Raw genomic sequence first — 72,089 nt, forward strand, 5'->3', positions numbered from 1 at the left:
CACTCCCATCCCCCTCTCTCTCCCTTTCCCACTCCCTCTCCCACTTCCTACTCTCTTTCTTTCCCATCCCCTACTCTCTCTATCTCTCTCTCCCCTCTCCCATTCCCTAATCTCTCTCCTCTCCTATCCCCTACTCTATCTCTCACTCACTCTCCCTCTCACTCTCCCTCTCCCACTGCCTACTCTCACTCTCACTTTCACTCTCTCTCTCACTATCTCTCTCTCCGTCTCTACTCTCTACTCTCTCTCTTTGCCACTCCCTACTCTCTCTCACATTTTCACTCTCTCCCATCCTCTACTCTCTCTCTCTCTCTCTCTCTCTCTCTCTCTCTCTCTCTTACACACATTTTCATCCCCCCTCTCTCCCTCTCCCAACACCTACTCTCTCTCTCCCATCCCCTACTCTCTCTCAAGCTACTCTCTCTCCCCCCTCTCCCATTCCCTACTCTCTCTCTCTTTCACACACATGCACTCCCATCATCCTCTCTCTCATTCTCCCTCTCCCACTCTATCTCCCACCACCTACTCTCTCTCCCCCACCCCATATACTACTCTCAATCTCTCTCTCCCATCATGTACTCTCTCTCTACCACCCCTACTCTCTCTCACACTTCCTCTCTCTCCCATCCCCTACTCTCTCTCTGACACACATTCCCATTCCCCCCTCTCTCTCCCTCTCCCACTCCCTCTCCCATTGCCTACTCTCTCTCCCATCCCCTACTCTCTCTCCCCTCTCCCATCTCCTACTCTCTCTCTGTCACACACACCACACACTCCCATCCCCCCTCTCTCTCCCTCTCCCACTCCCTCTTCCACCACCTACTCTCTGTCTCTCTCTCCCCCTCCCCCTCTCCCTCTCTACCCGCTCTCCCCCATCACCTACTCTCTCTCCCCCCTCTCCCATCTCCTACTTTCTCTCTCTACCACCCCTACTCTCTCTCTCACATTCTCTCCCATGCCCTACTCTCTCTCACACACACTCCCATCCTCCTCCCTCTCTCTTCCCCTCTCTCACTCCCTCTCCCACTGCCTACTCTCAATATCTCTCTATCATCTCATACTCTTGTTGCCACCCCTACTCACTCTCTCACACTTCCTCTCTCTCTTATCCCCTACTATCAATATCTCTCTCCCATCCTATACTCTCTACCACTCCTACTAACTCTCTCACACTTCCTCTCTCTCCCATCCCCTTCTCTCAATCTCTCTCTCCCATCTTGTACTCTCTCTTTTCCACCCCTACTCTCTCTGCCACCCCTATTCTCTCTCACTTCCTCTCTCTGCCACCCCTATTCTCTCTCACTTCCTCTCTCTCCCATCCCCTACTCTCTCTCTCTCCCTTCTCTCATCCCCTACTTTCTCTTTATCTCTCTCTCTCTCTCACACACATAGCCATCCTCCCTCTCTCTTTCTCTTTCTTTGCGTCTCTTCTTCCCTCTTTATGCACTATTTAGGTCTCAATAGTGTGCGCACACTATAGCACACCATGCTATTGAGACCCAAATTCAAAAATCTTTAAATAGCATGTGCACACTATAGTGCACATAAGCTATTCAAAGCCTTGGAGATTCAACCCAAAGGTTTGGAATCTATAAACTAGTCTAAGACATGTTTTGTTGCAAACATACGAAAAATGATTGTTTTTTCTTGTGTGCTCTCCTTCAAGATTCCTCATGGTTGAGCATCAATAAGATTAGGTTACATGACATTGTAGGTCTCTGTGTTAGCTATATAACCATATAATTTATTTTTAATTTGAACTATTTCAAGCCTTTCATGTATAATTTCTTTTGAATGTATGTCCATTTTTTGTCAAAAACCAACATGTACTAATTGGGCTGTATATTTTAGCTCGTTCATCAAATTTTGCAACAACTTAGTTTTTTAGAAACTAGACTCCATTCTACACACTTTGAAAAAAAGAAATTTTGATTTTAGATTAGTTTTTAATCATTTCTATGGGGAGCACATAGATATTTCACATTTTTAGGATTTGTCTAGTTTAAAAAATCATTTTAAAAAATACACATTATAAAATTACTTGAAAAATCTAAGATAAACTACATAGTGTTAAGTAACTTTTGACTAGAGCGATTAAAGAATTTCAAAAAAAAAGTTAAAATGTTAGGGGGGCCACACTTTGTACTGTGTTATGTTTTTTTAGAATAAACAGTACTACTTTTTGTGGCCCCCTTTTTTGAGGACCTAAAACTAAACCATTTTGAAAAAAAATAGTAGTTTAGAAACTAGATTCAAAGGAGTACTACTTTTGTTTTTGTCATATCTTAAAATTTTGAGCATAACTATCTTCAAATTCTTGTTGAAATTTAGAAATTATTGATTTCAAAAAAAAAGGTGTCCACTTATATCCCCCTTTTGGCACCACAACTTGGTGCACTTACCCAATAGAGAAGAATAAAACTTAGTCACTTGTACCTAGACTAGAGGACAAGAATGTCATTGGTACCATGTGGATGCTCAAAAAAATTAGATGAAAATTGTGAAGTCACAAGAAATAAGGTAAGACTAGTTTGCAAAGGGTATGCTCAAGAAGAAGGAATGGACTATAGAGAAACATTTGACCCTATTGCAAGATTAGAAGGAGTAAGAACTCTGCTTGCTTACTTAGCATACAAAGGTTTTAAACTTTACCAAATGGATGTGAAGTTTGCATTTTTGAATGGTATATTAGAGGAAGAAGTTTACATTGAGTAGCCCAAATGATTTGTTGATGCTACCAACAAGAACATGGTATGTAGATTGCACAAATCTCTATATGGATTAAAGAAAGCACCTAAAGGATGGTATGAAAGACTACATACTTATCTTGTGAAGATTGGATTTGAGAGAATTGATGACAACAACAATCTATACTTAAAGACTGAAGGTGGTAAAGATATTTTCCTAGCTGAAACTTTTGTTGTTGATATCATATTTGGAGGACAAAAAGTACTTTGCAAGACATTTGCTAATGAAATGAAGCAAGAATTTGAGATGTCTATGTTTGGATAAATTAAATTCTTTGTTGGCTTGCAAGTGTATCAAATGCAATATGGTATTTACATCACATAGTCTAAGTATGTGAAGGAAACATTAAAAACCTTTGGATTAGAATATTCAAATCCTATTAGTGCACCTATGGTGATAGGACATAAGCTATCCAAGAATGATGATTCAATTGAGGTGAACCAAATTTTGATAGGTCTATGATTGGAAAATTGTAATATGTAGTTCATAGTAGACTGAACATTGCATTGGCTATTGGGATTGTTGCAAGATTTTTTGCAAATCCTAAGGAGAATCATCTAATGGTTGTAAAGAGAATAATGAGATATCTAAAAGGAATGAAGGATTCTAGTCTATATTACAAGAAAAATGGGAAATTTGAAATTGATATCCTATATAGATGTTGATTAGGCTAGAAATGTTGATGATAGAAAAAGCACAAGTGGTGGAGCATTTTTCTTAGGAAATAGACTAGTTACTTAGACTAGTAAGAAGCAAAATTGAATATCCCATTCCACTATTGAAGTTGGATATGTTGTTGCTGCAATAAATTGTACAAACATTGTATGGATCAAACATCTACTCAAAGGAATGAAGGAAGAGATCATAGAACCTATTATACTTACTATGATAACATGAGTGCAATAAATATATCCAAGAACCTTGTGATGCATACAAAGAGAAAACATATGGCAATCAAGTATCATTACTTGTGAGAGTTGGTTCAATACAAAGAAGTGAAAATGGAATATGTGAATACAAAAGAACAAATTGTTGATATATTTACAAAATCTTTACCTAAGGATTCTCATGAGTATCTAAGAGGTAAACTAGGGGTGATACCCATATCTAAAGTTTTACCCTGCATCAAATAAAATCAAAGACATGTGTTACACATTGATATAGTGGACTTTACTTTAGGAGATTCCTAAAGTAATCAAGAGCTAGAACATATAATCAGTCACAAGTTAGGTGACAAAGGGAGAACCTAAAGTTGTTATACATCTACATGTATGAGATGATAAGTCTTTGACATTGTTGTCAAAGAGGGAGAATGAAGTATTACCAACAAATGAAGATGTAAGTAACAAAGTAAGAAAGAGAGAATGAAGAGAGCTAAATGAAGTACTACCAACTCAGAGGGAGAATTAACAAAAGGAAAAATACTAAGAGGGAGTAATGAAAAGAAAAGAAGAAGAGACAGATACCTGAATATTAGATTGAGGGAGTGATCAAAGACAGTCAGAGGGAGAAGCACTGCAAGATGATAGTTGAAGATAGTCAAAAGGAATAATTGATTTTTGCTGATCAAAATAGAGTTTTGTAATGTTATAGAAGATTGAAGTTGTTAATAAAGGAATAGAATTCAATACAAGGAATTAACTTCTTTTTGGTATTGTTGTTGGTAATAGTTTTCTATCAATGCCAAAGAGGGAGATAGTTGATCAAAGATTGAAACAAGTATGAGAATTTTTTTCAACCATTGTTTTGTCACTATTGTCAAACTCACTAGTTGCTGGAGAGACAATTTCTTAGATGATCACAATACTATCATTTATTTGATTGATGAAGAGGATTTTATCAAATGAGATAACAAGAGAACCTAGAGGAAAAGTTGAGTTATGATATGTAAAATAAATATAAATATTAGTTGAGACAATGATGATATAGTGGATTGACTATCTATTTAAGGTTGAAAAGGATGGATACACTGATTAAGTTTAGAAGAATAAGTAAAATTAATTGAATCTACATAGTAGGTGCTAAGCAATGTTAGTGTAAGCTAAGTAGAAAATTAGTTGGAGCCAAGAAAAGTTGAATTTCAATGTATGGCAAGTGAATTGTAAACAGTGTCGAGCAAAGTGGAACTTAGTGGAAGGTGAGTGAAGTTTAATTGATGTCGAGCATTAGTAAACTTTAATATGTGTCGAGTGATATTCTAGTGGATGTTGAGTAAGACAGTGTGTGTTGAGCATCAAGATGTTAGTTGATGCCGAGTGAGAACATTATATGTTTGATTGAGAATTCAATGAATTTGAGCTGACAAGGTTGATTTCTTAAATTGAGTGAACCATGTGGAAGATAAGCTTGATTAGCTGGGGACACAAAATTCAAGATAAACCATTTTGAGATGAATTCAAAGAGGATTCTTAAGGAAGTTTATAGAAGGAGCAAAATAGAAAGATGGTTAGATTTAGTGAATCCTACCTAACCGTGGAATGGATGATCGAGATAAAGTAGAAAAAGATCTATATTCTCTTTATAAGGGAATGCAAGGCTAGATGAAACAGTTGGCATGTGCAAGAACCCAAGGTAGACAAGAGGTCTAGGGTGTCATTTCATATGTTGGCCTAAGGAAAGAGTTTTCATTTGGCATGCAAAGAAAGAAGGCTTAAGGGGATGAATGCTTGAAGGGTGAAGAAGCTATCAAAGCTGAAGTGAATGAAGCCAAGTAGAATGGAGGATTGAATAGAGTTCTATAATTTGCAAAGTGGGTTTTATTTTATTATCAGATCAAGTCTTATTGTTACTCTCTAATAATTGTATCAGTTTAGGTAAAATCCTTTGGATTAAGGTTGACCTAACAATCATTTATAAATCCTTTAATTGGGTGGCATTCTAATGGAATAGCCTAAAGTCCTCTAACAAGGATCACTCCTAACAAGGTGATTGAAATCATTTATCCAAGTCACATTTAACAGTCTGTATTGTAACCTTTAACATGATTGGTCTTTCATAGGGCATCACTTTAGAAGAGTGAGAATTAATAGCAAGTTACTGATGATTTTTCCCAAATTGGCTTTCCACATAAAATCCTTGTGTCACATGTGTGATTGATTTTTTTATGTTTCGTGTTTACATTTATGCAAAGTGATTTTGACCTAGGACAATAACCTGCAAGTTTTTATTTTGAATGATATAAGGGATGTATGTAAGGTTTGTAAGAAGAAGATATATGCATGAGTTTTTTTAAGAACTGATAAGTTTCATTGGGAGTTTTTGGACCTTGGATAACTAATTCACCCCCTCTTAGTTATTCCAAAATATTACAAGACAAAAGTGTGGGAATGGAAGTGTGGAGGTGTTCATCAAAAAAATGATGGAGGTATCCCCAACTTCACAAAGGAGGAGGTGGAAAAGGGTTCCAAGATTAAGTTGTGATCCAGTGGTGGTCCTATTTTTATTGGAGTTTTCTAATGGTTGCAGATCACTTTTTCAGTCTATCTCTACTGGTCCATTCCTTACTTGTTAGATTGTAAGTATGTATGTAGTTTGGAAAGGATGGTTAGGTGTCATTTTTTTTTGGATCTGGGAGCTTTTGGGTTTAATCCTTTGTTTTGTTTGGTGGAATAATGAGCGGTTGGGTGTCATGGGTTTAAAGGAGCAGGTGGTCTCAGTTGTGTATTGTGTCAATTTTTCCAAGATGGCATGTTGATGGAATTTTCAATGTAAAACGATGTATTTCTATATGATTGAAAAAATTATCAAGTTACCAATATAAAAAAAATATATATATATATAGGTTTGCATATGTATTTGTAATATTCTTACATATAATTATGCATTTTCATATACTTATCAATTACAAACCATGATACCATATCCATTTATTTTATGCATATGTAAATGCATATTCATATGTATTTCTATAATCTATATATACATACATACCTATATATCAACATTTGATAAGATTGTTATGAAATAATTTAAAGGAATGTTGGCACAAAATCACCATCAAAACTACTAGGATAATATAGTCAAACAAGATGCAATTTAGAGACAATGCCATCTATCCCAAATTTATAACTCAATACTCTTATAACATCACACATGAGGTAAACATACAAGAGATTTACAATTGTAGACAAAAAAAATAGAAATCTTTCTCATATTTTTGCAAAGATTAAGAAAACTCTTTAAAAAGTATCCATGCGCTATTTGTGAACAAGACAATATGTAAATATTTGATCATAATTGAGTAGTTAAATGATTGATAGATTAAAATTTCACTATCCTCTTAACTTAAATAAACTCATAGAAAATGGAATTAAATTTGAAGAATCATTGGTCAATAAGGGAGGGTTAAAACTTTATGGGATTGGTCCTTTTCCTTCAAACCACAACAATACAAATAAAACACTTATGACAAATCTAGATGTTGGATCAAGAAAATAAATGTTGTTATGATGGAGTTGTGGATGGAAAAGGTGGAAAACCATCTCAACCTCTCTTAAAATTAACAAGAAGACCAAGAAACCCTGGATCAAAAAATAAAGCTATTGAGCAACCAATGCCAAGATAATCATTTATACCTAGAAGGAGACAATTCACTCTATTAGGTGAAGCCCTTGAATCAACTTTAAGGAGCCCTATTTTCAAGAAATGTATTAGACTTCCTAAAGCATGGGAGAATATGAACCAAAAGTAAAACCAACATGGTGGAATGGTTTAGATTATTGTGAGTATCATGAAAAAAGGGTCATAAAATAAATGATTGTCAAAGGCTTAAATATGTACTACAAGATTTAATTGAGAAAGGAAATAAAGGGTCTTAAAGGTGAGATTATTATGAGTATCTACAAATATGGAGTCATTGGATGACTCCCATATTCCTAACCCTAACTAGAAATGCATATCTTAATATTATGGTTCATTTCTACATTGCATAAAATAGAGTATGTGAAGAAACACAAATTTTGAGAGTTAACTTTAGGGGCACCATTAGATCCTTATGTAGTGGAGTAGTTTTCATTCCAACATTTCCTCAACTCATGACATGGCAATATTCTCCCTCTATTCCTAGAATTCCTTTGTATTCAATTATTGGGTAAGTGCACAAAGATGTAAAACCAATAGGGGGATCTAAAATGCCACTTTTTTTTTCTTGAAATCAGCAATTTTTGAACTTCAACATGAAATTGAAGATAATTAGACTCAAAATTTTAAGATACGACAAAAATAAAAGTTATAATCCTCTAAATCTAGTTTTTAGAGTACTATTTTTTTTGTTAAACGGTGGACTTTAAGACCTTAAAAAAGGGGAGCACACAAAATGGTACTATTATTTTTAGTAAAAACATAGCATAGTGTCACGTGTGCAACCACTAAATGCTTTTTTTTCCAAATTATTTAATTTCCCTAGTAAAAAATTAACTAACACCACATAGTTTATCTTGGATTTTTAGGTACTTTTTAATTTATATTTATATTTTTCCAAATTTTGTAAGTGGGCACATCCCAAAAAAATGAAATATATGTGTTCTCACCCTAGAAATATTAGGTGTGACCTTCTCTTACATGATTCCTTGCTCTACTTGGGGTTTATATGGTCTTGTTCTTAGAGTCATACTAGTGAAGCTCTTAGAGTCATACTGGTGAAGCCTTGAGACAAGATTTTTACAATCACTTCCAAATTTACACCTACTTTACTAGTAAATCACCCCCTATGAAAATGTTTTTCCAAAACACAAAGTGTCTCATATCACCAAACCAATTCACAGCCTAGAACAAGCATAAATATGTAACAATAAGTAATGACTAGTTTACAAAGCATATTGATTTGAGAGTTCTATGTTGTCTTTCCTAGAATTAACCACAAAATTATTGTTTAAATAAAATATTTCTAATGTGTTAGGAATCCACCTGATGACATTCCATGTATGCTATTGTATAAATATAATTTTGAAGAACAAAATTCTCTCAAAGTGGCCACTTAATTATCGATTGCACAAATAATGAATCTTTTTTAATATCAATTGCTAAATAATTATTATGTATTGATTAAATATTTTAAAGTAACCAAACCTCTTATTTATGTATATTTATTAGTAATATTCTTACATATATGTATTCAATAATGGTTCTATGTTCATTTATTTTATGCATATGTAAATACATGTTAATGTGTATTTCTATACTATAAATATACATATTTATTTATATGTCAATATTTGATATGATTTATATGAAATATTGTAAAGGAACATTGGCACAAAATCATCATCAAAATTACTAGGATAATCTAGTCAAACTTGGTGCACGTCTGAGATATTGTCATCAAACAACTCTAAAACTATCCCAAATTGGATAAAAGACACTAGCAAACACACCTCCTTCTCATGATCCTAACAAGGACCTAGGTCATCAAAGGTCATGATAATCAGTTCTAGTCAATACTTACCAATGTTGTGCAATTTAGTCTTGCATTGACAATAACCATATTACATTCCTCTTTCCCAGTGATATCATTACATCTTCCTTGGAGTCCAAGTTGATCCTACATACACTTGTCCAAAAAAAAAGTAGTCAGTCTAAAACCATGGTATTATAATATTGATAGTTATGCATAAATTCTAGATAAACAATTACACCTATCATAGATACGATTGAAATTGATCATGTTATTCCATATATGCTTACTAAATCTAATACATCATGAAACATGAATAGAAGAAGTTACTATCTAGGGTATCATCTAATTTAAAACCACTATTTCTAATATCTAAAACCATCTAGGGCATAAATTTTTTTTTAAAAAATGATTAGCATATATCAAAAATCATCAAAGCCATTAATCCAAGAAATCTATTGTTTAATAGAAACCATAGAATGCGTAGGGGATCAACATAACCAAACTATCAAAATATTGGTGACATAATTTGTGTTGCTTAAATGAAACAAGAGTTTATTTAAAATATACAAACCTTTGACAACATCCTCATTGTTAATGCCAAAAATCTGGAGCTTTGGTATTGGGTATAAGCATACCTCAAAGCATACAAACCTTTGAAAATATAAAACCTTAGAAAACATCCTCACTGTTAGTGCCAAAATTCAAAGCTTTGGTATTGGGTATGAGCATCCCTCAAAGCATAAATGATATGGTAATTTTCTTGGATATTGTAGTTGCCATTAGCCTAGTATACATGCATGAAAATTGTGGAATCATGCACATGACATGATGTATGTATGTGTATGTAAGTATATATCATATGTACATGTATGCGCATGTATGTATATGTATATGTATATGCATGTATGTGTGTATGTATGTACATGTATATATGTATGTATGCATTATACCATGTTTCAAATACTACCTCTAAGAAACATGGTATTATGGCATGCCAAAACTATTTTTAAAAAAATGCTTTAAACCAAAATATTATCATCATAATTTCGATGTTCCTTTTACCATTTTGACATTAATGTCATCACCTATATGGCAACCTTTTTTCAAATTAAACTTTTGTTCATCACAATTTCAACACAAACCCTAGACCGCATCGACGAAGATTGGATCACATATATAGCATCCTCGTCATAAATTGAACTTTTCTAGCATAAAAATTTTCCAATTCCAATGACAACTCTTGACAAAGTTCACCATTTTTTGTGATGATGTGTTTGTCATAATTCTTGTGACCAACTTTTTTATTATGATGACATCTTTTGATTACTCTTATCTTTGTTTCCAATGGGGTGTGTGTTGAAATTATGATGACAAAATTGGTCATTATTCCATCTAATGAAATAAAGCGATGATGACAATGGTCGTACATTCAACCATTTCTAGTCATAAAATTGACAAAATCGCATAAAAAAGGAGCTAATTTTTATTACTGAATTGTCTCTTATCAAAAGTAAATCATATGGGAATTTGTTGAAAAATGTAGGGATTCAAGAGTAGAAAAAGAGGAAATGAAAATGTAGGGCTAGATTATGTAATCTACAACAATTTATCTCTATGAATGACTATATAAAAATAAAATCCACACATTCCCTAGTTTTAAAGGAAAACTATCATAAATGTATCATACTAATAATTATACATGTTGTAGAACGTGAAATTTGATTTTAAGAATGTGTTGATTCTTTTAGTTCTTATCACACTCCAACTTTACTTCAACTTTCGTTGAGAAATGTTGATATGCTTAATTTTTGTCATCAACCAAATTCATAATTATTGAACTTTCTTGGAAAGAAAATTATTTCAAATTCTATAGTATTCATTGATTTTGTTTGGTTCCACTCATCCATAATTTATTCAATCCTTGAAAAAATTAAACAACTAATTATGTAAGTTGTTAGCTATACATTTTTTAATTAATGAAGATGTAGAAAAAGAAATATCCTTGTTGTTTATATTATGATTAAAAAAATTAAAATTATTAAATAATTTAATCATCAGTTTCATTCCTTACAATAATATATCTATAAATATTTATCCATATTTAATAAGCTAATTTAACTTTTTTTATTAATATTGTGTATTTTAAAATGTAATATTTTATCATCCTATTTTTAATGTTGAAGATATTTTTTTAACAAGGGGCACAAGCACCAAAGTTCTAAGAGTCTATAAATGTTAATATAGATTTTACATTCTGTTGGTGTTTTAACACTACTAAGCAACAAAATGCTTAATACCAAAATGATATCACTCACACAATCCAAGGATTAGCCAATTCATATTAACAATTATATGTGCAAACCATTTGGACCCAACTTCAACAAAACCAAGGGTGGTTTTCTACTCTTTAGGCTCTGCAAAACTAGGGTGGGTATACCTAGGGATGATTCAAGACTGAAAAACACTGTATGAGAATTATTTTAGTTTCATTCTGATTCTCATCTTGAATCCTCAAATACGTGCATAATTCTTGACAATTTGATAAACACATCCCATATAATAGATTTGGCCTAAATTCTTCTATAGATTTGCATGTGTTCTCAGCTATAGTGGCTAACTAAAGCTAAAACATTCTATGCAAACAAGTATGGACCAACTTTGAAGATCTTTAGGAAATAAAAGTAAAATTGATTATAATTCTGCATTTGAAAACCATTTATGACATATTTCTCTTCCAGCTGAATCAATTTGACTAGTGCCTAATCCATTGGGGTTTAGAGTCTACTACAAATCCATAGATCTAATTTGTTGCCTTACAACAAATATTATTAGCAATTCTTATCAGAATTCATCATTCAAAAAATTCTCCCTACTACTATAGCAACCTTATCAAATTCATCAAAGCTTTTACTTAATCCATTGAATTAATAGCAGTGGTGAACAAATATACAACCTAACTGGATTGCATTCAATTGCACAAGCCTTTACTCATAAAATATCAAGATAATCAAGTAATCAAAAGGAGACAAAATTCAAAAAGAACTGATATGGGGACAACTCATAATTTGTATTCATTTTCTTTGAAAATTGTATACATTTGTAGTAAACTCAGAATGACCTTAAGAAAAACATAGAGATCATTCTATATTAATGTATTCTCAAGAACTAATAGAGATAATACATCATAAAACTTGCTCCAAACATTGGACTGAAAACAAACTAAGTATATCAGTTAAGCATTAGAAAATTGGACCTCTTCTCTAGCCCTAGGATCCCACTTATATAGTGTGAGATGAAACAAGCTACAAGCTAAGAGAAAATGACAGGTGTCCTTTACAAGAGATAATTACATACACCTATCATAAAATGACAAAAATGTGGGTAACAGAAGATGTCTAGATCAAACATTCCTTTTGGTGGGTCCACTTTTGTTACATCCTCTAATGTTGTTGATTTGGCTGCTATTCTGATCCCTCTTTGTATGCAACTACCAAGCTAGCCAACAATGAAGTTTTTTCTGATAATTGCAAGTTAGTCTCCACCTGTGAGTTTTCACCATTTTTATCTTGTACAGTGGGAGTAACTTCTACTTTTCCCTCTTCTTTAGTTGTGTCAGTGTCTTGTGGGCCTGGGTCTACAACTGAAAGTGACTGATCATTCTTGTCTTCTTCTCCTTGTTGGCTTTGTGTAGTGATAGTGTCAATGATTTGGATCTCTTCACCTTGTACCTCATCACTATCAGTTTCTACTTCCTCAAATTGTTTGTTAGGAGCTATTTCTACCATCCACTTGTCAAACAATGTGTCATCTGGCCAATTGAATTGCAAAATATCACTCTGCCTCTTGAGCACATACTTAGCCTCATTATCAATAGTAACAAAATTTTGTTTCAAAGAATCAAAGAATATTTGGGCTTTCACTATTTCTTTAGTTTTTGTGGCCCACCATGCATGCCCTATTTCATTTATAATTCTATTCATTCTTAAACAAAATATATCATCCAGTTCCTTTGCCCATTCATCTTTGTTTTTTAAATTATTCTTCTTATCTAGGGCATGAGGAAACAGACTAAAATTTTGGCTCTTTTACTTATATAAGTAGCCAACTATTATCCTTTGCAAGTGAACTCTCTTATTTTCAAAGTCAATAAGATCAGAAACAATATCAAAAGTTTTCTCAATTTGATCACAGGAGATTTTTATAACAGAATAACATAAAAATGTCATCTCCTTCCTCCTTCTTACCCACTTATTCACAATGAGTTTTAGAGCCTCATCACTTGCTTTCATTTCATCCCAGATACTGATCACCCTAGCTAATTGATCATAAACTAGTGGCCATTCAACTTTAACCCCCAAATACATGAGAGCTTTTCTTAATTTATCTTCATATTTTGCCTCCAACTCTACATGTAGGGCCCTAAGTTTACTCTTTTTTTCTTCAAAATCTTCAGCAATGTAGTGTTGTAGCCTTTGGGTTGTATCTAGTATTTCTATGAGGCGGGTGGATTTGAAGGGTTCAACTAGGGGGCGAGGGTATGTTATTCTTGGTGCTGCTGACCTACCCATTAGCTTGTTCTCAAGCTCAATTCTCCTCTTTACTTCTTTATTGTAGGCATCCACAACTGCCTGATACTTGCTCTGCAACCAGTCATTTCTTCTTCCTCCCTCTCTATAGTAGCCAAGGCAATTTGAGAGTAATCTACATTCATGTGGGTTGCCTGTACATGTGAGGCATCAGCAACTCTCCTCACAATGATATTCCATGTTAGTCCTAAATCATCAGGCTATGATGGAATAGCCCTAGATCCTCTTCTTAATGACCACATGACAAGAGCAGCTTGGTCATTATTGAATGTAGTTCCCAAGAACTCTTTTTTATTTGGATCTTGAAATCCCAAATTATTTGATACAAAATTGAAAATCAAAGCATCAATGATGTCCCAATTGGGCAATAATAAAATATTTGCAGCCTTTACCATCTATCTCCCTTCTTCAGGGGTTATATTTTGGAAGTCTTGAATCATTTGTTCCTTTATTTGATTTTCAATGGAGGCTTCATTCATTTCTAGATGCTATGTTTTCATATTCTTACATCTTTCCTCAAAATTACTCATGTTTTTCCTCCAAGAAAATTGGTGGAAAGCCCTAGACTTTACAAAACTGTCATCAGATAAAAATTGTTGACTTTCTTGTTCCAAAATAGGATCCAATTCTCTTCCCTTGAAATATACTACAGTCAACTCAAAACTTGGCATAGGAGGCTCTAGGGGGTTCCCTTCATCAATCTCTACTTGTGTAACAAAAACTCCCCCTTGTGATCTAATTTTTTCAATTTGCTCAATAGTGAGCTGCTCCTCCTCAATTCTCATGGGGGTTTGGGAAGGTGAGTAACTCTTATCATGTGGTTTCTCTTCCCTTATTATCTTTCTCCTCTTAGGAGAAGGTTCAAGAGGCCTTTCTTCAAAAACAACACTAGTAGATTCAACTATCTATTTTCCTTTATCCACAATGGGCCTTTGATCCTGAATGATAGTATATCTTGACCTCTTTTGAATAATTAATGGGCCTGCCCCTATATTGGGAGTGAAACCCAATCTTCTCATTATTTCCCTGGCCTTATCTGGAAAAGAATCAATAAAATTTTGCTTCTTCTCATTCATTACCTCCATTATTTTATGGAATGTACTCATAAGCTTATTTATTTTATCTGTAGTAGTTACAGCATTACTAAGAGGGTTGTAATCTTTGTCAAAACAATTAATGAAACTCAAAACTTTTGAATAGACTCTCCATTTTTCTTTCTTTGTTTCTTGCTCCTACATAGAGTACTCATTCCTTATTACATCTTTAGGGAAATAAAATTCATGCTCAACTAGATGAAGCTTGATCCTATGCCTAAGAGCCAAATGAAAGAAACCCTCTACATCACAAAAATGAGGTTGAGATATTGCCATCTTATACTGATCCAAAAATTCGTAGAGGAAGACCCACCCTTCCTTGGTTATTACAAACTAGTGGGCTACTATGCAAGTGGGAAAAATTGATCCTGGTCCCCTTTTGTGAAAAAAGGCTTCTTCTACTCCTCCCAACTACCACAAGAATTCAGCTACTCCTACCTTTAAGGGAACCTAGTAAGGTAGTACATGGGGTGTTCCCTTGAAACCATAAATTATGATAACAGTTGAAACTGAATATGGGATGATATCTCCCCAATTATGTGAAACCTTCAAATTATGCATTAGTTCCTTAGGAATCCTAGGATTGTCCCTTAATATGAGACACCTTAGTTTGGAGGCAAAATACTTGTCAAATCTAACAAAAATAGCATTCTCTACCTCCCTAGTCATATCTGCACTCCACAATTGAACTGGCAGTGCTTCCCCCTCTTGTTCTCTGTTCAAAATCATTTCTTTACCAAAGTATGTAGCCCCCTTAAATAGAAACATGTGCATCAACAGGGAGTATTGGCCCCAAACCTTCTCCACCTTGCCCTTAGCAATCCCAACCAATCCACTGTGAATCTCATCGGCCAGGTAAGAAGCAAAATTAAAAATTATTTCCACACCAAAAGAGAGATTTGAGTAATCATATACATGAAACTCACCGGGATAAAATCTTCTTCACCCTCTCGAAAAAATCTATACAAGGTCGTGTATATCTCTACTTCCATGGCATTGAAGCATGCTTTCCTGAAAGGTTCTTTAGAGGATGATGTTATTGCTGATAAGGCTCCAATTCTACTAATGTGGGCCTTCAATGCACCTTGTCTAACTATATCCTTCTTTGACATATATCCTTTTTCTAAATCTGTCAAATTAATGGGCACATGATACCTAGTGAGAGGTCCCAAACAAAAAACTTCCCTAATGTCTTCTGGACTGATGGTGATTAGAATTTCACCATCTACTCTTCTCACTACCCTAGTGGTTTGATCATAGCTCTTCACCACGGCCTCAAGGAGATCATAATCTATAAACACACTAGGAACAACTAGCTTTCCCAAGTCAAAATTCAATATATTGGCATGTGGGGCAAACAGTTTCCTTTCTACAAACCATTTCTTGAACAAATTTAAACCAATTTGCAAGGTTTGAGCATCCCAGACCCAATTACCCTTATCATACAATCCATTTGCTATCCTCAACCTAGGGTTTAATGAGGTCAACTTTTTAACTTGCATTATCTCTATAGTAGAATCAAGAAGCAACTCAAGCAAATCATCATGTACATTTCTATCCAAATAATTTACTTGACCTAAAAACTTCTTCTTCAGAGGCATCTTTGATTATGCTTTATAGAACTGAAAAAATTATAGAGATTACAATAGGATTACTTACTTGAATTCTATCCTCGTTTTCCTCTATATTTCTACAATTTTTTTGCGAACAAACTACTTCACAATCGTGCCAAACTTTAGCACGATCTTCTTCAGTAATTGCTTCTGCTCAAGAAAGGCTCAAAATATGTGTTCACATAAGGTGAAACTGATAAAATCTTCTATATTGTACTCTATTTTTCCTCACATGCGAAGCTTTCATGTCTAATTAATACACAAAGTGGCACCAACTTCTACATTTAAAATTGCACCGTTGATCTTTAAAAATCCTACGATCATGGGATACAGAGAAAGACAACTTGGCATTCCACTTGACAAGTTGGCTAGGCAATCCAATGAAAACTACCCATGTACACAACTCCTTCCTTGATGGCACTACCGTCTAGACCCATTAGTGATTGAGGACACATGTCAATAGGTCGCTACCTCGCTATGCATAAAGAACGATCACCTTGCCATAGCGAAGCATCAATAGCCATTGATTCAATCTTGATCTTGTGGATGATACATTATTGCATTGCTTAGAAGAACAATGGTGGGCCCTCATTCGCTACCTCGCTATACATATCCTTCGAGCAACTCTTCATGGCAAGATAGTGATGGCCATTGATCTGAGATCAAATCAAAGGTAAAGAAACTGCATAAAGTACCCTAAAAAGTGGTGGGTCCCATACTCGCTATGTCACATAGATTAAACAACTTGCAACTTTCCATAGCGCAATAGCGAGGACTGTTGATTCTAGTTTGATCTGATGATCAGGATCCCTTATATGCTTTATGAATGGGGCATGGGTTTGGGGCACTGATGACGTAGGAAATTTTGCATTGTTGGCACCCAAAAAGACCTTACTTTTTAATCCTAGTCACCCTTCCACATTGCTTGAGGTCCCACCGACTGTTCTTTTCTTGGTGCCTTGCTACTTCACTAATGGCAAGATGTCAAATTTTTTTGATAGAGAGGTAGAAAACTCTAGTGACTTTAATAAAACTCAGTGTTAGGAGAATAAAAACCCATCAAATCACCATCACTCCTACTAACTGCTTCTAACAATAGCAGTTATTACTCGTCATGCCACTTGGATAGACTATGGTTACCAAGAAACTTGGAAGCCACCATGTCTTTGATTTCACAGCACCTCGCTACTTCGCTAATGGAAATATGCTTAGTTTTTCTAATAACAAGGTAGTGAGGCATCAGAAAGACCTTTATTCTGGTGCTGACTTCCAACTACTTCTACTAGGTCCCTTTTCCTATTCTAACGGTACTTACAAGGTGCACATGACTGAAAAGTCAGCCAGAAAACAAATCCCTGACCACCATTCCTTCATTTTATGGTCCCATTCTTTTAAAATTCTCGGTGCTCGCTACTTCACTATGCATAAAAAGTGCACACCTTTTTATAGCAAGATATCGATAACTATAGATCTTTCCAAATCGAACGGTGAGGAACATGAGGAAAAAGGCTACCTAGGGGCGCGAATTTTTTTTAAAAAAATAGAATATTTGTCCAAGTTCCCTTTTCAAATATTTTGTGCCTAAAAATTTTTAAACGGAATGAGACATAGGGTTTTAACAAAAAAATTCAAAGGCTAACAAATGGATGATTTAGCTAGAAACCCTATTCACCATTAATGGATTCCAATCTAATTTTTAGACCTGGACAAAAGAAATTTTATCATGCGACAATTCAAACCAACACATTCTATGAATTGACCTTCATGTTTAGTCCCTCTTCTTACAACATAAGCATGTTTATTTTTTCTATTCTTAAATACTTTCTGCATCTAAGATTAACTTAACATGAATTTTGAAATTTTGAATTTGGGAAGGATGAGTTTATTGTTGCAAGGATGTTTAAAATATGTGCATGAATATAAAAGAGGTCAAATATGTGCATGCACAAATGCAATAAGTAAGTTAATATAATTAATGCATGATAATGTCTAAATATATAATTTGGATAAGTCTATATGAAAAGCTATAATAAGTGAGTATATATTGGGAGCAAAGCCTAGTTCAATAGTCCATTTTTCAATATATTTCTATATCAAAATTGTTATCAAAATAAATAAAAATCTAATTGAAATAGAAATTTTTTTAATGCATTTATATTAAAATATCTATTTTATATTTAAATATATCACATTTAATTTAGATTGTGATAGTTTAAAATCTCCACCAATACAAAAAAATTGTGTGATGAGGGATTAGGTTCAGCAAATAATTACTTTCTAAATTCTAAAGGTTGAGCACTTACATAGAGGATGAACTAGGCTTTGTCAAGGATGACATTTGTGAGAATTCAACTTTTTTCTAATTATTCATTACTTTGTGTTGCTTTGTTTAGTTCAAAATGTTTTCTTAATTCATGTTGTGGCCTTTTGTCAGACATCCATGTATTTTGTTTGTGCCTCTACATGTCTTCCTTCATGCGATGCAACACACCTATAAGAAAAGGAAAGTTTTGTGTAAAAAATGAATGGTGTGTTGAAAAAGAAAGCGGCCTATGACTAATGAAAGAGTAGCCTATTTCCCTCATGAGAATTGATGAATATGGGTTTGAAAGAGTTCAATGTGATTGCAGAGTCTCAAAGAGGGACTTGCAAGTAGTAGCCCCACATATTAGTGCCAATAGATATGTTGTCATTGAGATCAGAGATAATGGAGGTCCTACATTTCTGATCCTTGCAAGATTGGGGTTTGTTAATTTTAGAATCCTTTGACTATTTTGTGAAACTTTGTGTTTAATTAGTAGAAATATATTGCATGACCTATGAAATTATTTTTCAGAATGGTGGATGGGAAATTTCAAATCTCTTCTCTCCCCAAATTTCTATTTTGGTCCTTCTTTAAGACTATTGGAATACTTTAGAATAACTAAGAGGGATGGGTGAATCAATTATCCAAGGCCCAAATGTCCCAATAAAACTTTTCAACACTTAACAAAACTCATACATATATATCCTTATCATGTATCTTGCATGCATCTAAAATTTCTATCAACTTAGTTAGTCATTGTCCTAGGTCAGAATCACTTTATAGAAATGTAAACATTAAATACTACAAAATCATTCACACATTTGATGCAAGGATTTTATGTGGAAACATAATTTGGGAAAAACCACCAATAACATGCTACTAATTCTCAATCTTCTAAAGGGTTTCCTTATGAAGTGCTAACCCTATTAAAGTTTACAATACACATTGTTAAATATGACCTAGTTAAACGATTTCAATCACCCTATTAGGAGTGATCCTTGTTAGATGAATTTAAAACATTCCATTATAATTTCACCCATTTAAAAGATTTACAAATGATTGTTAGGTCAACCTTAAACCAAAGGATTTATCCTAAACTGATACAATGATTAGAAACTAACAATTGGACTTAATATGATAAAAAAATCACAGCTCACTTGTAGTTTAAAAATCTCTATTTTAGTCCTCCATTCTACTTGGCTTCATACAATTCATCTCTAACAACCTATTCACCATTTAAGCATTCATCCTCTTAAGCATTTTTTCTTTGCATGCCAATTGTAGACTCTCTTATTCGGCCACCATATGAAGTAACACCCTAGACTCCTTGTCTTCCTTGGGTTCTTGCACATTCCAATTGTTGATTCAAGCCTTTAATCCCCTTATAAATAAAATTTAGGTCTTTTTCCACTCAATAGCAATCATTCATTTTAGGGTTAGGTCAGATTCATTGAATCTTCCCCCTTTTCCATTTTGTTTCTTCTGGAAACTTCCTCTACAATCCTGTTTGAATTCACCTCAAAATAATTTATCTTGAATTCTTTTCCTCCAACTCATCAATCTTATCTTCCACATGCCTCACATAATCCAAGATATCAACTTTGTCAGCTTAGATTCAACAAATCCACAATTAAACTTAAATTGTTGTCACTTAGAAAAGACTAACCTCTGATGCTCGACATATACTATGTTGCTTGACATCCATTAAAATTCACTCAGCACATACTAACTTTTACTATCACTTGGCACTCACTAGAATCTACTCAACACATACTAAATTCACTTGGCATACACTAAATCTTCACTTTTCTTGGCACTAGCTGATTTTTTCTTGGCTTGAACTAACTTCGCTTGGCTCCAACTACTCACTCGGTCAAGCTTAGAAGAGTCATTTTGTTTTCCTTGTTCTTCAAGACTTAGCTATTGTATCCATCAACTTCAACTTTAAGTAGATAAATAATACAACATATCATCCATGTCATTTCAAATTTTAGGAAGATCTAGTGATCCCAACAAATCACAATCTCAAAGAAGGATGGTTGGCGCTCTAAGTGTTTTTGAATTGGCTAGCTCCCTGCTAGGCAAGAAATTGGTAGGAGAGAATCTTGTGGGAGGTACTAATCCTGGTGGGATAGAAGGACAAATTGAGGAAAATTTGGCAAAAGCTGATGAGACAGAAGGAAGAATCGAGGATATTCTGACTAGTACTAAAAAAACTACAGATGCTAGTACCACTAATTATGGGGCCCAAGACCTTTCTTTGGACTCTTTCATTGCAAATCATGTGTTTGGTTAGGTATTCAAGAATGAAAAGAATCCTTTAGAGAATGTGGAGGTCAATATTAGGAGGAAAATAGAAGGTTCATGGAAAGGGTTAGGTGATCAAAGGACATGGTCTTCCTTGTTTGTAGGAAACCTGGTGAAAAATCATCCTTCCCTCTAGTCACATCAAAATCTTGTTGGGAGAAAGGTGACTTCCAAATTTTTATTCTGGACCCAATCATTGATTTCTCTATATCTTCTATGGAGTTTACTCTTGTGGGAAAATTTGTGGGGGCTAGACTAGATATAAAAACTTTGAAAAAAATGATTAAATGGAAATGGGTTATCTGTGGTCAAGTTGATATAGCCCCTATGTAGAATGGATTCTTCTCATTTGTTTTTAATTGTAAAGAAGATATGAATATGGTTCTCTATGGAGGTCCATGGTTTTTTGGCAAAAGTACTCTCACAATTAAAAAATGGGAACCAAATATGGATTTATCTGATGCCTTCTTCTTAACTACTCTGATCTGGGTTAGAATTCCTAGCCTTCCTTTAGAATTTTGGCATGAAGATATCTTTAAAGGAATTGTTGGTTTTCTTGGGGAACTAATTGCTATGGATCATGTAATGTCTTCAAAATATAAACTTTAGAGTGCCATATTATATGTGAGAGTGGCAAACTTGAATCACCTCCTAGAAAAAGTGGAACTAATTTCAAAACTGGGGAAAAGAATGCAGGAAATTATTTATGAAGATCTTCCAAATACCTATTTTTCCTATAAAAAATAGGGTCATTAGGTGAAAAACTATCCTAATAAAGGTAAGAACAATCCTAAGACTGAAAAGGAAGATAAAAAGAAAGAAATTAAACTCTAGAAGAAAGTTTGGAAACCTAAAGTTACTCATGCGAAAGATGTGAAGGATAACTTGAACTCAGAATTGAAGAATGTCAAATTTGTCCTTGAAGGAAAACTTGAGAAATGAAAATTAGGGGGTTGGGGTGATGCTTGACTCTACTTCACCAAAGAAAAATACAATGAATATGGTGGATATGACAAAGTAGTTAGTTATTTATCAAAAGACTGATACAAACTGGGAAGATCTAGTTGAGATGGACAAATTAGAGGAGGGGTAAATTCTATTGGATACTAGTAAATTGATGGTGCTAGAAAAATCCTAGAATTCTAGTTGATTGAAAATTAGAATGTTACTCCTAAGCCTCTTGAGACACCTATGTGCAAAGAAATTGTTCCCTTTAGGAATGATTTTGAACTTGAGGAGATAAAGGAGGAAGGTAAGGGTTTCAAACATAAACTGAGTCAAAGGAAAAAGATAGAAAAGAAGAGTAATATAGTTCCTAAAGGAGTGGAGACTCTTAGTAGTAAATTGGAGCAGCAAGCCAAGGTGAAACCAAATGTTGGAACTCCAGAGAAACCTGGAAGGAAATCTTCTAGGAGAACTAGAGAAATGGAAAGTATGCAAAATATTGTTCATGAAAGACAGGCAACTATTCTGGATTTTACCCTTAAAAAATAGACATGAAAATTATTACTTGGAATAAATTATGGATTTGAATAGTAGTCATAAACTTGACATTGTTAGGAATTTGGTTAGAGAGCATGAACTAGATTTTCTATTGCTATAAGAAACAAAGATGGAAAAGGAGAGAGTTGAACAAATTAAATCTTTTAAAGATTATTGTTTAAAAGAAAGTAGTTCAGAAGGAGCTTCAAGGGCAATTTTGATGTTATAGAAGAAATCCTACTACTCAGGAACTATTTTGAATGCTAGTAAACATTTCATGGTGGTTAAAATTACTGGCATTGATCAGAATAATGATTGGTATATTGTTAATATGTATGCTCCAAATATAAAGAATCCTAGGAAAAAGGTATGGGACACTCTTTCTCATATAAAGAGTAAAGATTACTTTGTTCAATGGATCTTCATGGAGAACTTTAATATTCCTCTTTATGACCATGAAATAAAGGGAGGTAATGTGATCCAGTTGAATGAGAGATTGGATCTCATGGACTTCATTAATAAGGAGAGTTTAATGAACCTAGATATTCATGGAATTGAGTTTACCTAGAGTAATAAGAGGCTAGGTAATGATTGCATTTAGGCTCGTTTGGATAGAGTTCTTATTTCTCCTGATTGGACAAAAGATTTTGTTTGCAAACTAGAGGCATTTCAAAAAATTGGGTTAGATCATTTTCCTTTGAATTTTTTTTGCTAATAAGATAAATTTCAAAAAAAAATTCCTTTTAGGTCTAAAAAAATGTGGATGCAACATCCATAGTTTGAAAGTAAATTGAATGAATGGTGGAATATAGATGTTGAAGGAACTACTCTTTTTAGAGTGGCCTCAAAATTAAGAAATTTTAAAAAGGAGGTTTAAATATGGAATAAAAGATGTTTTGGTAATATTTTTGAGAGTAAAGCAAGTATTAAGGAAGATCTCCAAAATATTAAAGACAAGATACAGAAGGAAGGATATACTTCTAACCTTGTAAGAGAAGAGAATGAAAAATTGGTAGAATATCATGACATTGTTACTAAAGAGGAAATCTATTTGAGGCAAAGATCCAAATCGATCTAGTTGAATGAAGGAGATAAGAATACTAGGTTTTTCCATCTTTCTACTTTGAAGCATAGAGCTAAAACTCGTATCTCATATCTTAAAAAGGGTGATTTGAAGATTACTGAGGAAAAGGATATTTTGGAAGAGATGGTTTCCTTTTTCTTCTTCTTTAATGACAGCTGATCCATAAATGATTTTGCTCACCGGGCTAAACTTTTAAAGGTGATTCCTTCTCTAATTACTAAGGAACAAAATAAATTGTTAGGTTCCATTCCTAAGGAAGAAAAGATCTTAAAAGCTATATATTCCTTAGGAGGGGATAAATCTCTAGGACCAGATGGTTAACACATGTTCTTCTTCTAGAAGGCATGGAAATTGGTTGGAAGAGATGTTTGTGATGCTATTAAGGAATTCTTTGGGGCAAAAAGAATGCTTAAGGAAATCAATTCTACCTTCCTATGTCTTATTCCTAAAAAGATTGGGGCTGATTCTCCAGACCAGTTTGGGCCAATTAGTCTCTGTAATTCCTTTTATAAGATTATTTCAAAAGTCCTCACATCAAGTTTTTTTTTGGTGCTTCCATCTCTTATTGCTACTTGACAAAATGGTTTTATCCCAAGTAGGAAAATTCTTAATTTTTTTATTGCTACTCATGAGAATATTCATTCTTTATCATGCTCTAACAGTCAAGGTTTTATCATGAAAGTTGATATTTCAAAAGCCTATGAAAGAGTTGAATGGGCTTTTCTTGTTAAGATTTTACAGGCCTTTGGGTTTAATCATAAGATTGTAAGAGTTATTTCTTAGTTGATCTCTACTACTTGTATAGATGTCTAGGTGAATGTATGCTCTACTGAATTTTTTAGTCCCTCAAGAGGATTGAGGTAGGGAGATCCTTTATCCCATATTATTTTTATTATTATGGCCGATTACTTGGGGAGATATATTGGGAAACTAGTTTTGCAAGGGGATATTAAAGGTTTGCAGCCTTCTTCTCAACCGCTTACTTGTTCTCATGGTCAATTTGTTGATGACACTATTTTCATTGGTAAAGCTAAAGTCAGGGAAGCTAGAAATCTCAAGAATACCCTTAGTTTGTACTCTTCTACTTCAGGTCAGTTGATAAATTGGAACAAGAGCTCTTTGTTTTTTATTAATACCCCTGCTCCAAGACAGAACAAAATTGTCAAAATTCTAGGGTGTTCAATAGGATCTTTTCCTTGTATTTATTTGGGTCTCCCTTTGGGACCTAAAGCTCTAGACTCTTTTTGGGAAGATCTCAAAAAGAAATTTAACAAGAAATTGGTGGGCTAGAAGGGTAACCTTTTGAGTCAAGCTGGTAAAATTATCCTCCTTAAAGCTTGTCTCCAAAGCATCCCTACTTATGCTTTGAGTCTTTTCAAAATACCAATGAAATTTGTAGATACTATTGATAAAATTCAAAGAAATTTTCTTTGTTCTAGAACTGAGGAAAGGAAGAGAATGGATCTGATAGCCTGGGATCAAATTTGTAAGCCTATCAGGTAAGGCGGATTAGGAATTAGGTCAATATACAATATGAATAGAGCTCTTTTGGCCAAACAAGGATGGAGAGTTTATCATGATGATAAGGAATGGAGTACTATATTGAAACATAAGTATCTTTTTAATGCTAATTCATTATCTAATTTTCTATCATCTCCTAATGTTCTCTCCCCTTCTGCTATTTGGGGAGCTGTATAGGGAACTAAGAATACCTTAAGCAAAGGTTGTTCATGGAAAATTGGAAATGGGTAGAAGGTCAGATTTTGGGAAGATACTTGGATAATGAATCATCCCCTAATTGAGGACTTTGAGGATAGGACCCGAGTTGATAGATGTAAACAATTGTATGGGACTTTTATGGGACATTATTGGCATAATAACAGTTGGGTTAACATTGTCGATGTTGACCAATTTTTTATAACATCCAAATTATGTTGAATGCCTTTTCTTTGTATCCCTATCAAGAGGATAAGATGATATGGAGTTTTAATCCTAGTGGTTAGTTCAAAGTTTCCTCTATTTTTAAATCTAAGGAGAAAGGTAACCAACCTTTATGGACAAAAGCTTGGATAAAGGGTCTTATACCAAATATAAATATCTTTTATTGGATCTTGCTTCAAAAAAAAATTGTTACTCAAGATAATTTGAAAAAAAGAGGCATTAATGTGGTTAATAGGTGTGTTCTATGTAAAGAAGGTTCTAAAGATAGAGATCCTTTGTTTTGAAACTGTGCTTACAGTCAACAAGTATGGACCTCTATTCTCAACTACTAGAATATTACTTGGGTTCATCAAAATAATGTAGAACTTTATTTTAAAAGTTGGAGCTTTCCATCTAAGGATACTGATGTTGATTTTCTATGGAAGATTACTCATCCCCATCACTAGTGGGGTATCTGGAAATAAAGAAATAATAGAATCTTTAGAAATAAAGAAATGCTAGGGTGGGTGCTTGGCCAAAATATTTTTAGGGCAATAAAGGAAAATTTTAAGTCTCAAAGAAAATGTTATAAAGATTTTCAAATTGACAATCCAATGTTTTCCAAAGGTTCTAATATGAAGAAAGAAGACCCAAGATTGAAGACTAGATGGAAGGCTCCCCCTATTGGATGGCTTAAAGTGAATTTTGATAGTGCTACTAAGGGAAACTTGGGAAAAGAGGGTTGTGGAGGAGTTTTGAGAGATCATACAGGTAATATAATAGATGTTATTTCTATACCTATTGGTATTTCTAATAATCATAAAGTTAAGGGTATTGCAGCTCTATATATAATGAGGTTAGCAGTGGAAACTAGTTTTCGATACCTTTGGATGGAAGGAGATTCCTCAAACATTTTCAATATTATTAATGGTAAAAATTTGATTACTTGGTCAATCGAAGCTAGTGTAATGGAAACTAAATCTTTAATGAATAAATTTGAAAAAGTAATTATATCTCATTCTTTCCGCAAAGGTAGTGTTATGGCTGACTAGATTGCCAACTAGGCTATCCAATGGGGGTATCAGATCACATGGTATGATGACTTAAATAGGAATTTGGATTTGAAATCCCTTATTAATTATGATACAACTCACACAACAGAGGGAAAGATTTGCTAAGATTAGCAATTTAATGATATATGGAAGTTGGGTTACAGATATTAGTGTTCTTTCCCCGAGGAAGTACATTAATGTGATTTTTATCCTAGCTTTGCACATATATGTTTTAATTATCACCTTAGTTGTTTTAATGAATACCTTTCCTTTGATTAAATTATTATTTATTCATGTCCATTCGACTTTGGCTTTTTACAGTAGATCAAAGTCTTTGGAAATGGGCGGAGAACCAAGAAAATAGGAGCCAAAAAATTGTAAAGCATGGAAGGCCAAAGCCTCTGTTTGGAAAATTCTTTAGAAGGGTAATGTCACCACTTATCTAGAGCACCTTCATGGATGTAAACTGCATGTTACTAAGGCATTCTTCAAATAATGGATTGAAGGTAGGGTTTCCTTGCATGGGGTGACGATGCATTTGATTGAAGATTTCATAGCTAAGGTGATGGGTTTTCCTAAGGAAGGCATAAAGTTTAGTAAGGAAACAAGTATTTCAAATGTTGCATTTAAGAAATTTTCAAAAACAGATGAGGAGGAAAAGAATCTAAAGAAGAATGGTGACTTTTATGAACTGGGTCAAATTAAGGTTATCTGGCAAGATGTGCTCTCTTGCATCTGTGAGTATTTTATTTTAGATGGTAGAGCTAAGTGTGTTGATAAATTTAATTTTATGTTCCTAAATCACTTTAGGCACAAGGATAGGCTCTCATTTATTTTTTATCTAAGATTTTCTTTACTCCAAAGTTTGCAAGCACAAAGGAAGAAAGAGTCTTGTCTGATATTACATGAAGGGTTAATTTTACTAATTGAGGATTACTATAAAAACAAGACTATTGTGTCTTCCCCTCCCTTTGAGAAAAAGAAGGGCTCTATTAGTGAAACCTACTCTAGGAAGAGTAAGGGTGAGGAAGGGGTTAGTGGGAAAAGGAAGAGTCTAAAGCAAGAAACCCCTCAAAAAATGTGGAAGAGATTACTGAGTCTGATAACTCAAATAATAATGATGAGAAAAATATTGAGGAGGAGGAGAATATGGATGTGGGAGATTTTAGTTCCAATTTGGAGGGCTACCTGGGTAGTAAGGGTGAGACAGGTCAGGATGAGGCGGATGAAAGCAATGATAAAAATATAGGGTCAGGTAATGTTGGTGAAGAGGAAATTAATCAGAGTGAGCATTCCCAGGGAGTGAGGGATGAAAAAGAAGTAATGGTGAAGGAAAAGGAGGACCTTAGTAAGAAGGATGTTGTGAATTTGAAGAAAGATGCAAGGAAAGAGAAGGATGAGTCTACTGGTAAGGAAGAAATGGGGAAGGAGAAAAATGATTCTACTAGTAGGGATACTATGCTTTCTTTCTTGCATACTACAAAGCTTAAAGTTGATACCTCTCTTCAACCTGACTCTTGGATGTATAATGAATTAATGAATTTGAAAAGAAAAGTAGGAAAGATGCAAAAGGACTAGGAATTGACCATGCAAAGATCACTTAGATGGAAGTTTAGGTGGGTAATATACCAGATAAACTAAAGGAATATGAACACAAACTTTGTTTATTGATCAAAGAGAGTGGTAATAAGATGGAGTAGGTTACTTCCAGTATTTTTGCAGTAGCTGCAACCTTAGGGAAGAGAACTAATGAAGAAATCATGTCTCCAAGTGGACCAAGTAAAAGAGCTAGACAGAGCTCAAGGAAAAAGGAAATTGAGTTAACTGGGGGATCTGTTGCTAATACCATCCAAAGCACTACGAAGGTAGGAAAAGAGGTGGTAAAAATGATCAAAGAGCTACAATAGTAGCTAGTAGTGTCCCTAGTATCTGGTCTCTATTTTTTTAGTGGTCTTGGTAATTGGTCGTTGGTCTTGGTTTTTTTAACTAGTTTTTGTTTGTTGTAAAAACTAGGCTCCAGGTCCTTGTAAAACTTGGTTTTGTTTTATGGTCTTTTTTGTGGTTTCAAGTCCCTATAAAACCTAATTTTGTAACTATTAAACTATAGGTTTTAGGTCCTTGTAAAACCTAGTAGTGCTTCATGGTTTTTCTTTCACTTTTCTGTTAAGGGTTTCGAGTCCCCTTCAAAACCTATTTTTACTGTAATCTAAAACATATCATCCATGTCTTACTTGGTCTTAGTGCTCCTTTTATACAAAAAATAACACAACCATTCCTCTAGGTGCTCTTGTTATCTCATCTCATCAAATCATCTTCATCAATCAAACAAATGATAACATTCAGGCCAAACAAGCAATTGTCTCACAAGCAAGTAGTAGGTTTGACATCATTGATAATATAACAATTGTTCCAAATTCCATACAAAAAGTCTTGTTTTCAATAATCTCCCTCTTTGGGATTGATGGAAAACCAATACCAACAACAATACCAAAAAGCAAATAAATACAATGTATTACAATCTCTCCCTCTATCTATATGTGTCCTGCCTCTGTGTAGGGTAATGTGAGCTTTATCGTATCTCCCTCATAATGTTTCTCTAATCTCTCCTTCACTATCTAGTCTCTGATTTCTCTAAATATATCTCTGACTTTGTAGAATATTTCTCTTCCTTTATTCTCTTCATGTTATTTCTCCCTCTAAGGTAACTCTCCCTCTTTCAAGGTAAATTTTCTTTCTTTGAATTTCTCCCTCTTATTTGTCTTTGTTGGATATTCAAGCATTCTCTTCCTCTTAGGTATTTCTCCCTCTTTGAGAACAATGCCAAAGATGTGTCATCTCAACATACATATGTTAATAGTTCAAGTTCTTCCTCTATCACCTTGCTTGTGACTGATCTTTTGTTCCAGCTTCTTGATTACTTTAGGTAGATCATAAAAAAATATCTACTACATCAATTTGTAAAATATGATATTCAACTCAGTTGATGCAAGGCACTTCTCATGCTTCTTAAATAGCTTTAGATAGGGGTATCACCCCTATTTTACCTCTTATATACTCATGAGCATCCTTAGGTAAGGATTTTGTGAATATTTTAGCTATCTATTGTCTAGTATTCACATATTCCATCTTCACTTTTATGTCTTGAACCAGCTCTCTCAAGTAATGATACTTGATTGCAATATGCTTTGTCTTTTTATGCATCACAAGATTCTTAGATATATTTATAGCACTTGTGTTATCACAATAGAGTATCTTAGGTTCAGTAATTTCCTCCTTCATGCCTTTGAGTAGTTGTTTTATCCATACAATATTTGTACAATTCATTGTAGTAGCAATATATTAAGCTTCACCAATAGATTGTGATATATAGTTTTGTTTTTTACTAGTCCATGAAACTAGTCTCTTTCCCAAGAAAAATGCTCCACCACTTGTATTCTTTCTGCCATCAACATTTCTAGCCCAATCAGCATTTGTATAGGCTCTTAATTAAAACTTATCATTTTTCTTGTGGTATAGACCAAATTCCTCTGTTCCTTTCAGATATCTCATAATCCTTTTAATTGCCATTAAATGATTCTCCTTAGGATTTGTACAAAATCTTGCAATAATCCCAATAGCTAATGCAATGTTAGGTCTTCTATGAACTAGATATTGCAATTTTCCAATCATAGACTTGTACAAAATTTGGTTCACTTCAACAAAATCATCAACCTTTAATAGTTTATGTTTTGTGACCATAAGTGTGCTAACTAGTTTTGAATCCTTCATACCAAAAAAAATCAATATTTTTTTCACATACTTGGACTAAGTAATGTAAATATCATACTTCATTTAATAAACTTGCAGGCCAACAAAGAATTTAATCTCTCCAAACATGGACATCTCAAATTCTTTCATCATCTCATCAGCAAATGTCTTACACAATGCATTTTTTCCTTCAAATATGATATCATCAACAAAAATTTCAGCTAGTAAAATACCTTTACCATCTTTAGTCTTCAAGTATAGATTACTGCTATCATCATTTCTCTCAAACCCAATCTTCACAAGATAATTATGAAGTCTCTCATACCATGCTCTAGGAGGTTTCTTCAAACCATATAAGGCTTTGTGTAGTCTACATACCATGTTCTTGTTGTTTGCATCAAAAAATCCTTTAGGTTGCTCAATGTAAGCCTCTTATTTCACATCCATCCAATAAAATTTGAAACCTTTGTATACAGAGTAAGAAAGCAAAGTTCTTGCTACTTCTAGTCTTGCAACTGGGGCAAATGTTTCTCCATAGTCAATTCCTTCTTCTTGAGCATACCCCTTTCAAAATAATCTTGCTTTATTTCTTATGACTTCACAATTCTCATTAAGTTTATTTCTATATACCCACTTGGTTCCAATAACATTCTTATTCTCTAGTCTGTATGCAAGTGACCAATTGTTGTTCTTCTCTATTTGATCAATCTCCTCTCTTGTGGCTTGACTCTAGTCATCATTTTCCAATGCATCATTTACTGACTTTGTCTCATGAATGCTTAGAAAACATGTATCACTTCTCAACTTGTTCCTTGTCATAGGTTTGTCCTCTTTATCTCCAATAATTTGTGTAGCAAGGTGATGTCTTCTGACATCTTGGTTTTGCTCTATTTTCTTCAATGGATCTTTCAACTTTAAAATCACTATGTGCTTCTCTATTAGGTAATTCAACATTTCTTTTATATGCACTAATCTCATTATCAGAATGTACCTTGACTTTTTATTGCAACTCAACACATAAATGCAACTTGGTTCTTGAATGCAACTCAACATTCATTATGTGTGACTCAACAATCACTAACTCTTGTTGTTTTTGATTCATAACTTGGTTCGCATCTTCATCATTGCTCATGCCATCATAGAAATACACAAAATATTTGTAGTCTTCAAGTTATTTTTTAGGTTTAGCTTCATGTACCTCTATATATTCATCAAACTTCACATTTTCACTTTCCACAATTTTGTTATTATTATTATTTAAACACTTATAAGCTTTTCTTCCTGTGGAATAGCCTAGGAATACACCTTCTTCACTTTTAGCATCAAATTTTCCATTCCTATTGTCCTTAAGAATGTAGCACTTACTTCCAAATACCTTAAAATATTTTACATTGGGTGAGTATCCATACCAAAGTTCAAAAGGTGTGAAATTTGTACCTTTCTTGACTTGTACTCTATTTAGGGTATAGACAATTGTACTAACAGGTTCTCTCTAGTATTTTAAAGCAACATTTTTCTCCATCATGAGTGTTCTAGCACAATCCATCATAGATCTATTCATCGTTTCAGCAATCCCATCTTGTGGAGGGGTTCTAGGTGTAGAAGTTTGTCTCTTGATTCCTCTATCATTACAAAACATCTCAAACTCATTTGATATAAATTAACCACCTCTATCAGATTTTAGACATTTCAAGCTCTTGTCAGTTTCCTTTTCAACTCTAGCCAAGTACCACTTAAACATTTAAAATGCATCAAATTTTTTCTTCAAAAATATAACTATCATCATCCTACAATAATCATCAAAAAATAGGATAATGTACTTGTCACCTTTGTAGCTTTTCACATTAATTTTTCCACATAAATTAGTATGAACTAATTCACCAATTTCTTTTGAAGAATGAGTCTTACTTTTGAAACTAGAATTTTGCATCTTCCCTAACTGACATTCTTTACATATTACATTATCTAGTTTCTTCAATTTTGGTGAACCTTTGACTCTCTTCATCTTATTGATATTGACCAAATTATAAAAATTTACATGACATAGTCTTTTGTGCCATAGCCACACATCATCAAATTATACAACTAGACAAGTAGCATCATTCATATCAAGGTAGAATAGATTACCTCTAGTTTGATCACCATTTCCATTTAGTTCTCCATCAGCATCATAGATTTTAGCTTTTTCTACTTCCAAATTCAACCTTAAATCCAACACTATTTAGTTGTGACACACTTAATAGATTATAGTTAAGTCCTTCTACATAATAATCATTGTCACATATGATCTTATATGTCAATTTAATTGATCCTTTTCCTTTTATCAGACACGGTGCATCATTTCCAAACCTAACACTATTTCCATCATAATGCACAAAGGAATTGAACTTACTTTTATCTCTAGTCATGGGATTAGAATAGCCACTATCAATAATCCATTTGTCACTCTTTTTCACATAGGACACCAATGTAGTTGCCTCATCCTCATCAGAATCATCCTTCATTGCAACATAGACAACTTCATCATCATGATCATCATCTTCTTCATTGGATTCCTCTTCAACAATGTAGTAGGCTTTCTTTCCTTTATCTTTGTAATATTTATTGTTCTCATCTCTTTTACCTCTAAATTTTTCTCCACTTCTATTATTCTTCTTCTCAGTACACCTTGCAGCAATATGACCAACTTCATTAGGATTGAAACATATAATAGGTAGCTTACCTTTTTATTTTCCTTTGCATCTATGAAATCTCCTAGCTAGCAATGCTTCAAGCTCTTCAACATCATCTTCATATGTATCACTTGTAAGGAAACTCAAGTGCAAAAATAGCTTCCTATTCTAATCTCTTAAGAGGAGTATGGTGCAAATCCTATTAAAATATTTTTCACTTACAAATTCAATATCATGTAAACAACAATATTTTAGCCAAGCAAGCATAAATAAAATAGATAGAGAAAGAAACACATAACACAAAGATTTTTCGGTGGGGAAAAACCTTTCGATAAAACAACCCCACTCCTCCAGAACCTGCACAATGTATTATCTTCAACACAAGGTTACAATACACTTGCAATGTAAGTTCAACAGCAACAACAGAAGACTCCAGTAGCAACTCACAGTACCAACAATACACTTTCTCGCATCTCTTCTCTTCACAACCCTAAAAATGTTTATAACATGCACTTCACTTTAGGGCTACTCCCAAAGGTAAACTGTATTAGGGTTTTACCATTCTCTGAGAAAATAGGAACCCCAAAAAAAATTTTGAGCCGATGCCCCGAACCCCACTATTGGGGTAGAGTGTACGGTACTCAAATTTATTAGTTGCCACATGTCTTCACCTATCATTGAATCTTCCTAACATAGCTCTTACGTGTCATAGGAATTCATCATAACCGTTTTAGTCATGATCTCCTTATACACAATTCAAGATGCCGACACATCAACATTATTTGCAAGAAATACATTTTACAAAACAAATAATAAGAATAGGAATTATCCAAGGTTGAGGCACCTTATTCCTAACATCACTGTCACTAGAAACATGTTTGATCTTTTTCTTTTTCTTTTTCGTAGGTTCTTTCAATCACATTTTAGCTTTGAAATTAGATTCAACATTTTCAATTTTGGAATTATCAAAATTAGAGAGTTCAAAGGTAGTGAATCTACCAATCAATCCTTCAAGTGTCATATCATTACCAGGTCTGCATTTTAGTTCTTGTATGGGTAAGATTCTAATAGCATAGATAGTCAATATTTTTCACAATACTTTTCTTATCATAGTCTCATCTTCAATCTTACCAATTTCTCCTCTAATAGAATTTACAACTTCTTTTACTCTGGCACAGTATTGATCAGTATTCTCATATCATAAAACTTACCTCTGAGACTTTTAGATTTGGATCTCAGCATATTTTTGTCTCATCTATAGATCTTTTCTATGGAATCCTACATCTTCTTAGTAGAATCACATTCTTTGATGTCATCAAACTTAGTGTAGCTTAGGGTAGATGCAATCTCCAACATTGTCTGATTGTGCTCTTTCTTCTTTTTTAGATCTTCAATAGTAGGGGCTCTAGCAGGGTCAATTTGCTCAACAAAAATGGTAGATTGTGCATAGTCTCTAAGTCCTCCTAGATGTAGCTTCATCAAAATTTTGTATGCAAGAAAGTTCTCCTTCTTAAGCTTGGGTACCTCTCTTTTGGGTATTTTGATCTTTATCTTATAGTACCTTCAAACTATTCCTCACAAGAAACCAATGCTCTGATACCAATTGTCAGAATACTTTAGAATAACTAGTGGGGTGGGTTTATCAGTTAACTAAGGTCCAAATGTCCCAATAAAACTTTTCAGCACTTAACAAAACTCATACAACCTTGTCAGAAAGGGTTTGAGGATTACGTGCCAAGAGCATTTTACTGCTTCAGTGCAAACAGGGGTTTGAAAGCTTCAACGCAACCTCCGAAATAGTAAGGGTATATCTCTGTGATAACTTTGTCATTTTTTTTCTCCTTTTCCTTGTTCAGCACATCATCTTCAATCTATTCAGCATCGTGGCAAGATACAAAAGTAGAAATGTAAATATTACATAAGGCTCTATCAAGAACTAGAAGAAAAACAACCCCTTTTGAATAAATATTAGTAACATTTTATACAATTGTAAGTGTAATGGAAGAAAATCGTGGCATGTGAAAGGGAAAATCCTTTGTTCACTCCTAACATCTAAAAAATAGATGAATGGGCATCATCCAATCACCTAACTAGCCAAGAGAGTTTGAATAGATGTTTAAAATGTTGACATTTCTAAGTATTAATGATATTCTTTAACTTGAGTGTATCAAACAAAAGGGAGATTATAGTAATATATTACCATGGCATGTCATTTCCCTTTTGACCAATTAAACAATGCATTTAACATTTCTATCAAGAAGTTCTATTACTTGAAATCTAATAGTTAAAATGATTGGTGAACATTTATGGTGTTCCTAATGTATATATGAAAATCTAATCTATAATTCAAGTGCAAACAAGGCAAACAAGTTAATTTATAACATACTTAACTAAAAAATATAATCACAAACCTTTTGATTGAGGTAGAATAGAAGCAACCTCATTCCATTGATTTTATCATTGATGGGAGAATGTGGATATTCTTTCCTAACACAACAAAGGATTCCTCAAGATGTTGATAAGCTTGCTCAATATCAAGTGAATCTATAATATGCAACTAAATTGAGAATGGGTGATGAAACTAATGCAATGTAGATGTTGAACTAAGATGAAAGATGACAAAATTGAAATGATGCAACAATGATATAAACTAACAAGACCAAGATGATAGTTGATGCAAGATAATATGTTAAGATGAAAACACCAAGATTTATATATGATCTAAAATTAGAATAACATGATAATACTATGAAAGCTAAGAGAATTATAGAGCTAAATGAACATATAAGTGACAGATGAAATGCTTGAGGAGAGGCTCCTATTTATATGAAATGGAGGAAAATTGGTGGTTGGGATTCAAAATAGAATGAAGGGATATAATGCACTAGGATCGATAAGGTGGATCCTAAGTGGAAGCCACATTAGAACCATAAGAGAAACATAAGTGGCCACAAATGGTCCATGTGTGTGAGTAACCTTTAAAAATGATGGGTTATTGAGGAGGAGAGACAAAGTGGAAGAATTGAAAAGCTCAAGGTTTCTCTAATAGCATGAATGTTAATGGAATTCCTTAGCAATATTTTGTTAATATGTTTAGAGAGATGATTGAGTGCTTATCTAGTGCATTCATGACTTGGCTTGTCATTGACATCAACATATATGCTTTATGGTTGGAACAATTAGAGATTTGGTTAGTGAGGTCAAAGGTTGTAGAGTTATCTGTTATGGGCTTAGAATCATGTTTTTGGATATGTCTTGATGATGCATCTATGTTTTCATAATGTAATTTGAAGGTTTGAGTGATTTATGGCAATTTTGTTGAAGATGGATCACACAACAGTTCTACAGAGAACATTGCACTGGTAATGGAATTGTTTTTCTTAAGAAAGGTAGAAGCTTGTTATGGGGTCTTATATTTTGGTTGAATACATGTTCATGTTGATGTGTTTGAGGTAGCAAATGATAGTGATAATATTTGTGATGATCGTTGAAGTGTAACATGTCATATGTTCACTATCAAGTTAGTTGTGTATTAGAATTTGTTTTGGATGAGTAATTGTAACATAATGTGTAATTTTACATCTCATTGAGGTCTTATATTATTCATTGAATGTTAGGGAAGCCTCAAGATTGACTCAATTAGTTGATTAGGACTTGGTATAAAGGAAATATGTTCTCCTTGGTTGTAAGTGTCATTTTTTATATTGTGATGGTTATGCAAATTGTGGATGCAAATTTGATGAGATCAGAGTAGAGAAATATGTTCATGATGTTGATGATGTAAAGAAGATATTGTTTTGGCTAGTTTACCCTTGAATATGTTATCCTAATAATTTTTTTGTGAAGACAATTCTGAAAGAATTTGGACAATGGGTTCAATTAACTTCGTATCAGCTCCTAACATGGTTGAAATCTTCTAACAGTGATTCAAAAGTCTCCTAACAGGGACTACATGTGTTAATTGTATGTAATTTTCCCCTAATAGATTCTTACCCTTTAACAAGAAACTTTGATATGTTTACATAATATTATGGGTATCATTCCCACCGAGGTTTTCCCTCTAATCAAGGGTTTCACTAGTTAAGAAATCTTGTGTTATTGTGCATGGTTGTTGTATCTATTGGTTATATGTTTCAAATTCAATAAAGTTGATTTAAGTTGTTAACACACACAACTTGTAATGTCACCTTTGTATTACATTTGGTAGTACTCAGTTACCAAAGCATTTTTTGGTACATAATAAGTCCAAGCATGTGGGTGCATGTTTCCTTTCTTCATTACAAACACAAACATTTTAGTTTAATCCAATGGCTTTGCTCAATCATTTATTGCTTAATCGTTTAATGTTTAATGCTGATCATATGAGCCCTATAATATCTAATGCCATATAATTTTAGGGCCACCAGCTGGCATCCCCACATTCCACATGAGATCATTTGCATAGGGAGATCTCCAGAAAATAAATGATTTTAGAGATAAGTAAAATAATTGTGAGTACTTCAAACTTATCATAAGAACGAAATCACTTATTATTTTCTTTTTTACGTTATGGATGATTTCAACTTTCAACTTCACCAAAAGACCAAGGATCTGTTGAAACATTTCACTATTTTGAATGCAATTGTAGTCAGTATATTCTAGGTTTAAATTTGTCAGATTATAGCAATAAGATTTTTGTAGATACACTGCTGGATTTTTTTTGTGTAGATATTTTCTATTCAACAGTTTGATTTTGTTGATAAGTTATCCTTCTCTAATTTATTTGGGAAGAATTATGTTTTTTTCATTCAATTTACATTTACATTGTAGTTATATTAGAATTATAGAGCACATTCTAAATATCTAATCTACTATTCTATAGACTTCAAACCCCTATATTTTATAGTTGTACATTTGTAAACTTTTGAAGCACATTGTATTCTATCTCAAAACTTCAATATTGCTACATCTTTAGGAAATAGTGAAGTCCAATCTTGAAAATAAAACTTCAATTGAATTCCAAAATATAAAGGTAATGCCAAATTTGGCTATACAACTAGTTATCAGAATCGTCATTATTTAGCATAGATTGCAGATCTAGATATTTGGATTCTAGCGTGTCTCTGTGTATCAGGTAATATTAGTGGTAGAGGAATCATATCAAATCAATTGCTTAGTAATTAACATACATCTTTACATGGAAGTCGAGAAGGATTTATGCTTAGGTCAAACAAATTTTAGTAAGCTAAATTTCATCCATCATATAGATTCCTTATCAAATATTTGGAAATCACAAAGCACATCTTAAAATGACATTTGATAAATTGAAACAAAAAATTCCCTTCAGAATCGATGCTCTCTATTTTATTTTGAGATGAGGAATGTTGATCATTGCCTTAACAAGAGGAGCCTGACTATGAATGATTTTACATACCAACAACTTATTTTCTCTGGGGCTCCTTTTATCTCTATGGTGAGTTTACACCTTTGATCCCTAGTTCACTAGATTGAAATTGCAAGCAACACATTCTAGGGTCATTGTATGGAAGCTAATATAATGCAATAAACTCAATTTCCAAGACTGCTAGCCATTAATGTGGGGGCCTAATTTCTCCTAACTTCTAAGATTAGAATAACAAAAAATTTAGTATTGAGCACAACACTTTACATGTTATAGATTCTTTTTTATCCATTGATACTTGTAAGTAGTCTCGTTAGGGGAAGTGGTTGTATACACATCATTTAAAACATATAAACCATTGGCATGATAACCATCTACAATTAGTTTCTATTTAAAAGCTATTTAGTTTTAATAAACTAGGGCAATACATTAGCAATGAGTAAGAGTTTTGATAGTTATCTTCATTTTACACCATAAGTTTAGTGTTGAAGCATGTAGCAATTCACAGTTTTTATACTATTTTAATTTTTTTAAACTGCTATTAATAGAAGTAAAATTGAGTTGTTTATTCATAAATTTGTATTCTACAACTCTTTAAAATAGTTTATTTTTATTCAGAGGGTTCCCAAGCTACTATGCAATCTCATATTTGTAAGCTATAATAAAGATTTATTTGTCATTCTGTAGAACCAGAGTATACTTTGTCATTCTACAATAAAGATTTATTTGTCAATATTTTTTGAGGTATTTGTCAATAACAACCAATTGGTTAACTCAATATCATTCTTGAGTTGAAAGCCACCTTCATAGTATAAACAATAATTTGGATGCATGTTTACCTTTTTCCTCTCTTATAGATCATGAATAATTTGGGTTTTTACTCTTTTTTGTTCCTTGGATGGGAATTTATTCTTTTTATTTCTGCTACAAATAATGAAGAGGATGAGTATTTTACTCTTTTTTCTTCCTTGCAAATAATGACTATGAATACTAGTTTACTCAACTTCAGAAACCTCTCTGAAACAAAATTGTAGGAAGACAGATTAGGAGAAAAGCTTGATTTGGTTGATAAGTGTTAAACAAGGATTTTGGAGTATGGGACTATAAAATATTTCTTGCTTAAAGGTGTGCTTTGAAATGTGTTTCTTTGGATTCCCTTAAAATGTCTAATAATTTATCATTATAGAAATGAGAATCTTAGACAAAGAGTTCCAAAGTACTTGACTTATTTTCTCCTATTAGGGATCTTGATACTTGAGGTTTGAGGTCACTAACATGAGCTTACCCTTAAAGGCTTGCATGTTTAGTAAAACTTTGATGGGGATTCCTAGCACAAACCTTGAAATACTAAGAACCTTAAACTTTAAAATTTTAAAGTTTTCCTTTTTCCCATGTTGAAAGTTGGTTGTTGCAGGGGACTTTAGGACATCTCTAAGATATCACGGGGATGTTGGGGATGGGCTTGCATCCCCTTGGGATTTCCCAATGAGGAGGATTCCCAGGAGACATCCCCTAGGGGCAAGAAGGAGGATGTCCTTTCCTTATCCCTAGAACATCCCCTTTCACTAGACACAGTATACAACATTGGAAGGATCAACCTTAAGAAAATTTTTAAAATAGTTCATGGGATACTCAAAGCAAAGTGTATCAGAAGATTCCTAGCAATATGGCAATAGCACAAAGTGGTTAAAGATTTCTTTAAATATTCAGGTCCAATCTGTCTCTTCACCAATGATTTAGATTAAATCATTCTACAACTTTGCACCAAAGTCCAGACAACTTGCCTACAGTTATGAGTATATGAATACACATATCTCCATTGCTCCAATCAAGGATTAGTGTCTTGATTTAGCTACCATATTGAATGTGGTAGAATTATGAACATGATAGTCAACCAATTAGAACTATTAGCCTAGGGCTATTAGAAAAGGTCAAAATTAAAACACTCTAACTATTGCCTCAATACATAATTAGAAATCACTAATGAATGATAACAAACATCTTCCATGAAGTTTCAATAAAGTTGCAGCATACTTATCACCTAGCTGATTTGATAGTAGTGTGTGCTAAATAGTTCAACAGTGTTTCAAACTTCCTATTTGTACATGCAACTAGAAGCATGACAGTCTTACATCTCTAGAGGATATATAAATAATAGTCTCAACTGATGACAATATTAACAAGACACTAGACAGTATATAAATGTACCAAATTCCTTCTTGTGAATTTTCCATCAAGATAAACTTCCAAATTTATAATACTCTTGTTATCCAACATACACATTTTTCTTAGAATCAGAACAAATACTATTACAAAAGTCCTGGAACTTGGGTCTGAAAAGATAAAAAAATTAACTTAATTAGAGGATATAGAAACTTACTGACTGTAAATAGCAAGTATGTTTTGGACAACCTGGCTTTTCAATTGGGGACCTGCATCCCTACCTAAACAGCTAGTATGATTAGGTTCACATATAAATAACTAGTGTATTGATCACAAGATAGTGGCTATATCGACTGGGCCGCAGATTCTTGTTTAGTAGCAATATTGACCAAGTTACTTTGCAGGCACTCTAGCATTGTATAGGTTTTTTGAAATGTCACTTTTCTGATTTTATATGATATTTCAAGCCTCTAATCAGATCTATAAGATCAAACAACCAATCTTTCAAAGATCCACCAATTTCTCAATAAACCCCAAATCGGGTATGCCAAAAATAGTGCCAAAAACTTCACAGCTTCACATATTATTAGTAAATCTGAAAGTGGAAATTTTTATAGAAATTTCAGCAGCATAAAAGCCTACAAAATGACATTTTCAGATCTGTATAACATTTACATAGCAGCTCCCAAACGGAGGATAAAAACAATGCTCATTAGGCTCCCAAAAACAACATAGAATAGCCCGAAAACACCACAAAAACACTAATAATCTATCACAGAAGTATAATCATGACCAAATACATATATTTAGCTTTATTTTAACATCTAAAATTCTGAAATAAAGCAGCAAGCCAAACTGATATGAAATACTAAACCGGAAACACCAAACTCATACAAAAAACACACCCGAAAAATCACAAATCTGCACTGTTCAGCACAAAGGCAAACTCTACATGAGCATGCACATGGAATGGCTTCAAAATCCCATCCTTAGCCTTCCTAAAAACCTGCAAACTCCCATTCTTGGGTCTCCTTCTCCACAGGTTTGGCAGCCTCTGAAGAATAACAAAGAAATGAATAAAAATCAAGTTTTGGAATCAGCCCAAAATGCCTCCAAACCCCTTAAAAGAGTGCATAACCCTAACTCACGTCCAAGAGGGGTTAATAAAACATATTTTAATAATAATTTTCATTTATTAGTCCATTAGCTTCCAAAGATTATCCCCTTTTTTCAAAACTTCACCTTTTTGGGCTTGCCTGCCTTAGAAAAGATTATTATTTTTAATTATTTGAAAAGGGGACATGACATTTTTGGAGTTCAGATTACATATACAATCTACTTTATTATTAATATTTTTTTTGGTAACTCTATTACTTTAATTTCGCTGTTGATTTCTAAGACTTACTAATTTTTTTTACAGGGTGATATGGATGCACCATCTCAGACACCTTTAGCAGAGGTAAACATTGATTTTTGTAAATTTTAATGTTAATATAGAAACAAATTTCATATTATTATGTTCTTTTCTTTATGGCTTTGGAGTTATTTTGATGAAATTTTACTGATATTTGATGTGACAAATGATAGGAAAAAGCTAGAATGGTCACTGATCAAATGCGATCTGAAATACGGGTGTCATATCTACATAACATTGCCCTTAGTACTGACCCTCTATTCATCACCCTGCAAATTAAGCAAAGATACACTGATGAAATTGTTAACATTATCATTGAGGGTGACAGAAGTGAGGAGAAAGAGGCACTAAGAATAGAATTGGACCGTAGAATCCAATCTTTGCAGGTAAGCAGTAATTTGACTAAAGAAATTATAGAAGTTCAATAGATATGAATATTTTATACTATCTTATGGATCATGATCTCCAATTTTATGTGTACTTGTATAGACATATGTGCCATTTGTGACATCACATTGTGAACATGGTGAGGGTTGTTGTGCACAACCTTCGTGTTAGTACTTTGTTTGTTTTCATCAACATTATAACACTTTTTTTTTTTCTGGACATTTCTAGCTAGTATCCCATTTGATCTTTATCCATTGCAAATGTCTTTGCTAACAATATTGTATTCTTCAGCTCATGATGAAGTGCAGACTCCTCCTTCAGTTGGCAGTCCACTATTGCCTAGTGCATTGTCAGCAACAAGGGCCATGCAAACATCCTCATCTATGCCCACTAGAAATGGTAAAACTTTGTTTTGCTATATTTTGTAATGTATTTGTACAATTTTATGAACAACAAAGTAGCATATTAGTGCTTAAATGATGTCTACATAAGCCTACATACACATAAACACATGCATACACACACCACGCATACATACATACATACATACATATACACCCACACATAGAGAGACATGGAGATAAGTAGGGAGGTAGCCTTTTAGTTTTGTCTTGTATACATTTTCCTCATGACTTCTCATTTGCACTTTCGACATTTTTGGGCTCATGACCCTCGACTTTTTCTCCCTGTAATATGTTGGTACCGTCTGTTCCTATCTCTAGCTGTTGGTTTCACATGCAACATTTAATCTCTACATGACTTCTCATTTTATAATTTTGCTGCTAACTTTGTGTTGAAATTACCAATAAGAATAAAGCTTTGTGGTGTGTCATCCACACCACATTTAGTGTAGTTATAGACATTTATGAAAATTTGTTTTTATCACCTTTTTCTAGCTGCTTGAAGAGTGTTGAATAAGTAAAATTAACAGCTTGAGGTCTATAAAAGTACCAAACTATTGGTTGCAAGTTATGTTTGGTCTCCACTTATTTAAACTTGAAGTTGCTGCACAACATTTGTTAACAACAGTAATGGCATATATAATTGATAAAATAATGACAGTTGTTGATGGAATTCTATATAAGTTAATGTAGGTAATATGCCTTGAATTCTTTGGCCTGTCAAATACTCTTGCTTCAAATATACTCCAAACTTATGGGTCATCTGGATGCTTTTGTGATGCATTTACTTTTTAGAATTGCCTTGAACAGCACAATCACTCATCTGCATTTTATTGAAAGCAAGAAGCTCAAGCACCTAAGGCATTTTGCTTCATACATCATCCTTATGCATAGGAGCTTTAAGCTTCGAAGTATGTTTGCCATTGTGTTGTAGATGATTATGTGGTTAAAGCTTACAAGTAAAATACACTCTCAATTCTATAAGATTACAGTTGCCAATTTGAACTACTTTACTAATGTTCTAGATTTTTTAGCCCATTAGTTATGATTCTCTTTCATGCTAGGCTAGAAGTTATCTCCATTCATGATAACAAATATTCATCTTATATACTTTTAGTTCCTTTGTAATTTGAAGCTCTTAAAACTCTGGAGACATTTTTTCTCATTCTAGTTGTTATTACTATGAATTCAATTTGAGTTATAATGAGGTTACTAAAGCTTTTAAACTTTGAATGCCATCAATGGTGAGTAAGCTCCCTCATTAATCTCTTTATGTAGTTTCTACATGCTATACAATGTGATAAGTCCAAAAAATTAATACAAATTTTATCCTAGGGAGTGTCTTGGATTGTTTGGAATTTACAAAAGCAAAAAAAATATGGACACTTCAGTTGGGTTGTTTGAATCTTATTGGCTTAAAAAGATAAGTCCTTAATATATTTAGTTACAGTAAAGTGTTTTGCTATTGTTTGATGTCTATTGCAGATCTGGGTAAGAATTGACATATTGCTTGAAATAAAATTGTTCCACTTGAAATTGAGTAGATTTGCATGTTTTCTCTATAGAAATTGGGGTCACAAGCCATTTCACATACTGAGCCATTGAGTTCTTACCATTTAAAATGTCACATTTTAAGTGACAAAAGGTATGGGTTCTATTGGTACTAGGCAAGGGTTTGACATTGATTATTGTGAGGGATTGAAATGTCTATAACTTTTGTCATCTAATAATGTCCTGTCTATGAATTCTGCAACCAACTTTATTTTCATCCTTGTGATAGCTTTTACAATCTATCCCAAAAATGAAGCTATAAAAAGGTCAACTCCATGTTGAAGTGCATTTTATCCTTTAGTGTGTTGTACATGTGATATGATAGAATACTTCACACTTATCCACATGAAATTCATTAAAACACACCCTATAAAAATCAGTGGTAATGTTCTTTTAGAAGTGGACATGAATTTGATTAAATTCTTGTTCATTAATACTTTACTAATATCAAACAATCGATGGATGAGGTTAACCTTGTAAGTAGAAAATAGCTTGAGGTACTCTATGAACCATTATTTGTAAAGGTTTTGTTGATTCATGAAAATGTGCTGCAAACAACTTTAGATTCTGAAAAGCTTTTTATGAGGGTGTATTTTATAGTTGATAAAGATTGATACCCATGGACCTTGATAGTTATATGACATTTATATGCTTCAATGTTAATGTTTTACCTTGCACATAGACACATTTGTGGAAACATATGATAAATGTTGCTCTGTCAGAGAATGGCCATGTGTGTGTGTGTGTGTGTGTGTGTGTGTACATATATATATATACACACACACATATATATACATATATATATATATATATATACACACATATATATATACATATATATATACATATATATATACATATATGTATACATATACATATATATGTATATGTACATATATATACATATATATATATATGTATATATATTATATATACATATATATACATATATATATATATATGTATGTATGTATATATACATATATATATATGGCCATTCTATATATATACATATATATACATATATATGTATATATATATACATATATAAACATATATATGTATATATAAATACATATATATACATATATATATACATATATATGTATATATACATATGTATACATATGTATGTATCTATACATATCTATACATACATATGTATATATATATACACATATACATATATATATACATATATATACACATATACATATATATATACATATATATAGATATATATATGTATATATATGTATATATATATATCTATACATATATATACATATATATATATGTATATATGTATATATATATATGTATATGTATATATATACATATGTATACATATATACATATATATATGTATACATATGTATATATATACATGTATACATATGTATATATATACATATACATATATATATATACATATAGATATATATATGTATATATATATATATATATTTCAATTTTTGTATAGATTTGTTTTGTAAAATGGAATCTGCAGCTCTGTATCCTAACCAGTACAGTACTTGTGAATGTTGTGGCCTATTCCAGTAACCAACTCTCAAGGATTGTCTCCTACAGGGTTCTAGTGAAAACCCAAAAATAGCAACAAACCAAGTCTAAGGGCATTCTTGTAAAATCACAAATGCTCTCTTTTATATGGTGTTCCTGGTTTAACAAAGAATCTCTTCTTTGTGACCCGAGTTTCAAATATAGGATTGGAGGTGGAATTCAACACAGATGTTTGTTTGTTATGAATATTTAACTTTAGAAAAAGCACTTCAAATCTCTTAAAGAATTAAAGTCATTTCACTGTCTGGGATACAAGTAATGGAAAATTGATCCAAATGTAATTTTATGTAGATGATGAATAGTATGGAATCCTTTTGTGAGGTGGGGATTTCATGAATGAAGGAAAGTTAACGGGGAGATTGGGATCATCTGCCCTGGTGCATGTTTATAACTAATGTGGATCTAGGCTTGCTTGTATTGTCATTGAGAATGTGAAACGCCTACATGGGAAGAGGGGTTAAATGTATAATACTGATTTACTCTTTCACAAACTCATCATATTTAATTTGGCCTAGAGGAAACTCTGCAACAATTACATGATCATCCATGTTTACTTCAGTTTCCACCCAATGCAGAACTCCATGTCTATTCTCAATCTGCCTTTACATCAATAAAAATTGTTATTCAACAAATATTTTAGAAGTTAATTGGTTTGAAGATCCTATTTTTTTGGTTAAGATATATTGTAGTTGAACTGTAGTTACAATTGTAGAGTATTTAACGTCAAAATTAATATAGATGCAATATTAATGATCCAATCCCTTTTTCCTAGCACTCTTATTGCCTGCTAAGTTGTTGGAATTGAACCAGAATCGATAGGAACGAATTCTTTATAATAAAAAATCTTCAGCTTGGATGAGGAATTGAAATTTGAGTTTAGTATATTCATTTTATTTTCTTCAACAAAATCTACCCTATTTTCAATTAACAAATCCAGTATCTCACAAATTTCAGATATAAACAAATGCAATATTTGTTAATGCTAGCAGCCAAACTTTTAAAAAATTTAAGTGTGATTCTACATAAACAAAATAAAATTTTTAATTGTGATTCTACATAAAAAAAAGAATTATGCACAATTTGACAAAAAGATGCATTCATCAAATATGAGCAGATAAAAAAACAAGTGACCAATATAGCCTTATTTTAATAATCCAGTTTACTTATTTGATATATTATATTCAGTTTACTTATTTGATCTATTATATTTGAACTATGATTATGAAAAGTATATTAATATACATTTTTTTTTATAGATATTCTAAAACTCTATGGTCTATTGCATATACTGTAGCCTACTTGTTCCTAGTACTCCATGTGTTTAGATAGATTCTTGAAGTAAATTCTATTTATTCTTATTGTAATTGTCGTAGGCAATATACTATTGCATTCAGTTCTCTAAAAGTGAATTAGTTTCCACCAATGATAGATTATTATTTTTCTCAAGTTTTAATATTTATTGATAAATTTTTATATTATATGGTTAAATTGGTTGGGTCTTATAGGACCCTTTTTGCAGAAGCTATCCACATTTTTTTAGCCATGATTTTCACATTAAACTTTGATAAAATTACATAAGTAGTGATAAGGACTTGAGATATTGTCCAGTTTAAAGATCTAGGGAACCACGTGAAAGACATGTAGCATAATCATTGGCCACATGTTGTTTTGAAGTACCAGCTATTGCATCATGGTGTTGTGCAACTGCCATTGCTTCTTCCAAAGAATAGGTGTTAGGTTGTCTCTTATTTCTACCCACTAGAAACTCTAACTACTTTGATGCCTGCAGAGATTACTTTACAAATATATTCACAAAATGAAGTTACATTGTCTAGAATGAATGATTTTCCAAAAATGTGATCTTATTAATAAGATAAATGGAAAGAAAATCCTTAATTGCTGAATAAGAGATCTACTTTAATAAGATAATTGGAAAGCAAATCCTTAATGTGATATGCTTTAATTTTCATGATGTTTCAGTTGATAGACCAACAAAGAGCAGTACTACTGAAGCTGATCCATTTCCTGGAGCAGTTTGTGTGATTAGTACTGGTTCATATGAAGGGACATTATTGCTGAATAAGAAAACTATGTTTCCGTTAAAAGAACGAAAGCTTCCAGGTGCTTTAAAATTGTTTTTATTTAAAGTGTAAATTTAATTTATTTTTACATTACTCATTTTGGACTAATAAATCCTTTATGTTTTTGTAGGTAATAATGTTTTCTTTGAACATCTTTTTCATATGACATTGAGACAATTTGGACCCATCATACGTAAAAGGTACGTAGTTTCATATCATTGCTACATAATTTTTCTTTTATTCCATTTATTGTAATATATTAAAGTTATTGATCTAACAACCTTTTTTTTTTTTTTAAAGGTGGAATTTACAAGCTGTGGAATTAATAAATCAGTTGATTGCATCTTTTGACAAGAAATTTGGAAAAAACATTTTTGACAATGGCCTACTTCTCAAAAGAGCAATAAAGCATATAAATACTGTGAGGGATCAATATAGAAGGGCTCTTAAGGATAACCTAAAGTACGACTGTCCTCCTATGATTCCACCAATGGAGTGGAATGAAATAATAAAAGATGCAAAGGAGAAAAGGCTATGTGAAGATAGAGATAATGAAGCAGCACAGGGCAAAAAGAGGTATGTCATGATAGTATTAAGTACATTGTAATCATGCACTAATTATTGATATTTGTAAATATATAATCTAAGATGTTTGAAATTGTTCATAGATTGCAAGACACATCCATGGCTACAAAAGCGAGACTAGAAAAGTTTGGCCAAGACAAACTTGGCTCTGGTGGCTATATGAATCTCCAGTCTTGACTTGTAAGTAGGAGCAATGAAATTTCTTTTTTTTTTTTAATATAATTTTGCAAAAAAATTTGTTTAGTGAAACCATAAATACAAAACTAACGATATTAAGCAAAAAATATAGGGCACAGAATTCAATGTGGAGGTCACAAATGAAGATAGAAAACTTGCCTTGAAGGAAGGCTATAAAGTCATGGCTGCACGCCTACACAAAGAATTTGTGAGCCTTGCCCAAGTATCCAGTGCACCAAAGGATATCTCATAGGTAAATTGGTCAAATGAAAAGTAAATGAAATTGAATAGTTGAGAAGATTCTTTTTTGGTATTAGTTTTGAACGTAAATTGACTGCATAACATTTTATTGCAGCCTTCATATCCTACCACAAAACCAGGTCGTGACGAAGGCCATAATATGCATTATAGTGATGGAGGTATTAATTTGCTATTGGAAATTAATTATGCAATTATGAATACAATTTAACATCTTCAATTGCAATTTGACGTGTATCCTTTTTTTGAATATTTTAAAGCATGTTGAACATCATGCCAAAGGAGTGGAGCATGTTCCAAGTGTTCAACATGTCAACGTGGCGGCGGATTAAAATGTTAATGTACATGATGTGGCATTGTTAGGTAAGAAAAATGCATGTTATGTTGTACTAGTACTTAATTATAGACTTGTAATAGTTAAAAAAAGAAAAAGAGTATGCCAATTTATCCCATTCACTTGTTCTTGCAATAGAGCCCCCTTTAGTGCAGTAGTCTCCTGCTCCTCCAAAGAGAAGGAGCCATCATAATTTGAAATTACACGTGCCAGAAGAGGAGGAGAATGATGGAGATATGGATGCTCCTATGAGCACTTTTCTTTAGAGAGCTCAGAAAAACAAAAAGAAGAAATGATGTTTTAAAAATCTTCTTTGATAAACCTTGTTGGATAATGAAAGAACTTTTTTTTGAGTAATTATGTATGAATGATGCGTATTAATACTGATTTTTATTTTATGTTAATGAATATTGTTATGTCTCAATGAAGTCTTGATTAGTATTGTGTATTAATGAATTTTATATCATATTAATGAATGTTATGTGATTGTATTGATTGAATGTTATAGTTCATAAATGGATGAATGAATGAATGAAGTATGTAATTAGATGATAATGGGTACTTCAGATTGATGTTAGGGGGAGGGGGGTGAGGCCAGATGAGCTTCCACCTTCATGTGGTTGGCCTTGTTAAGTAGAGAATATTATAGTATTCTTGAAACCAAGTGAAGCTCAAACTAACATAAAATGGACACTTTGCATGTGGTAGGTCTAAAATGATCCACGACTACTGCTGCCCATAACATGAATTTGTGAAATACATTATGATATCACCAAGTTCAACACTCTATTCAAAGCATAGGAGTGGCCTATAGTCTTACCATGAATTTTGAGTAATGCCTCAGTCCCAATCCTTATTGAGAATCTTGTTTTCTAGCATATCTTTGACAAAACCTAGTACAACTTTTGACTCATAAGAAAAGTTGGCCTTTAGTCTCATGTTGGAGACATGACCACACGCTTTTACCTCCTTTCCCTTTCTTGAACTATACACTTGCTCACCATCCCTCAGAAATGGGTTTAACATCAATGTTCTTGCCAATCCTCCTTAATTGATGTTTCAGACATGCCTCATGCGAAGTGTAAAATTTTCAAACATGCCTCATGGCAACAATTTTAGGTTCTTAAAAAATAGAATGACTTAACACATGCCTATCAATATGAACATATCTAACAAACTCATGGTGCCTAAAAACATAGGTGTCTTTAAAGATCAATACGAGAGCTTTGAACTGACTGGTGCCCTTAAAGATCAATATAAGAACTTTTAACTGACTATAGATGGTGTGCCTTTGAAGATCCATGCAAGTAGCAATACCTTTTAACTGACTATAGAGGGCCATTATAGGTTCTTGAATGATTCCTTCATTAGAGAGATAATGTGCTCCATGATCGCAGGTCAAATGCAATGAGGAGGCTGAGAGAAGAAAAAGAGGTAAGTCTAAAATCACTTCTTAGGATAGAATGGTTTCAAAAATGAAAAGCAATTTCAAATGCATAAGAAGATGCAAGGCTTGAGACAAAAGGACCTAGATGTGAAGGCATACATGGATGAGTTCTACAAGCTTAGCATGAGATCAGGTTTGGAAGAAGAGGAAGTTGTTAAAGTTGCAAGGTACTTAGGAGGTTTGAAATTTAGCATTCAAGATGAGTTTGCTTCTACTAATCCTAGAAGTGTGAAAGAGTGTTACCAGATGGCTTTGAGGATAGAGGAAAAGTTAAAGAGGAAAAGTGAAAGGTACAACAACACAAGGGGAGGATCTTCCATGAGAGGAAGAGGAGGAAGGACAACTCAGGCATGGGTGGTACATTTATAAATATCAATGGGTGGTACAGAATCATATGATACTCATAAGCATCATATAGCTGTCATGGATAGGTGAGCATTAGGGAAAACCATAGAGTATTCTCTTTTAAGTGCAATGCTAGAAACAAGTGATATTCCACCTATCTCATATAATGGTATGACTACTCAACTTCCATTTCACATAAGTCTTTTGTCTCATCATTAAATCTATCTTTTGTACAAGAGGCATTGAAGTTGCTTCCATTGCCACTCTGCATCAGTTGTATGCTCTAATGCTGTAATACTTAAACTACCAAAGAAAACTCTCATCACCAGGCATTTTCTTAATCATTGTTTATAATGCCAAGTGGTGAAGCTGCATCAATTTAAATAGAGCTATTATAACTTCTTTGGTAGTGAACTAGAACTTCTATGTCCAGCCATTATGTATGAATAATGAACTTAAAATGGAAAATATTACTAGAAAATTTTGAAAAATGTTTGGCATTATACCCCTTATAATGCATAAGAAGTTTTGAATTTGTTTCAAAATTACTTAAAAAATTAAAGAAATAAAAACTTAAAAATATTATTGAAACCTTGAAAGAATGAAAATTCACTTGCCTGTGATGGCTAAATTATCCTTCTACAATGATTCATAACTATAAGCCTTTGGTGTGTGTCTTACTCTTATGTAGCCTTCACCTTTAAGAAAGATGCAGCAACTTTCAGAACTAGTTCAGAGAAAAAAAAAGGTGGTATGCAAGTGTTTTATGGAGAAATGAGGTGAAATGACCACAATAAGGAAGGCCGGTTGAAATCAGGGTTGGGGAGGGCCTTTATAAGTTATATATTGTTTTTTTTTTCCTTGTAGTGTGCAGCCATTTTTTTGGATGCCTACAGCATTGGGTAAGCACTATCTCACAATCTCTTTTTGAGAATGCTATGTCAATTGGGATTTAATTTATAGCTATTTTCATGGGCATTTGTGGTGATTCTGACAGGAGTAAGATATAGCAGATATTCATTTGAAATCGTACTAGACACTTGCATTTTTTATCTTAATTTGCTAAATGATATTATCATTATTAAGTATAGGATACAAGCTTGAGGGAAGTGGGCCTAATTTACAAGACATTGAAATCAAATGTATATGTTATGATTAGAGCAAAGTTTTGTTGTTGCAGTTGTATGAACGAGTAAGAAATATTGTGGAATCTCCAAGTTTTTTGACCAAACTAAATACCTTAACTGAAAGTGGAGAAGTCACAGTCGATGACCCAAGATTAATTGAGGTTGAAGGTTAGTAATGTGCTTCTTCAATTTATGTGTGAGTTCACAGAAAATGACACGAGAGTAGCTATAGAAATCTAAGTTCCAAAGTTGTTTTGGTTTTCACCTTTTTGCAATCGTATGCTCCAACTTGGTTATTTTTATGCAAAGCAACACTATTTGACATCTCCTTTTCAATCTCAACTGATCTATTTTCTTTTTGTAGTCATTTCAACTGCCCTTGAAAGCATGAATAGAAGAAATAAAATCAAGAAATTTTGGAATGCAGGCAAGTTTATGTACAATGCGACAACATGGGGAATCACAACTATTGGGTCAATTCTCAAATTATCTCTTAGAAATTAGTCAAATATCAATATACATTTTTTTACCAATTCCGTTAAAAGAAGTTTGAGGTTCTTGGCTAATAGACATATTGTGCACATAATAGTTGACATGGATCCATCTATTAAATAATTCGATATCTAATTTGGGCAGGAGGATAAGAACTCTTTAGCTATCATATTTGAATTCTACGCTACTTCTAAATGATTTTAAAGGTTCATGGCTAATAGACATATTGTGTACATGATAGTTGACATGGATCTAGTTATTAAATGATTCAATCTCTAATTTGGGTAGGAGGATAAGAACTCTTTAACTATCATACTTGAATTCAATGTTGCCTCTATGAATGATTTTAAATAAGTGATTTGGTCTTAAGGGTTTTCTTAGATTAATATTTAGGTGTGATGTCTTTCTCATACAAATATTATGTTTTTTTTGTACTTGATTAGTTTAGGTTCTGAAAGGAGGGTTGTTTCTAGCTTAATAGGTAAATTTATAGGGAGGAGAAAGCATGCCACAGTGGTCATGGATTTGGTGTTCCCAGTATAGGACAATACAATTACTTATGGCAGGAGGATAAGAGTGCTCAACTGTGGACATGGATTTCGTGCTCCTAGTATAGGACTATACGACTAATTATGGTAGGAGGTATAAGAGTGCTCAACTGTGGACATGGATTTGGTGTTTCCAGCTATAAAAAAATACTATAAGAAATTCTCTCAATTGCCTTATTTGATTTCAATGCTCTCTCTATGTTAGTTTCAAAGATCAGATTTGACGCTAGTTTCTTATAGAATTACCTTTTTATAACACAAAACAATGTAAATCTGTCCATACAGATGTAGGTAAAGGAAGGTTGAGGTTCTAGGTTAATAGAGATATTGTGAACATCACAGTTGACATGGATATGGTGCTCCAGTTATTAAATGATCCAATCTCTAAATTGGGCAGGAGGATAAGAGCTCTCAACTCCCTGAATTGATTTCAAGTTTCAACGCTACCTCTATGATTGATTTGGTCCTAGATTTGTGTTAGATTTTACTTTCCTTGCTAGAAGTAATATTTAGGTGCAATATGTCTCTTACAACTCCCTTTTGTTTCCATTGTACTCGATTGGTTTAGGTTCCTAAAGGAAGGGTTCAATTTGTGGCATAATAGGAGATGGCACACAACAATGGTGATGGATTTGGGGTGTTCCTAGCTATAAGATGATACAACTAACTCTAATTTGGATAGGAGTATAAGAACTCTTTAACTCCCTGATTGATTTCAATTTTACCTCTATGATTGATTTTGTATATCTAATTTGGTCCTAGATATTTGTTAGATTTTTATTAGCATTCTAGAAATAATGTTTAGGTGCAATCGTTGTCCCTTATAACTCTTATTTTGTTTCCTTTGTACTTGATTTGTTTAGATTCCTAAAGGAGGGTTCATCTTGTGGCATAGTAGGAGATAGTACGCCACAATGACGTTAGGAAGTTTCACTAAATCCATTAAATAATACTATCTAATAGAAACTCAATTATATATATGTATTTAGAAGTTTACGTAGATATTATCTTTATAGTTGAAGAATCAATCATGTGATATGTTCAGTGAGATTTAGATATTCACATGCTGCCCACTACACACAACCCAAAAAGCACTGAGTCTTGCATGTGCTCCTTTACAAGATTCCCACCTTCTCTTCATATGTTTAATGTATTGAAAAGTCTTCTAGTATAGGTGGGTCATTCTCCATGCTTCTTATCTTTTGGATTCAAATTTGCAATAATAGACCCCAATTTCCTTTTATCGCCAACCATAAGCTCTTGCAGTATAATGGAATATAGAGTTAGGGGAAAAAATGACTAGTGATTGATGTTTAATACAATGGTATCCAATAGATTTTAGAAACCCATTTCAAAAATTTGTAAGCCTTGCCATATATCAGGCTTCACAGTTTATTTAAGGCTTCTCGAAATGGGTTACTGCAAGAAAGTTTAATGGAATAGAGAGCAAGAGGATAAATGTACTTGTGATTGATGTTTGTTTCAGTGGTATCCAATGGATTTCAGAGATTCATGTCTACTGATGGATCATTAAGATCATAAGTGGGTTTTAAAACAGATGGAGCTAGATTGGTACACTAAGAAGACCTTGCATTATCTTCCTCCTACAACATCATCATCTCTATCATCTATTATTGTTCTGGTATGTATTACTTTCTAGTTACTTTTTCCTATTAATATTTGTCACTGAAGTTTTATGGTCCAAGTTTCTCAGTTTGACATTTTTTGTTTATCCTGCAAAACAAGTGGTAGTAAGGATACGCCATGTATTCAAAGTAATATTTTCTCACATGCAAATGTCATCTATCAGTCTCAAGTCTTGACAAATAGCAAGGTATCTGCCTCCTCACTAAAGTATCCAACGTTGGTCCTCCTAGTGTTCCAATGCCTATATACACTAGTACCAACTTGAAATGTTTTAATGAGATAAATATTTGTGTTAGTAAATGTGTTTGAGATATACATTGTTTGTGCATCTACAATTAGATTTTAGATTCTGAATGAACTACTTTACTATTTTTTTTCATATACAGCGTAATATCTAGATTCAGGATTATTTAGATGATCTTTCTCCTCTAACATTTTACATTGGAACTATGTTTAGATCAGTAATCTAGCCCTTCTTAATTTCTTTATATTGTCAGCCTGATGTTCTTCAAAAAGAGCATAATTGTATACCTTATGAGTATTATGTACAAACATTGCTAGCTGTGAGTATTAATCCTCTTTTATGAGCACTTTCCTAAGCACTTGATTATCTTTCGTATCTTGGACTGAAAATGTGTTTTATTGCCACTAAAAGTAGTGCTATCACTATGGTTTTATTGAAAGTAAATTCTACAATTGTAACCTAGAATGCTTGTGTTTTTTGGTTAAATTTTTGATATAAGGGAATCAAAAGATATTCAAAACTTTATTTTCAAAAACTTCCAACTATTGTTGATTTCTTACTTTCAACACCGCTTTAACTCATTTGCTTCATTTATCATACCTAGATGAAAGGTCTTGAAGATGAACTCGAGCACCGGACCCTGACTTAAACTTTTTGGAATCAGTCTAAAAGAAAACTTGACATGCAAGGATGGAACCCTATCACATTTAAACATTCAAATGTTGATGGAAAATTTATGGAGAAGATCAAGGTACAATAGAAGTTTAAATATTTTTTTTGTATTATTAATTTGCCCATTTCAAATATCCCTTTGGGTGTTTTTTTTGAATTGTTGTTTTGAATGATAGCTACAAGATTCATATCTTATTATTAGTTAAATTTATTTCTAACTGTGAATTTGTAGTAAAATAAGCAATGCTTTAGAAAACATTATGTGATATGGAACATTATGGAATGCCAAATTTATTTATTTTTGTCTATCCCATACCTTAGAGAGAGAGAGACACAAGATAAGCAAAGGATATATGAAGGTTAATCAAACTCAATGCAATATATAGCATACAAATTTTAGTAGAGACTTAGATAAATATGTTTGCAATCTTCTGTTGAATGACCTATCTAGCTGATAGCCTAGAAGAGTGGAAAAATGTGATCAAACTTTCTAATGGAGTTATCTGGGAAGATAGTAGCAATATGTCCTTCAGGGTGTTGCAATATTCAATGATCATCTATAGTCCAAATGAAGTAGCTCATTTTATACTTTCACAACCCATTCATTCCTTATGAAGTAGCTAGAGTGATGTAGGTGTTTGTATTTCACCACATTAGTACAAGGGAAGTTTCTTAGGCAAGTTTGCTTGTACATTCACTTCTTGGACATAGGGGTGATGTAGGTATCTATCTTTCACCACAGTAGTGTAAGAAAAGTCACATTTGGAATTGTATCCACACATCCATACCTATAATGGCTTTAACAAAATGCAAGGGTTGGCACATTTTTTAAACATCAATCTTAAATCTAATTTCTCATAAGGCTATAACAATAACAAGGGAGTCACCCTTGGTCTGTACTTTGCATCAGAAAGCTACAACTTCTCTTAAACCCTTCAAAGCCATGAAAGTCTCTGCTTCATTTTTATTTTCAGCAAGACTAACTGTAAATGACCATTCTATGAAAGAAAATTCCCTAACCCTCATAGGATGGTCTCAAACTAACATGTATCATACTATCCTAACCATTAGAATGCAAAAAGGCTAACTGTGCAAGGTGATGCCCTAACCCTCATAGGATGGTCTCAAACTAACATGTATCATACTATCCTAACCACTAGAATTCAGAATGAAAAATTGTGCAAGGTGATCACCGTACTTGTTATGATTGAAGGAACACTAATTATGAGGTTTGGTTACAGCAGTGAGCAATCTGCCTGAACAACATTATGTTTTTATGATTGGGATAAGTTTATTATGTTAATCTAATGCTGAAACATCTTTCATTTAGTTGAAACTTTGTTGGAGAGTCATATAATGAGCAAGCCCTAATTAGATGAGGGTTTGCAAGAGCAATTTGGGGCTTTCATAGTTACAGGGTATATGAGACTGAATTGGTTGTAATTTCTTTTGATTGGGGTTAAACAACAACACTGTTGAAAGCTTGAGGGCTAGAAGCCACATATGTCACACACTTGTTCTATAAAAGTGGGGTCAAATAGGCCAAAAACTAGTGACAGTCATCTATTACAGATAGTTGGTCCAAAACACCAATATCTAATTTTGAGATATGTTGAAATATAGCCAACTAGGTATCAAAATATGTGATTATGAGAGTCTTTTGGGACATCTAGGAGGGAAAAAAATGCTCACTAGAGACTTAATTGCAAATTCAGCCTAGTAGGACAACAAGTTGGGTTTACCAATGAAATGAACACCTAGAACTTTGAAAATAGTTTTTTTGTGTTGGATTAAGTTAGGGGAAGATAGTAGGAGTCTTGTAGCAAACTTGAAGCACTTTTGTACATAGTTGGCCAAAACGCCAAAAAGCCCTAATTGCTCTCCAGCACATGATGGGGAGACATTAGACTGCTAAACTCTTAAACCTGATTCTAAGAGGAGTTTCATGGCCTAATACGACTCTTCTTACTTTTTTTGGCCTAATAAACCTTAGATGTGAGCATGAAGATGGTCATGTCTGGTCTTGCAAGCTATAATGGACTGTTCCTAAGGTTTTCCAAGCTCCTAAATAGCTATGTTTTAGTGATTTTTCATTCTCAGCACCTGGATCTACTTCAAAAATCTTGGGTGCATCCTTCATTAAGGTGGATTCTGACCACTAAATGCTATTTACAAGTTTTTAGTCCTGCATATGATCAACACCAACAGCATATGATAAAGGTGATGCTTTTAATATGGATGATATAGTAATCAAAGGTGATTGAATGGTAGTTAACTTGTGTTTAAAAAACTAGCAATATTCAAATTGGAAAATCAGGAGCATCGTGGAGGAGGGTTGGTCATATTAGATATGATTTTGAAATTTACCATACAGCATTGTTTAAGAGACATCAACAACATATGATAAAGGTGATTGATGATAAATCAAGATGGCTAGAGTTGTTCTAAGTGGTTTAATGTTGCTATGAGTTATACTCTATTATAAGATAGGGTTAGTTCCTAGACTCATTTTCTCAAGGATCTCTACAGTAGTGCTCAATGTGACATGAAGCCCTCTCAACTACATCACTCCATTGTGAGATAGTTCACTTTCTGTAGAGAGATAATTGTTTCAAGGCTAAAGAAGGTATTCTTTTTTCAAAAAGAGAAAGTGATATAGGTATATTTCAGAGCTCCTAGGAAAATATTTTGTTGAAGGGGCCACCAAGCACCAAGTAAATTCCAAAGTTTCTTCATTGCTTGTCATTAATTTCAAACATGGTGACAGCAATTTGCATTGCTATGATTTCTAGGCATATACTTACATTCATTATCACTTAACTCTATTATAATATAGGTTTGGCTTTTCTAGACTCATTTTCATGGAGACCTCTCTACTGCTTTACTCTATTGTAAGACAGATGAAGAGAGATGACTCTACTGCTTCACTCTATTTTTTAGAGCCAATAAAAAATGAAGCACCATTAACAAACACTTCACTCTATTTGGGAGCTCACAGACCTTGCCACGTTTTGATGGAGATCAATGTTTAGCTCATGCTTGGGTACATAAGTTAGATAATTACCTATCTTTGAGACCTATGTCAAAGGAAGCCATTAGGTTCACTACTTTACACCTATATGGCATGGCACATGAGTGTTGGTACAACAAATTGATCACTTTGGGACATCGCTATATTACCTCCTATAATGAGTTCCCTAATAGAATCATCAAGCACTTTGATTGTGAGGAATCAAAGATGTATCTTAGGTAGCTTGCATAACTCAAGCAGTATGAGTCTTTAGAGGCATACATAACTAAGTTATAGAGGTTAGTAGTGATGGTGACAAATATCTCTAAGAGGAGGTTGACATTCTTTTGTAGAGGGGCTTTGATATAATCTTCATTTTCCATATAATCTTCTTTTAAGATTCATAAAATAATTTTATAGATAAATTTGATATTTGACCTAAACAATAATGCTCTTTTCATTAATAGTTCCTATTATAGTTAGTGCCTATGACTAAAATCATGATCTTTTGTAGCAAAATTTTGGGAACTAGAAGAAGAGCAGTACTTGTTATTTTATGAAGTCTTATTTGCGGCCGATCATCCTATGGATTGGTGCAATGTTGATTTGTAGGTAATACCATTATAGATCTTTCTCATTTGTTTTATTATTCTACAAAACAATTCTTATGGTTTAAGTTTTTCAGCATCAATTTGTAATTTCATTCGAAAATCTCTATATATCTTTTCTTGCCAAATAGGGTTGCTTAGTTTTTATGTAAATGTCTTTGCTTTTGTAGCTTGGACTTGAATTTACCACCAATTCTCTTTATACTACAGTGGGGGTGGCCATATTGGCCTTGTTTGTTCAGCTTCTGGGCTCCTCTATTCATAAGGGGCTCCTGATGGATTGTTCAAAATGTTGATCCTGATGGTATCTATAGACCATTCAATTGAACTATGTATTTGTTGTAGCCTTCCTCCAAGAGGAGGATTCAATTGAACTATTCGTCTAGGATTCCACATTTTGCATGCATGTCTACTAGGGCAGTTGCAACTTAAACAAATATATTCTCTCAATATATCTATTTTGTGCATATCCAGCAACCATGGCTTTTGATGACCACATTACGTTCAGGCATCCTGTCAAACAGTTCAAATGACTTATCTATGCTTCCATTTTGCAAGCATGTCTCCCAAGGAAAATGCTACTACTTCATCTATACTGTTTGACAAAATCCTTTATGCTTTGATGGATGCCTATAGCTTATCCCAAAACTCTCATTCAACAATTATGAGATGATCAATCAAGAGGAAATAGTTGAGAGCTTAGAGTGACACAATTTTTAGAAGATCATATGAAATGAAATGGGTGTGCGAGTAGAAAGAAACTAGAAAGACATTGTGTACAGATGAAGGCATGAAATAGATGGTTTTTGAGCACTCAGCATAGACACTCAACAATTAGCATAGACACTCAACATTTAGTACATATCATCATTCGAGATCAAATGGGTGTGTGGGATTATACGCATAGTGAATAATAAAGGAGGGAATTGAACCCTCCCTGAGGCTCAAACTTGTTGAGGTCCACTTTAGTAATGGCCCTTCCTATGAAATTGCTATCTAAAACCTTTCTAATGAGATAATGTGTTATGAGCTCTTCATCAGTGGGATGGAATATAAATCCAGGAGGCAGTTGTGCATTACCCATATCATGACTATAACTAAAGTTAAGAGCCTTTATTATTGAATTCTCCTCCCTATCACCCATATTCATTTTCTTTGCTATTCATGCTTCACATGGGAGTCTTTTTATATGATGATTTATCGTCAATCATGTCCATTCGCTACCAAACAATTCATATTCTACAAATTTGAGATGCTAGAACTTTTGTGGATGTGCAGGCCATCAGAACATACTATAGGGAGGATGACGAACTTATTCTCAACTGTTAGACTCAGGCAAGTGATACAAATTGTAGAATCTTAACATACGGTTGTTCAAATTTTGTATCTCCTAAATGATTTCCTTTTAGCGTATAACTTGTTGTGCATAGTTGCCAAGTTTGCTTATTGTATCGGGCATATTAATGAAGAAGCATATTAGTTACTATCGGTTTTTACGACAGTTTGATTAGTTACTGCCAATATTTTTTAGGCATTCTATAAAATAGTTCACATGCCTTGCATATGATATGAGATTTTGCATGCATCCTTCACTCTCTCATCCGGCTGATGATGGATTAGGAAGAGTGATTTGAAATGATGACGCTAAAAAACACACCATCAAATCCAAAATGAACTTGCATTACAAATGGATTGTGGAAATCTGATATTATTGATTTTGCATGCATGTCTACCAAGACAATTACAACTTAAGTTGTGATTTTCCTGGTAGACATGCATGCAAAATCAATAATATCAGATTTCCACAATCCATTTGTAATGCAAGTTCATTTTGGATTTGATTGTGTGTTTTTTAGCATCATCATTTCAGATCACTCTCTGTAATCCATCATCAACCAGATGAGAGAGTGCAAGATGCATGCAAAATCTCATATCATACGTAAGGCATGTGAATTGTTTTATAAAATGCCTGAAAAAAAATTACACCCAGGCGTTGGTAGAAATTTCTACCTTCATTGGTCAAAATTTCTACCTTTCTTGGTCAAGATTTTCTACCTTCTTTGGTCAAAATTTCCACCTTTCTTGGTCAATATTTTCTACCTACATTGGTCAAAATTTCTACCTTTATTGGTCAAAAATTTCTTCCTTATTTGGTCAAAATTTCAACCAATTCCTGACAGAACTTGCACCATGACTATGGAAGTTTTTCAACCAAAGTATTAGTCAAAATTTTGACTGAAATATTTTCGACCAATGGGTTGGTCGACTTTGGTCAAAGTTTGGTCGAAAACTGGGTCAAAATTTTGACCAATATTGGTCAAAAAATGGTCTCAGAAGTACTAGTGCCCTTTTAAGAATTCATCCTCTTAAACCTTTTTACTTTGCATGCTAATTGCAGACTCTCTTATTTAGCCCCCATATATAGCAACACCCTAGACTCTTTGTCTTTCTTGGGTTCTTGCACATGCCAACTATTGCTTCAAGCCTTATATCCCCTTATAAAGAGAATTTAGGTCTTTTTCCACTTAATAAAAATCATCCATTTTAGGGTTAGGTCAAATTCATTGAATCTTTCCTCTTTTCCATTTTGTTCCCTCTAGAAACTTCTTCCACAATCCTCCTTGAATTCACCTCAAAATGGTTTATCTTTAATTTTGTGCCTCCAACTCATCAAGCTTATCTTTGACACGCTTCATACAATCCAAGAAATCAACTTTGTTGGCTCAAATTTAGTGAATCCATGATTAAACTCAATTTTTTGTCACTTGGAAACAAATAACCTTTGATTCTTAACACGTACTTGTGTTTCTTGACATCCACTAAAATTCACTCAGCACATACTAACTTTTACCATCACTTGACACTCACTAGAATTTACTCAAAAAATACTAAATTCACTCAGCATACATTGAATCTTCACTTTTCTCAACACTAATTGATTTTCTACTTGGCTTGAACTAACTTCACTCAACAAGTACTAATCACTCGGTCAAGCTTAGCAAACTCATTTTTTTCCCTTGTTCTTCAAGACATAGCTAGTGTATCCATCAACTTTAGTTTTTAACTAGATAAACAATACAACATATCATCCATGTCTTAATTGGTCTTAGTGCTCCTTTTATACACCAAATAACTCAACCTTTCCTCTAGGTGCTCTTGTTATCTCATCTCATCAAATCCTCTTCATCAATGAAAAAAATGATAGCATTTAGACCAAACAAGAAATTGTCTCACCAATAACTAGCAGGTTTGACATCATTGACAATATAATGATTATTCCAAATTCCATACAAACAATCTTTTTTCCAATGAACACTAGCCAAATTCCTTTCATTATTCTCTTTTGAACTATGTTGTTTCTTTGTCTATGTCAATGCTGACACGTAATTGTGTACTTTTGCAGGATTTTCTTGCTTTTGTAATGAGTTATTTGAAATATTTCTTAGCCTTTGAAGGTTTTTACACATTTTTCTTCTCTACACTTTATCTGTTAATGTTTATTTTCATTTTTTTATTCTCTACTTGCCACATTATCAAGTATGCGTACTGCAATCAATTAGATGTTTTGTTCCTTTGAAATGTTTGTTGATCAATATCCTTTTTTTATGATGCTAGTGTAGACTTGTTTCATTTACCACCATAACATTTTATTTTTTGAAGATTTAGAAACTTCCACGAAAATGCAATTGGAAGGTGCAAAGCGAAATTTCTAGCAGTGACCAAAATTGGGTGTGGATATCCATCAAAACAATATGGAAACTAGAATTTTCTCGAGTATACATGGAAATAATTTGGTAGACACACATGCAAAATATGGAAGCCACTATTCTCTACGTTATGTCCATACCCTAATCCTAAGCTCCCATTTTAGCACAAGTGAGATGCATGTTGACTCATTCGATGGTGGAAATTTAGTTTTTGCAAGTGGATGAATTGAAATTTTAGGGTGTAGTTATATTGTTGTGCAACCAAATCCCCTAACTTTATTGATAGAAAAGGCATGGAGAAGAAAAAGAAACAACAAAGCATGATTAGGATCTTCTTCTGAGAAAGTACACTATTTGATGTCATTATTATCACTTTTTTGATTGCTAATTATTGATTATCTCTAGTGGTTTGTAAACAATACTATTGTTTATTAGTAGGGTAGGCATGCAAGGATATTAATCTCAAATCATGTTATCCTTAGTTTTCAAAGTGGATAGAATTATTATAATAACAAAAATGTTGTGAATTGTAGAGATAATGACCCTAGAATCTCCCTAGATGGTTAGCACAATGTACTTGTTGCTTATCATAGTTTTTGATCCTATGGTCTTCAAGCTTTAGAGTGTTCTAAAGTTAATTTAAAAATATCTCAGTGTAATTCGTGTTCAAATTTGTAAAACCTTTGTTTGAATTTTACAAAGACTACAAAAGTGGAGAGGTTTTTTTCCATAAGGAATGCTACGGGAACCATGTGTAGGAAAATTCTTCCAAGTTTTAGAAGGCTATGGATTACCTTAGTGAAGCCTAGAAAACTTTCTTTAGATGGATTTTCTAAAAGAGTTTGTAGTTGGCTATACATTTTCCTCTATTGGATTGGAACTTGTTCAATGTTCCCTGTCTAGTTATCTTGAACCTTTTGAGCACCTATTTTTGAGTGCAAATTCTCTTTGGAAACTTGATCTATCTTTTTTCATAAACCATTAGCTTGGAACTAAAAAATTGGAATACCTTGGCAAGAAATATTAATAAGTTTTTTTGAGCCTTTTGGCATTAATGTGAATCAATTTCAATTTTTTCTTACTAAGGAAATACTATGGTTCCTTTGGAGGAGGAGAAATGAAGAATTTTTTTAAAACAAAAAGAAGGTACTTATTGAATTTAATTCTAAACTCTTTCATTTTCATATAACTTCCTTGGTCTTTATAGTTTTAGAAGTACCAAAGGATAAATTTATGACTATAATTTGGGAGAGAGAAATGGTCTTGTTTAGGAAGGATATGCAATATATTCAATACTTGGATACATGTTCAATCTTATTGCATGAAAGTGATCACAAAAGGCTTAGAGTATACACAGAGGAAAGATACATGTTTTGTCTTATTGCATGAAAGGGATCACAAAAGGCTTATAGTATACACATAGGAAAATAAAAGTCTTAGAGTATACACATAGGAAAACCATATTGGAAATGAGAATGAGAGGAAATGATATCAAGAAAAGGGGGAAAGGCTTAGAGTATACACATAGGAAAACCATATTGAAAATGAGAATGGGAGGAAATGATATCAAGAAAAGGGGGATAGGCTTAGAGTATACACATAGGAAAACCATATTGAAAATGAGAATGGGAGGAAATGGTATCAAGACAAGGGGGAAAGTCTTAGAGTATACACATAGGAAAACCATGTTGGAAATGAGAATGAGAGGAAACCATATCAAGACAGGGGGAAAACCAATGGGCATAACTAGGAAAAAAAATAGTAATGCTCAAGAAATTGTTAAACCCTCAACAAGGGTCTTGGAATGTTAAACGCCATAAGGAAATAACATCAAAACTAAGCAATGATTATTGTCAATGGCTCCACTTCTACCATTTTTCAAACCCTCTAGAGGTCTGAGGCAAGGTGAGCTATTATCTTTTTTCCTCTTTTTTATTGTTTTTGAATGCCTTGGGAGGTTAATATCTATTGGTATTGCTTCTAAGAGTTTGGTGAGGATTAAGCCATCCTCTTCTAGTTACACTTTCTCTCATGCTATTCTTGGAGGGGTTACTTCTATTAATGAGGCCAAAAAAATTAAAGAAATGCTTAACTACTTTAGTAATGCTTTGTGTTAGTTGATCAACTGGGATGCGAGTTTTTTTTATTCATTAACAACCCCTAGATAGAAAATATTGTATTGTTGATATATTGGGATGTAATATAGAAGACATAAACTAATGAGTTATTTGGGGCTTTGACTTGGATCAAAATCCCCTAACTCTCTCTGGAGCAACCTTATTGATAAATTTAATAAGAAGTTGGTTGGGTGGAAAGGAGTGTTTATGATCCAAGATGATAAACTCCAAATTATTAAGTCCACCCCTCATAATCTCCCTACATATGCTCTTAGTCTTTTCTCTATTCCCTCTAAATTTGGGGAGGTAATTGAATGAATTCAAGATCATTTCTTATGGTCAGGAGATGAAGAATGTAAAAAACTTCTTCTTATTTCATGAAATAAGGTGTTCCTTCAAAATAATAGAGGTGGATTAGGTATCGGAAAGATTGAATCCTTTAATCTATCTTTGATAGATAAATAGGTTTGGAGAATCTTTCATAACAAGGAAGAATGGAGATACATTCTAGCTTCGAAGTATCTCTATAGTAACACATCCTTTTAGGATTTTATATTTTTTAATCATATTCTAAATGATTCTTCAATTTGGAACATCATACTAAAGGTTAGAGTTATTTCTTCGATGGTTATTAAATTGAAGGTTAGTATAGGGATTCTTGTCAAATTCTATGATGACAATTAGCTTCCTATCAAGAAGTTGGCTAATCACAAGGACTTTAAAAAGTGAAGATATTTGTTTGGCTAGATTTGGAATCTTTGTTAGTAAGTACTAGAATGTAGATGATTGGATGGACTTATCTAAGATCTCTCCTTGGCTTATGCCTTTGATAAATATTGTCTTCTATTGTTATTAGTGGTAGGCCAAAGACCCTTGTTTGGGCTACCACAATATCATGATCCTTTACTATGGCTTCATCTTACCATCTCATTTTTGTTGTCCCTAATCCTCCCCCTTGCTAGGATAAGGCTTGGATTCGAACTCTTATTCTAAAAGTGGATGTCTTCTTTTGGATCCTTCTTTAGAATATAGTCCTTACTGTGGATAATCTCTATAAGAGGGGATTCTACCTCTTGAATATGTGTCCTCTATTGTGCTAATGAAGAATAAGCTAATAATATTTCCATTCATTATTCTTTCTCAAGAGAAATATAGTCTCTCTTCTTTGGTAAGCTTAACCTTCCCTAGATCCTTCTCTGTAGCCTATCAAAGTGCTTTGTCTAGTGGTCCCTTTCATTTCCACCTCTTTAAATATTTCGCTCAAATTTGGGCCCTATCTCTACCTCACACCTTATGAAGTATTTAGAAATAATGAAACAATAGAATTTTTAGAGATAGGCCTTCCTCTCCTAAGGTGGTCTTCTTCAAGATTGAAAATGTTATCCTAGAAAACCTTAATTGCTATGGTGATGTATTCTCTAACCTAAATTTGGTAATTGAGTCTATTCAAAATAACAATCACATTGATATTTGTTGATTGTAGGAGAAGGGAAAGTAGGTGGCTTTTTCTTGCTTTGGACTAGTGCAAAACTAACTTTGATGAGGAAGCTAAGGGAAACCCTGAGTTGGCTAGGTGTGGGGGAGTGTCAAGAGACCACTTTGGTTGATGTCTTGTTGTGGTGACACTTCCCTTGGGAAATCAGACCAACCACTATGTGGAGATGATGGCAACTCTTCAACCTACTAGAATGGCTAAGGACCTAGGTATTTCTAATCTATGGTTGGAGGGCGACTCAAATATTTTTTATCAATTTATTAAAGGGGATATCTAAACCATCATGGACTATTGATTATGTAATCCAAGAAACTAAAAATATCCTTAACACTATAGAGAATTATTCCATCTCTTGTGTTTTCCATGAGTCCAACAAGGCTATTGACTATGTGGAAAATATGGCAGTGGGACTCAATTAGAAGATGTGCTAGCAAGGTGATATGTATGTCACTATAGAGGTCATTTCAAGTATTAATTATGATATGATAAATTGAAAAGATGAAATTATTCTATGTGATGTCAATGGTACCTCAAGTGAGGTTTTTATGATTGCATGGTATTTGATGGATTGCAAGGACATGTATTGTAATGATTTATCTTTTTTATTACATGTTTTGTGGGTGAATTGGATCATATTTTCCTATTTGTTCATTCACAACCTATTTATTTTGGGTAGGTGCATTCTCTTTTATCTAGTCAGATTTGTAGAATGTAATTTGCATAAAAATAATATGGGTGGACAATGAATACACCAGGAGCATCTAAATTTTGTGAAGTGGTAGAAAAGAACTAGGGTTTGGGATATTTTACATGATGGTGGTCTTACACCCTTCATGGAGGAAACCCGAATGTTACTAATCTCTTCCTCAAGAGTTGGAGTGAAGGGACACTAAATATTTTAGGGAGGAGGGTTATAGTTATGAAAGAGATCGTAACCTAGGTCACATGAATTCCTATTATAGGGAATAAGTTTAATAGGGATAGAAAGATCTCTAGTAGTGTTGTTGAGGAGTTTCCTAAGGATGAGAAGAAACATAATGCTCTGATTAAAGATGATAAGACCTATTATCCTCCTATTTCTATAAAGAAGCTATGGAGATTTTTATCTGAGATTCATTATTTATCATGTCACTTTGGAGGTGATCATTTCTCATATTTGCACCCACCACTTTGTTATGTTGAATCGTTTTAGACATTCTATCAAAATATCCATTCCTTTTTATCTATAAACTTCTATGAATACTAGTACTAATGGGATTAGGGAAAGGGTGGTTATGAGCCCTTCTTTGCATGGTGGCCTCATGCTTCTTATTTATTAAAATAGTAAGGTTGATTTTATGGGGAACTTTATTAAGGACAATGAGGATTCTAGGGTAGAGTGTGAAGATCCAGATTCCCAATAGGATTTTTTAGAGACATAGGATAGTGAGGGCATGCACTCAAAAGACCCTAAGGCCACTACCACCAAAGATAAAGCTAAGGGCTCCTCTTCCAAGTGTCCCCTGAAGACTTCCAAGGAGGAGGGTAAAAAATAAACAATTACTAAAGTAGTTATCTCCTCTAAAAAAGAGTAGAATGAAGAGGAAGAGGATATGGAGATGAAAAGAGAAGAGAATGACAAACATACAAAGGAAAGAGGCTCCCCTTCCCTTGCCATGAAGAATAAAAATTAGAAGAAGGTAGCATCGAAGATTCCCAAAAGAGAGGGTAAGAAGGTCACCAAAGAGATTATCCTAGAGTCTTCCAAGGAGCCTTCTAAGGATAACCCCTCTCACTCCCCTAGTATCCCCCCTCATGATGAAGAAAACTATTTAGAATAATATTGAAAGGAGCACAGTGAAGTTGGGAATTTCTAGAGAGAAGATGAACATGGCTATTAGTGGGGAGGAAATTGGTGATGTTGATTTTAAGAAACTTATTGACCCTTCTATGTTAGTTATAATTGACTCTAGCAAAGAACTAGAGATGGATGTCCTTCTTACTGCTCAAGTGGTTGTTTGATGAGATTAATGAGATTAAGGGAAGGATTAATATCCTTGAGACTAAGATTAATAATCAAAAAGAGAAAGATAGTGCTAGTGCTAATGGAGTTGAGGCAGATACAAAGTCTATGATGAATATTGTCACCTTTTACAAATTGGAGACCAAAGTCTTAAACTTGGATGATAGGTATCAAGTATTAAGAATACCCTCAAAGACATCAGAACTTCAAGATTGTTAAATCCTCTAATGAGCATATTAAAATCCTCATTAACAAGCTAGAGGGTACCCCTGAGGATAAGGCTATTATTAAGATTTTGTATAATAAGGAGGAGTGTGTTGATAACCAGGTTGGTCTAAGAAAGAGAACAAGATCTAACAACAGGAAGATGGCTTATGTTTCCTCTACGAAGATCAACAAAATCAAGCAGGTGACTGAGAGGATGATTAAGCTCATGCTAGAGATTATTGAGATTCTAAAGAATTTTGGCAAACAAGCTTGTGTTGTTTGGTGTTTTTTTTTTTGGTGGTTCTTTGTTTGTTGGTCCCTGACCTTCTACTATTGTCTTTTCTTGGCTAGTCTTTTGTCTTTTGGTTGGCTTTGTTCTATTTTCTCATGTCTCTCATTATGGGTTGTAATGTCTTAAATCTTTAGTCCTATTTTGTACAGGGTTTTAAGGCCCCTTAAAAACTTGTTTTCTCTTAATAAAAACATCAAAAATAAATAGTGAGAATGTATGCATATGTACATAGAATATAATGTCCAGCTAGGAAAAAATGTAATAACATAGTTTTAGAAGCTTCCATAGCAAAGAACTGGTGATTCTTTCATCATGCTTATATTTGATGTAGCAAAGTTTTACAAATTATTTCAATATTTAAAAAATACCACTTTTGCATCTTAATTCCATTATCTTTTGGCAATTATCTTGTTCTTTCATTTTATCATGGGAGTGTTGTGGGTAATCTAAAATTCCAACAAAAATTCACAGTTGTCTCATGATTTCATTTTCCTACTATTTGATAACTTTTTGATTTCATTTTTTAGATCTATTAAAATATGGTTGTAAAGAGCTTTGGATCCCTTTAGAACCTGTTTTTACCTTAATAGAATTTTTTTTGATTGTATTGTTACCATATTATCTTGTCAAAAATAATAAAAATGCAAAGAAAAAAAGTAGAAAATCTATATTAAAAAAAAATAACATAGAATTTTTTTTATATACTAAGAATTGCAGAACATATACTATAAAATGTTGTGCATAAATTAAACATTAATGCACATCTATAATTTTCAAAACAAAAAGAAGGTACTATTGAGTTTAATTCTAAACTTGTCAATTTTCATATAATGTTCCAGGTCTCTGTAGTGTTGGAACTACCAAAGGACATGTTTATTACATTATTTGAGAGCGCAAGCAATGTTCTTGTTTAGGAAGGATGTGAAATCTAAATTAAATACCCTAATACCTATTCTAATTTATTGAAAGAAAGGGATCATGAAAGGTTTAGAGTATATACATGTAGGAAAACCATATTGGAAATGAGAATGAGATGCAACAAAATCAAGAGAAGGGGGAAACTAGTGGGCATAACTGGAAAGAAAATAGCAATGCTCAAGAAATTGTTAAACCCTCAACAAGGATCTTGGAATGTTAACAACTAGAAGGAAGAGACATCAAAACTAAAAAGTGGGAAATGGATTCCCTTTGCATCATTGTTATTTCTTGTATATAAATATATGTAGAATATAGTGTCTAGATGGGACAAAATGTAACAACATAGTTTTAGAAATTTTCATAGTATAGGACTAGTAATTCTTTCATCTCACTTGAATTTTTAATGTAGCAAAGTTTTACGAACTATTTTAATATTTAAAAAAATAACATTCTTGCATTTTAATGAAATTGTTCTTTCATTATCTTGTGGGAGTTATCTTTTTCTTTCATTTGATCATGAGGGTGTTGTAGAGTCACCTATGATTCTAACAAAATCCATGCTTGTTTCGTGATTTCATTTACCTATCTTTTCACTACTTTTTTATTTTGAGTTGTAGATCCATTTAAAATATGGTTGTAAAGAGTTCCATCTCCCTTTAAAACCTATTTTTTAGCTTAATACAAAAAATTGTGTTTGCATTGTTTGCAATATTTTATCTGTCAAAACTACTAAAATTATAAAGAAAATAAAGTAGAAAATAAAAGCATAAATCTATAAAATTCGTATAGAAAAAATTGTTATCCATTGAGAATTGTAGCAAAAATACTATGAAATATTGTGCATATATTAAACGTTAATGCAGATTTATCATTTTTTTATTTGCATCTATCTCTCTATTATGTGCATATATCCCTATGCATTTGTAACAAAATACATTGGACCGTAAATTTGAAAAATAACTAAAGAAACTTTGGATACCCATTTTAGCTTATTTTTTGATCTTATATTCAAAATATTACTATAATGCTAGAAAATGATACTTTTAATACCTATCAATAAGATTTACTTTCACGACATTTCTTTACAAAGGATTTTTATCTAGTGTGTGATCAAATTCAACATCCTACAAAATCATTAGTGAGCTTCATTATCAAGATCAATCATCCTAACTTAGACACTTAGCTAAAAATACTCTTGATAAGTATAATCTTGTCACATTGAGATATTGTTCCTCATATAGACTTTCTTTAAAGAGTTTCATAAATCAACCAAGAGATCACAAACTAGCACTTTGAAAATCTCAGTAACCATTCACCTTCACTTTCAACACACTTTCATCCAAAATACAATAAAGTATTTTGTGTGGTGATTAAATTGAGATCAAACAAAGAAGGAAAAGGGAACAAAAAGGATCAATGGACCAACTCATGATTATCATAACCCATTTTCTATGTTTTAAAAATAATCCATGATATCACAACGACAAGATGATGAGCCTTCTGAAGAAAAACTTTCGGAGTATCACAAGACTCTATAATCCATAAGTTCTTTAAAAGGGTCTTAGATAAGGATAATGAGAAATATATTATCATTTTTGACATCAAGGTGTCAAGCTACTATATAGTTTTGATGTATCAAAATTTTAAAAATCACCCAAGTTAGTATAGCAAAGACATTTTAGAAAACAACAAGACACGAATTAAGTAAATAATCCTTTGGAACCCTTAACACAACAAATCCAAGTTCAATAACAAAACAATTATGATATTGAAGCTCGATCAACAAATAAAAATGATTCAAGTTAGAAGATATTTGTCCATGTTAATTTGACAAAAATTTACCAACTCTTCCATTCCCTATACACTTTGAGATAGAGAAGTTAGATAAATAAAAA

This window comes from Cupressus sempervirens, chromosome 2 (assembly GCF_028749045.1).
Source record: "Cupressus sempervirens isolate cs-2001-9-10 chromosome 2, ASM2874904v1, whole genome shotgun sequence".
In the NCBI taxonomy this organism is placed as follows: domain Eukaryota; kingdom Viridiplantae; phylum Streptophyta; class Pinopsida; order Cupressales; family Cupressaceae; genus Cupressus; species Cupressus sempervirens.